This window comes from Helianthus annuus, chromosome 10 (genome assembly GCF_002127325.2).
Source record: "Helianthus annuus cultivar XRQ/B chromosome 10, HanXRQr2.0-SUNRISE, whole genome shotgun sequence".
Classification (NCBI taxonomy): Eukaryota; Viridiplantae; Streptophyta; class Magnoliopsida; order Asterales; family Asteraceae; genus Helianthus; species Helianthus annuus.
Window position 1 is genome coordinate 150,379,484 of NC_035442.2, and position 72,089 is coordinate 150,451,572.

Below are 72,089 nucleotides of genomic sequence, written 5' to 3' on the forward strand. Positions count from 1 at the left end.
TTTACTGTAAACTCGTTTAACCATCGGTTTTGAACTTTTGACTGACGAACTTGACCCTCTAGACTCGGATTTTGACTCAGACTCCTCATCAGTATCCAACACCTGATCGACCACCTTTTTGATTAACTCAGACTCATGATCAGTGTCAGACGATGTGAAAGTGACGTCAATGTTTTCTGGTAATTCATCAGTTGAATCAGTTTTTAACTTTATATTGACTGCTTTTTGGACTTGCTCCTCATTTGGCTTTCTGGGAGAATAACTGATGTGCGTGAATTATATATATTTTTAATTGAGTTTTTCTTCACACAAATTTAGTTTTAAAATGGTTTTTCACCTAGAAACTAACTACACACACAAAGGGCAAGTGTACCCGTCGGGTGGTAATATAGCTAATCGGTAAGAACCGGATATCAATCCGTGGATGCGGTGTCTCGATACTAAACTTTTGTTACTTCAAAGCCTTTTCAAATGATTGGATTGGTTTTTCTAACTTATCATGCAAAATAAATAAACTACTAAAATTTCTAACAAGTAACAATAACTAAGAAAGGTTGCCTAAACTAAGTATCCACTTATTCACATGTGACAACAAAGAGGAAGGGATTGTGATGATGCAAGCTCCAATTTTAACTAAGTCCCCAATCAAGGCTTCCTAGTTTATAATTCTTAGGAAAATTAAAAATGAATTAACATTCTAATCACCTAAAAATTATTCCTTTAAGCTCACTTGCTAAGTTGATGTTAATCTTTGATGATGAGTTATTCATTTGTCAAAACTCCTAACTCTACAAATTAGGGAAAACTAATATGAGAAACACACTAATCACCCTAACTTGGTTTTAAGTAGTTGGCACTATCACCATGTTCTTGATATGAACCACAAGCATGGTCATGCTAGCTAACAACCTTGGCCTAAATCATCAACCAAACATGAACACAAACTATAGAATTCATATAAACATACTTTTGATCTTTCCAAATCTAGATGCAAGAATTCACACACAACCTCAAATCATTGTTCATATCATATTAGCACTCACCATTCCTAGTTTCATGCTATGAATCATACTAACAAGTTAACAAGATTCAATAATCATAATCTCTACATGGGCTTTCCAACACAACATGTAAATACTTATGAGCAAACATTCAAGAACAAGAACTTTAAGCATGCATATGAGCTCCAAGAACAAAATCAAATGACAACATGAAGATTAACAAGAACAATCATCACATCTACTTCCATATTATCACATGTTCATAAGCTTCAACATAGTTTAGACAACACAAATGTTTAGCCTACAAGGCTCATAACTACCAAATCAAGCATAAATAAACATAAATTGTTCATAATGTAGTAAGCTAACCAAGTTAAAGACAAGAATTAAATGGTGTTTGAGTAGATCTTCAAGTGGTTTAATCTTCTTCAAGGCTCCTTCTTGGCTCCAACAAGCTTCCAAGACCAGATTCTTGAGAGGAAAAGTCACCAAAATGCTCCAACTCCCTTGCAAATGAGCTAGAAACTCGTATTTAAACTGCTGGGCGTTTGGCACTACCATGCCACCTTTTGGCACGGTCGTGCTTGGAAAGTGTCAGAGCCACTTTCTTGAGTGTTGACCAAGCCAGCTACCATTTTCGGAAAAATCGCGCTCAAATGTTCCCGAGGTCGCACGACCGTGCTCGGAGATCCTCTGGTCGTGCGAGCCGGTAGTGCTCGGTAACAGTCACCTCGTTCTCGGAAACAAGCTGATCAGAGGCAAAGATTGACTTGGCACGGTCGTGCCACTGGTTGGCACGGTCGTGCTTCCCTTGATTTTGAAGATTTGGCTGCTGGGTGCTAGTGCTGATCGAGAGTGCCGACGTCGGGAGGCTTGGCACGGTCGTGCCACTGTTTGGCACGGTAGTGCCATATCTGGCAGTTTGCTGGAATGCACCATTTTAGCTCTATTTTGCTCCAAAAGCTTCCGTTTCATCACCGGGCCGAAGCCCGGACCTGTATTTTCACAAACAACTCAAATAAGTATCAAAATCAATGAAAATACAAAGAGTTTTCGCATAAACGGGGCGTATTTGACGTTTAAAAGATGTATAAATTCTTATACATCAAACATCCCCACACTTGAACTTTGCTTGTCCTCAAGCAAACTAAAATCAACGAAACTCTCTAAATGGCAATCATCTCAACTAGCATTTCATAAGCACAAACAAATAACTTGGGTCAAAACAATCAAGGAGTGCTCAATATAAAGAAACAACCGAAAAGAGATATGTAAAATAAGTTTATGAGCAATGGTCCATCTTAGAAATCCCTACCAATTCACCAAGCATCCTCACAATGTTCACACACACTCGGCTTAATATAGGAACACATACAATTCATGGAGTATGTTTAGAACACTCGATGCCAAGACGATAACTATGCGATATCATAAGCTTGTGGAAGGATCAAATCTAATCACTAGACAAAAATATAGCATAAATCATGAGGTCTTGGTTGGGTTGTAACTTGGCTTGGGCTAGGGGTATGGAAGTGGATTTTGAAAAGTGGCTAAAACGGTTGTAACGTTAGACGGTTTGACTAACTTAAAGCATAAGAAAAATAAAACTATACAACTAAATAGTAACTAACCGAGAGCTCACCAACAAGTATTTCTTTTTGCTCCCAAAATCGCTCTAACAAAGCCATTTGATAAGGCTCTTTCAACTATATTTCTTTCGTTTTTTTTTTTTTTTTTTTTTTTTTACAAGAACTAACCCATGCTTTGGAGAGAACTAAGTACGTCTACCTAGCTAAAAACTCTTGAACATGAGGGATATAACAACTAAGAAGAACTATACAAAAGCTACAAGTTAATCAAAACCGAACCGGGCTTCCAACCAAAAATGGTCTAAAAATATAAAAGGCTAATTTGGCTAAGTGGCTAATGTTTTGGGGTTTTTTAAGAAACGAACGGGAAAGGCTCAAATTGGTTTAACTAGGGGAATAATTCGGGTAGGGAGGTGAATGAAAATGGCTAAAATGAAAAGGTTTCCTAATGCCTCAATCACTTCTATGCTTGTATTCTCGCTTTGTGGCCTTGAAATGCATGCCTAACACAAGTTCTAAATCGCAAAAGTTATCCGGCTCACTCAATCTTTGCCCGCAAAAACATGAGCAAAAATAATCTAAAGCTATAAGGCTCAAAAATAACTCACGGAAACGGGCGTATTGGGTAAATATGCAAGGCAAACAAGTAGGTCAATCGCTTGATTTCTCATGCTCAATTTTGTACAAAAAACAAGTTACTTAACGGTCTTTTTTTTTCCTTACACGAGTGAACCCCCTTTTTGTGTCAACCCAATTTTATTTATCAAAAATTTTGGTGCTTATTTAGATACTTATGTTGATTTGATTTATATGCCACAAAAATTGTTAAAAGAGAGCTTTATTTTATTTATTATTATTATTATTATTATTATTATTATTATTTTATATATATATATATATATATATTTTTTATATATATATGACAACGACAAAGCTCAAGCGATAGACCACCTCCCCACACTTGAATTGTACATCGCCCTCGATGTACAACAAAAAAAATTGAATAAGCAAAAGAATTGCGAATTCAATACAACTAAAGGAAGGCGGGAACACGAAAACTCCCCTGAAACATGAAGCTAGAAGCGGAACAAGATGAAGCAACTAGGAGCATCCACAACGAACTACCAACCCTTCCACCAAGCCGACACCTCATTTAACCCAACACTGCACATGTAGCAAACAAGATCAAACACATAGGAAATTTACCCAACCCATTTCTTCCCTTGCCTTTGTTTATTAATTTAACCCACTAATAAAGCGATAAAAACTAACACCTAAAACGGAGGGATGTACGTACGATGGAAAATGGCACATCCCTCAAACACGAAGTAGTAATACAAATACGAGATGAGGGCGGGACTAAAACCTCCCACCGGATCTCGAAGGACCGGTGTCGTCCCTGCTATCAAACCTGGATCTACGCGCAAAATGCGGAGGCGGCTGTGTGTATGGATGGTTGAGTGAGTTCGCGATATGCTGCTGCGAACCGAACAACCAATCCATGCTTCGTCGATGCTGCTCGTGCAACTCCTCCAAATAGTTGCCCTGCCGATGTTGCTCCGCGCGTATGAGACCCACATCTCGCCTCACTTCTTCTTGGTCCAATGCCAGTCCGTCCATCCGCCTCCAGAGGTCCAACGATGACGGCTCGGAAGGACCGTAGGCGCCATAGCCACCCTGTGCATAACCTCCACCACCAAAGCCACCATACACGTTATCCCAATTCGGGCTATCAAACCCGTGAATCACATGTCCAACCTGCATGTGGGGGTCCGCTCCCCCAGCGCCCCCATGCTGGCCCTGAACCGGGATATCGTGCATATGCACATCATGATCGCCGCCATCACCATCATCACCACCATCACTACCATCACCACCACCCTCCTCAAGTACAGGTAGCGGGTCCCAAATTCTTCCCTGTCGGTCAACGAGCTTCGGAATCCCGTTCACTTTCCTGGTAAGATGCATCGAGTTCAGCTGTTGCAAGTCGAGAAGGCCGTAGTCGCAGGCCTCGGTTAGGTGGTCTAACCGAACCCGATAGAATTTGGCAAGCTTAGTTGCAAAGGCTCCTCCACAAATCCGTGACGTGGGTGTCGAACCAACGCCTCGAAATATCGACTCTGCAACGCTGACCGCTAGGTTGCAGTTTGAACCCGAGATGATGCAGTATAGATGAAAGAGGTCGCGGGTGGTGATGTTCCCTGTGCTATCACCCCGACCACCAATCACATGAAAGATGGCGCGCTCGATGACTCTATGAAGCGGGTCAAGTATCCATGTAGCTTTGGCTCTGCGAGGGTCCCAAATCCAACCCGGCACCGTAATCTGCTCCCAAAAGGCTGCCTTGTTTGCATCAGGCTCCCAATCCTGCAGGCTCCCATGAAACAGTTCCGAGTCGATTTCATCATCTTCATACAACCCCAACACCGTCCCGAATCGACTTATTGACTGGTGGTGCCATTTCCTCCCCAACCGGAATTTAACACCAAGTTTTTTGTCGTAGACATCCGGACATGGAAAGGTGAATCGGAATGACGCGAAAAACTCGATAACAAGCTCCACATATTGCGGTTCCGCGATCTCAAAAAGACGAGACCACGGGGGAGTCATCAGATCATCGAACCTCTCGGACTGTCCGAGCAAATCCAAATCCACCAACTGCAGCTTCCTCATAGGCTCGATAAGGTGTCGTCGGGCCCACAATCGTTCCACCTTCGGGATACAATACCCTTCCCTGGCATTGTTTGAGAACTGCAAGTAGGGGTGATCCATCTGCAAGATTGAGACAAGATTAATCAGCAACCAAAACAAACAAACAAAAATTTCGGGACTGGACAGTATGGCACGGTCGTGCCACCATATGGCACTACCGTGCGAGACCTGCAAATCAGTGAAATTATGAAGATTTCTGGGAATTTTATGAAGTCTGGGTTTTTATTCCCCAGGAGCACGACCGTGCCATCCCACGGCACCATCGTGCTCGGCCGTAAACGGCTCGGATTTGAACCAGCAATTTGGTGAAGCACTGTCGTGCCACCATATGGCACCCTCGTGCCTGACCGATAACCGGGAACTGTTCTGAGCGATTTCTTCGAGGAGCACGATCGTGCCGTCGCATGGCACCCTCGTGCCACGTTGAAGATCTGGGCAAAATTATGAAGATCCGACGTTTTTATGAAGAGCACGATCGTGCGTTTGAATAGCACCCTCGTGCCACGTCAAATTTCTGGAAATTTTATGCAGATTTTATGAGTTTTTGAAGATCATGAGCGTGCCATAGCAGGTCACGACCGTGCTTGTCGGAACCCAGCTTCGAAAAAACGCCCAAATCGCCCCCGAAACCCCGTTTTTTCCAACTTTTTGTTTAGGGGTTTTGTAAATCGGTTCATTGTGGTTCAAATCAACACAAAAAACACGAAAAACGGGCTTGAGTCGGGTGATTTAGACCAAGCCCTAAAAACCTAAGGAAACTCACTATGAAGAACATGAAGAACACAATAACAAAACACATGAATCTAACTAGAAAAAGGATGAATCCGTACCTGGAATGATGTTGGGATGAAAGAATTCCTTGGAGGAAGCTAGGAGATGGAGAGGATCCGTGAGTGCTTTGAATGGGTTCAAGGAGGAAGATGAAGTTATGAAGAAAAAGATGGTGGTGGTTGGGTTTTATTCAAAATGGCCCTATTATCGATCTGCAAAGGGCTGACACATTTCTGGTAGTGCCAGATTTTGTTGGTAGTGCTTTAATTTTCGGATTTTTTTTAAGGGTGTAGAAAATGGATATCTTTATAAACAAACTCCTTGAACCCGGGGCACTCACGAAGCATCTCCTACCAAGAAAGAGAACCGAACTAACATACCTGAGAGCCGGCAACAAGCTCTAACATCCCTCGCGACCAGAACGAACCGCAACCTGAAAAATAAAAAGACAACCACACACAAAAATAATAACAAGATAATATACACAAACATGCTAAGTTTATTTACGAGTCTTTAGCTAGACTCACCACCCCGAATTCATTTGTTCCTGGGGTGGAGGGTAACAACCTCCTCACTCGGGTCAACGGGCCCTCCAACATAAGCCTTTAACCTATGCCCGTTGACTTTAAACAACCGGCCATCTTCATGGCCTATCTCCACGGTCCCGTAAGGAAACACTGACCGCACAGTGTAGGGACCCGACCATCGAGATTTAAGCTTGCCAGGAAACAACTTGAGACGCGAATTGTACAACAACACACGATCGCCCACTCGGAATTCTTTCTTGTCCTTCAAGCGGGCATCATGGAGCGTCTTCGTATGTTCCTTGTACAGCTTGGAGCTTTCATACGCATCGTGGCGAAGCTCCTCAACCTCGTGAATCTGCACAAACCTGTTTTCACCCGCAGCAGCCATGTCAAGATTAACTGTCTTCAAAGCCCAGTATGCTTTGTGCTCGAGTTCAACAGGAAAATGACAAGACTTCCCATAGACCAATTTAAACGGTGTGGTGCCTATAGGAGTCTTGTAGGCTGTCCGAAAAGCCCACAGTGCATCGTCCAATTTCTCGGACCAATCCTTACGGCTAGAATTAACCGTCTTCTCCAGAATCCACTTGATACCCCGATTAGTAACCTCGACCTGTCCGCTCGTCTGCGGATGATATGGTGTGGAGAATCAATGTTGCACACCATATCGGGACAATGCTTTCTCAAGCTGCGCATTACAGAAATGCGTCCCACGGTCACTAATCAATGCCTTCGGGGCACCAAAGCGAGCAAACAGCTTTTTTAAAAACCGCACCACTACCCTCGCATCGTTAGTGGGCAAAGCTTGTGCTTCAGCCCACTTTGAAACGTAATCAACAGCGACTAGGATGTAGCGGTTGCCAAAAGAGGTCGGAAAGGGGCCCATGAAGTCTAGCCCCCATACGTCAAAAACCTCACAAACTTGGATGCCGTTTTGTGGCATCTCATGGCGTGCAGAAATGTTGCTCGCCCTCTGGCAAGCATCACAGGACCTCACCCAATCGTGGGCATCACGGAAAATAGTCGGCCAAAAGAATCTGGCATCAAACACTTTCCTCGCCGTGTTGTTCGCTCCGTGGTGGCCTCCCGTGGGTCCCTCGTGACAGTGGCGTAAAATATCCCTCGCCTCGTCACCATGCACGCATCGCCGGATCATCCGATCCGCTCCTACCCTAAACAAATAAGGGTCATCCCAGAAGTAATGCTTGACATCCGCAAAAAACTTTCGCTTCTGCTGGTGGGTCATCCCCTTGATCAGGATGCCACTAGCTAAGTAGTTTGCAAAGTCAGCAAACCATGGGGAATCATCACTAGTCTCGATCCTCATGAGGAACTCGTGGGGGAAATTGTCATTGATGCTAGGCCCACGAGTTTCCTTTTCCTCGGAATGCTCAAGTCGAGACAGATGATCGGCTGCCAAATTCTCGGCCCCTTTTTTATCACGGATTTCGATGTCAAACTCTTGCAGCAGCAAAATCCAACGTATCAGTCTCGGTTTAGCATCCTGCTTGCTAAAAAGATACCGAAGAGCTGCATGATCCGTGTACACAATGGTCTTGGAAAGGACAAGATATGACCGAAACTTATCGAAAGCAAAGACCACAGCTAGGAGCTCTTTCTCTGTCGTGGTGTAGTGCTCCTGAGCGTCATTCAAGGTCTAGCTCGCATAGTAAATCGGGTGAAAGTGTTTATCTTTCCTTTGACCCAACACAGCCCCGACTGCGAAATCACTCGCATCACACATCAACTCAAATGGCAGCTCCCAGTCAGGGGCAACCATGATCGGGGCATTCACTAACTTCTCCTTCAACAACTCAAATGCCCGAAGGCATTCATCGGAGAAAACAAACTGGGCATCCTTCTCGAGGAGCTGAGTCATGGGACGGGCGATTTGGGAAAAGTCCTTTATGAATCGCCGGTAGAAATCTGCATGACCCAGAAAACTCCTAATAGATTTCACGGATGTGGGAGGCGGGAGCTTTGAAATAGTCTCGACTTTGGCTCGGTCAACCTCGAGCCCCGCCTGTGAAATCTTGTGCCCAAGCACAATGCCCTCCTTCACCATGAAGTGGCATTTCTCCCAGTTTAACACAAGGTTGGCTTCTTCACATCTAGCCAACATCCTTTTCAGATTCCCGAGACACTGATCAAAAGAACTTCCAAACACAGAAAAATCATCCATGAAAACCTCCATGGAGTCCTCGATCATGTCGTGAAAAATGGCCACCATACATCTCTGAAATGTGGCCGGGGCATTGCACAGTCCAAAGGGCATCCGCCGGTAGGCGAATGTGCCATAGGGACATGTGAATGTCGTCTTCTCCTGATCCTCAGGAGAGATGGGAATATGAAAATATCCTGAAAAACCATCGAGGAAGCAGTAGTACATCCTGCCCGACAACCTCTCCAACATCTGATCAATGAAAGGAAGTGGGAAATGATCCTTCCTTGTGGCATCATTGAGTTTGCGGTAGTCAATGCAAACTCTCCATCCGGTGACAGTACGAGTAGGAATCAACTCGTTTTTCTCATTGGTCACCACTGTCATGCCTCCTTTCTTCGGGACTACCTGTACAGGGCTAACCCACGGTGAATCAGAGATCGGGTGTATCAAACCTGCATCAAGTAGTTTGATGACCTCTTTCTTCACAACCTCCTGCATGTTGGGGTTCAAACGCCTCTGATGCTGTACTACAGGTCTAAAGTCCTCCTCCATCAAGATCTTATGGGTACAAAAGGATGGATTGATCCCTTTTATATCCAAAATCTTCCAAGCAATCGCCTTCTTGTGCTGCTTCAGGACTTCAAGCAATCGATCCTTTTCTTCCTTTGACAACCCAGCAGAAATGATAACGGGCAGATGAGTCTCACCCTCCAAGAAAGCATACTCCAAATGATCTGGGAGCTCCTTAAGCTCAACCGAAGGTGGATCCTCAATAGAAGGGCGTGCTTTAGGCTCAGTCACGCGATCCACAACCTCAAATACCTCGGGACACGGGGGAGATGCGTGACCTATCAGACAGGTCACCTCCTCAACCATTCGGTCCACACTAGGTGAACCAAAAGTCTCCCCTCCAAGCAGCTGTGTGTCCATAACATCCTCCTCGAATGTAGCATGAAGATGATCACTCACATAAGTATCGATAGTCTCAATGAAGTAGAGTGTATCATCTTGACTCTGTGAGTGTTGCATGGATTTCCCTATATCAAAGGTAACCTCCTCATCATCAACTCTGAGAGTAAGTCTACCAGTGCAGACATCAATCAAGGCTCTCGCAGTGGCTAGGAATGGGCGACCTAAGATAAGGGGAACGTTTTTATCCTCATCCATGTCCAGAATCACGAAATCGACAGGAAAGACAAACTTGTCGATTTTCACCAGCATATTCTCAACTATGCCTCGAGGGTACTTCACTGAACGGTCGGCTAGCTGAATGCTCATACGAGTCGGCTTGGGCTCTCCCAAGTCTAGCTTAGCAAAAACCGCATATGGCATGAGGTTTATGCTAGCTCCAAGATCAGCCAACGCATTGCTGACCGACAAACTACCGATCAAACACGGGATAGTGAAACTCCCAGGATCATTCATCTTCTTCGGTAGTTTGTTCTGAAGAACCGCTGAACACTCTTCATTCAAGGTCACTTGCGAAAGCTCCTCAAGTTTCTTTTTGTTGGATAGGATATCCTTCAGAAACTTGGCATACTTAGGCATTTGAGCAAGTGCCTCGACAAATGGTAAATTAATATGAAGTTGCTTAAAAAGCTCGAGGAATTTACCATAGTGTTCTTCCATTTTCTGCTTTTTCAACCTCCCCGGATATGGAACGGGAGGGACATACTCTCTCACTGGCTCCTTGGGTCGTACGGTACTTGCTGGGACTCGCCTCTGTTGCACCTCACCCGGAGACTCAGCCTCAATCTCCTCATCAACCTCCTCGTCATCGACTGGCTTTTCTGAAACAGCCGGAGGGATGGCTTGAGCGGTCTTGCCGCTCCTCAACGTGATGGCCTTTGCTGTAGCATTTGGATTTGGCTCTGTGTTGCTCGGAAGGCCCCCCTGTTGTCTCTCAGACAACATCTTGGCAATCTGGCCAACTTGGTTCTCAATGGCCTGCATGGAAGCCTTTTGGCTTCTCAACTCACCCTCGTGCCTCGTGAAACGACCGTCATACTCCCTAAAACGCTTCTCATTCTCCGCTTTTTGAGTGTTTTGACCAGCTAAGATTTGACTAAGCATATCATGTACACTAGGATCACTAGAAGGAGGCGGCTGCTGAGGACGAGGTGGACCATATGCTCCATGGGTCGGAGCTGTGGGACGTGGAGCGAATCCGGGTGGATGCTGGTTAGAAGCATCGGGCTTCCAACTAAAGTTTGGATGATTCTTCCACCCCGGATTATAAGTATTGCTGTAGGGATTGTTTTGAGGACGGTATTGGTTTCCCATGAAATCAACATGCTCGTGTGACATCTCTCCCGTCGGAAAATCACCTACCTGATATGCTCCCCCACTCGAAGAACCTCTCGAGTGCATTTCCATCACTCGATCAAATTTCGAAGACAAGGCATCCATACGTGCTGTCATGGCTGTGTAGTCGTCCACATGATGAACTCCCTGTCGAGAACTCTTTCCCCTCGGGGGCTGTTGCGTCCGGTTTTTCGCGGCACACTTCTCAAGAATCTCAAATGCCTCGGTGGCATTTTTCGTGCCGATATCACCACCCGAGTATGTATCAATCATCATCTGTCCCTGACTGTCCAAACCATGGTAGAAGATCTGACACTGTTGCCACTTGGGCAACCCGTGATGTGGGACCTTTCTCATAAGCTCTTTGAAACGCTCCCATGCCTCGTATAGGGACTCGTCCTCGTCCTGACGAAAGTTCAGAATCTTGGTTCTCAACCGAACAGTTTTCTCTGGAGGGAAATATTTCTGAAGGAACTTCTCAGCTAATTGATTCCATGTAGTGATAGATCCAGCTGGAAGTGAAAGAAGCCACTCCTTGGCTCCATCCCGTAAGGAAAACGGAAAGAGCCGAAGGCGGATAGCATCCGCTGATGCATCACGAATCCTAAATGTGGCACAAACCTCTAGAAACCCCGCGATGTGAACACTAGGATCCTCGTGATCCTTGCCATAAAACTGCACCGCATTCTGCAACATCGATATGGTGCCAGCCTTGATCTCGAAATTATTATTGTCGATTGTCGGTGCATTGATGCTCGCAGGCAAACCATCGAGTGACGGTTTTCCAATTTCATTCAAGATCCTATTCTCCTCCGCGTCCGCCATGTCTACCCGAACCTCGTAGAAGGTGTCGTCGTCCGCTGCGTCTGTATCAATCGCCTCGGCTACCACGCGAAACCGCTCCCGCAGTCTCCGGTGAAGATCACGCTCCGGCTCCGCTGAAGGCTCAACGATATCAGTAGCAGGGGTTGAGGACATGCACGACCTGTAGGGAATAAGGAGCACAATGCACAAAAAATATATACAAAAATAAAAACAACTAGCAAATAATCATTTTTTTTTCTTTTTCAATTAATCAAGCAAAGGCAAATAAAACAAGTAGACAAAAACTTTGTACACTTTTCACAATGGCTAAATAAGTAACTCGAATCGTTTTCAAGAAGACCGCATCCCCGGCAACGGCGCCAAAAACTTGATGTGCGTGAATTATATATATTTTTAATTGAGTTTTTCTTCACACAAATTTAGTTTTAAAATGGTTTTTCACCTAGAAACTAACTACACACACAAAGGGCAAGTGTACCCGTCGGGTGGTAATATAGCTAATCGGTAAGAACCGGATATCAATCCGTGGATGCGGTGTCTCGATACTAAACTTTTGTTACTTCAAAGCCTTTTCAAATGATTGGATTGGTTTTTCTAACTTATCATGCAAAATAAATAAACTACTAAAATTTCTAACAAGTAACAATAACTAAGAAAGGTTGCCTAAACTAAGTATCCACTTATTCACATGTGACAACAAAGAGGAAGGGATTGTGATGATGCAAGCTCCAATTTTAACTAAGTCCCCAATCAAGGCTTCCTAGTTTATAATTCTTAGGAAAATTAAAAATGAATTAACATTCTAATCACCTAAAAATTATTCCTTTAAGCTCACTTGCTAAGTTGATGTTAATCTTTGATGATGAGTTATTCATTTGTCAAAACTCCTAACTCTACAAATTAGGGAAAACTAATATGAGAAACACACTAATCACCCTAACTTGGTTTTAAGTAGTTGGCACTATCACCATGTTCTTGATATGAACCACAAGCATGGTCATGCTAGCTAACAACCTTGGCCTAAATCATCAACCAAACATGAACACAAACTATAGAATTCATATAAACATACTTTTGATCTTTCCAAATCTAGATGCAAGAATTCACACACAACCTCAAATCATTGTTCATATCATATTAGCACTCACCATTCCTAGTTTCATGCTATGAATCATACTAACAAGTTAACAAGATTCAATAATCATAATCTCTACATGGGCTTTCCAACACAACATGTAAATACTTATGAGCAAACATTCAAGAACAAGAACTTTAAGCATGCATATGAGCTCCAAGAACAAAATCAAATGACAACATGAAGATTAACAAGAACAATCATCACATCTACTTCCATATTATCACATGTTCATAAGCTTCAACATAGTTTAGACAACACAAATGTTTAGCCTACAAGGCTCATAACTACCAAATCAAGCATAAATAAACATAAATTGTTCATAATGTAGTAAGCTAACCAAGTTAAAGACAAGAATTAAATGGTGTTTGAGTAGATCTTCAAGTGGTTTAATCTTCTTCAAGGCTCCTTCTTGGCTCCAACAAGCTTCCAAGACCAGATTCTTGAGAGGAAAAGTCACCAAAATGCTCCAACTCCCTTGCAAATGAGCTAGAAACTCGTATTTAAACTGCTGGGCGTTTGGCACTACCATGCCACCTTTTGGCACAGTCGTGCTTGGCAAGGGTCAGAGCCACTTTCTTGAGTGTTGACCAAGCCAGCTACCATTTTCGGAAAAATCGCGCTCAAATGTTCCCGAGGTCGCACGACCGTGCTCGGAGATCCTCTGGTCGTGCGAGCCGGTAGTGCTCGGTAACAGTCACCTCGTTCTCAGAAACAAGCTGATCAGAGGCAAAGATTGACTTGGCACGGTCGTGCCACTGGTTGGCACGGTCGTGCTTCCCTTGATTTTGAAGATTTGGCTGCTGGGTGCTAGTGCTGATCGAGAGTGCCGACGTCGGGAGGCTTGGCACGGTCGTGCCACTGTTTGGCACGGTAGTGCCATATCTGGCAGTTTGCTGGAATGCACCATTTTAGCTCTATTTTGCTCCAAAAGCTTCCGTTTCATCACTGGGCCGAAGCCCGGACCGGTATTTTCACAAACAACTCAAATAAGTATCAAAATCAATGAAAATACAAAGAGTTTTCGCATAAACGGGGCGTATTTGACGTTTAAAAGATGTATAAATTCTTATACATCAATAACCTTCCCAGATCGGAGGCGGACACTTGTTATAGATAACAGTCGGTTTCTTACCAGTATCTTTCTTCTTTGGCTTGGTGTCTTTGAATGCTTCGAAACCTGCAACAGTTGGATAAATTCGATCAATAAGATAATCAGAACTAGAATAACTTTGTAATAACCGTCTGATTCTCTCATTTTCAATCTTCTCGGTTTCCAACTCTTGCTTCCACTTTGCACTTTCTTCAATGTAGAAGTTGATAGCTTTCTGCTTTATCATCATCGTTGCATTCATCATTGTCAAAGCATTTTCTCTTTCAGAGTTAGTCTTTTGAAGACCAGTTACTGTTCTGTTCAAAACATCATATGATTCTTTCACATAATTGAGATTGAACAGTAATTGTTCTTTCATCTTTTCAAGCTCAGCCAGCTTCTCATCTTTTGCTGCACAGTCTTTGCAAGATTCAAGACACTTTGAGCATGGCTTGATGACTTCCACAATCTTTTCAACTTCGATGATTTTCTCAACTTCAACCACCTTTTCTGCTTCATTTACCTGCTCAGTTTCAGCAATCTTCTCAGCAGCAACTTTAACTTCTTCATTTCGAACAATCTCATCAGCAACACTTTCAGTCTTCTCATGCTTTTGCTCTTTTGCTGCCCTTTTCTCCTTTAGCTTTTCCAAGCGATCTGTAAAATAAAAATGAAAACTTTCAGGAGAAAGATGAGTTTTTGCAACATTAATATGTTTTTCTTCTTCATCATCACTGCTATCATCTGTTGGAGATTGATCAAACTCTACTGATTTGTCAGAACTATCATCCGAAGAACCAGAATCAGATGGTGTTTGATCAAAGACAATCTCCTTTTCTGAACTATCATCTGAAATTTGTGAGCTTTCATCAGACGAAACAGACTTTTCCTCTTCATTCTTCACAGTTACACCAATTGATTTCATCCACTCAGTGAACATATCTGGTTCTTTTACAATCTTAGCAATAAAGGCTTTGAAATCTCCTTTCTCATCTGTAAACATATCCCAGCTAAAACCTTCTGGTAGCCTTTCATCATCCTGAAAGTTCCAGTTAAAGTTTTCTTGATTCCCTAGACATGCCCTCTTTGAATCCTCTATCACTTTTCTACCATGAGCCACTTGCGGTTCTTGTTGCTGTTTTTGACCAACTTGTTGATAGATGACTTTTCGGTAGTAATCGTCTTTTCCGAATGGATTCTTCACATCACTAGCTTCTCTATTCTTGCATTCCCTCTTGAAATGACCTTTCTCCCTGCATCGAAAACAAGTAACTTTAGATTTATCAAAACCTAAAGTAGAAACATGTGCATCAAGAAAATCATTTCTCCCAATAATCAGCTTAAACTTCTCAGCTCTTCTAAGGACACTAGCTAGACACCATTTGATGTCCATTAATTCCATCTCTTCAGCGTCTATCTGATCATAATCCTCCTTTGTTAGCATAGGATTCCCGATCCTTCCAGCAACCAATCCTTCATAAGATAATATCACGGAACCAAGTAATGCCATGTGATCTTTCGCAACTTCTTCAGAGAAACTTTGACCATCAGGAAGATTCAAAGCAATGTTGCACTGTATCACACAACCATTTCCAGTTTTTGTGCTTTGAGAATGAAAACTTTCAGATGAACTCTTGGGATTAACACTCGGATATGAAGAGAACCCACTACTTTTGTTTGTACTCTGATCAACTTTTTCCGATGAATCTCCAGCACTAAATGCAGTTTGGATTTTCGGGCTTCTTTCAATTTCTGGAACACTGCCTTTGTAGTACATTTTCACGTCTTGTTGACCACTCGGATTGTTTATCCTTGCAATCTTTTGCTGTTCCAAATCTTGACCCTCAATCTTTTCAATAAACTGAGAAATCGTCAACCCATCATATACCCCAGTGTTTTTTAGAATCATCAAGTAAGTTCCCCACTCTTTTTGCGGTAACGCATCAGCTAACTTGTCTACCCACTCTTCACGATCTTTTGTTATGCTCAGCATCGACATAGATCGCACTAAGTGGCAATATCGTTCAATTAACTTCTTTGTATCTTCCCCGGCAAACTCATGAATAAATCAAATTCTTTCTTAAGCAATGCCTTCTTGCTTTTAATCATGTGTTCACTACCCTCAAACATGTCTCTAAGAGCATCCCGGATTGATTTTGAAGTTTTGTCATGCTGAAGCAGTATGAAGATGTCTTCTTTGATAGCTTGCTGAAGTAAACTAATCATCATTTTTTCAGCTCTATACATTTCTCGTTCTTTGTCATTGAATTCTGAGATTTCTTTTTTCAGTTTGCAGTTCAGAACGGGGTAGCACATATCTCTTCAAAATACACTCCCATGATCTCAAATGATTAGCTTGTACCCAGTTTTCGAAACGATCTTTCCATCCGTAATACTCCTCAATGCTCATTAGCTTCGGGTGTTTTTTAGTAGTTCCCGTTTCGTTTTCCAGATTCATGTTCTGAGCAATGACAGCCGGAGTAGTTGGAGTAGCAAACGCGTTGTAGAAATCGTTATCCATGTTTCAGTAATCAAATTTCCAAACACAGTCAAGTTCAAGCGGAATAATCCAGATACAGTTCAAGCGAAATAGCAAACTTCCTTTCAAGCGAAATACCAAATAACACTTTGAAGCGGAATCCTAACTAAGTTTCAAGCGGAATACCAAATTGAACCCTCTGGAGCGGAATCACCAGGAACTCTCAAGCGGAATCTGACTTTGTCTGTTTCAAGCGAAATCACAGGTTTCGCTTGAAATTTTCAAGCGGAATAGCCAACTTGAAGCGAAATCAAGTACTTTTGGAGCGGAATCAGAAAATGTACTTTCGAGCGAAATCACTTCGGAGGTTCATTTTGGTCATTTTTAAGTCGAATTTTGGTCTGAAACTTTCTAGGCTTTGTTAATACGTATTTTTACACAATCTGTGAAAAATTGATCCAGTTTTGACCGTTAAATTTTGATTTGTTGAAGAAAGAAGGTGTAGAAGTAAGAAAATGCAATCAATTCCAGCTGTAATCTGCAGAACTCCTCCTCCTGAGCTCTGATACCACTTGTAGGATCGTGTATCTGACCCGAACGAGTCGTTCAGAGGAGTTTTGATCTATTCCAGGTGCAGAAAACAAGAAATATACGTAGAAGCAGCTTAATCTTCACTTTAAACACTGATTGGATTGAAATAACAGCAATTACAATCAGCCCTCACACCGGCAGCACCTCGGTATGGAATTCAAGAACTTACACCTCCCTACTCTGATTTCGCTCGGACATACTATATATAGGCACTCTGATTTCGCTTGAACATGCTCAAGCGGAATCAGTCCTTCAAGCGAAATCACTACAAACAATCTCAAGCGGAATCAGCTTGAATCACACTAAACTTTACTATTTTCTCGATCTACGAGCCCTGATCTATCCTATCTAGACTAAGACTCGATACAAGACAAAGTCGACAGATGCATGCACTAACAAATGTCCGCCATATAGCATTCATCGCCGACTAGAGGATCCGTCAATCCTGAAAAGACATTTAACCGCAACCGACGGTTACCAAAAGTCATGTCGACCGTGCCCAATTTGCAATTAATTTGGGCATTCGACATTGCCAAAAATGGTCGACCGAGGATCACCGTTGGTTGCTTGGTTCGGTCCAAAGAAACATAATCTAATACAAGAAAGTCCACCGGATTGTAAAAGTCATCGACCTTGACTATTACATCCGTGACTATCCCACGGGGTAGTTTAGGGGTCAAGTCGGCTAACACCACGGTGGTGTTAGACACTTGAAGTGGACCAAAGTCATATTGGTCATATAGACTACCCGGCAAGATACTCACACTTGCCCCAAGATCCAAAAGTGCCCTAGTCATTTTGAATTCCCCGACTCGTATTGAAATAATGGGCTCCCCCGGATCTTGAAGTTTCGGTGGAAGTGCACCCGAAAGAATTGAACTCACATTTTCAGTTAAATCAAATTTCTTAGGAAACTTGTGAGTCCTCTTTTGGGTGCATAAATCCTTCAAGTATTTGGCATATGAAGGTACTTGCTTAATTGCATCTAAGAGTGGTAAATTGATTTTAACTTGTTTAAAAATTTCCCACATCTCTTCTTGTTGTGGGCCTCGTTTATTTACCACCTTCTTAGATGGTCCCAACAAAGCTTCAGGATAAGGGGCGGTATTAACCTCCACACCCTTTTCCTTAGCCTTTGGGACAGGAATGGTCACAGCGGGTGTATTTGTATTAATTTTCAAATCATTTTTAGTTTGACCCGTTTGACCGTTTCTACCTTCATCATCACTCGCATCTTCCACCACCCCTTCAACAAATGTGGGGGATGGTGGCTCAACACCACTATTTATGACTTGAACACTACGTAAAGAAATTTCATTTATTTGTACCTCACGTGTGTTCTTCGAGTTCGACCCTTGATGCTTAGGGTTCACCGTGGTATCACTTGGGTGTCCTCCTCCACTTCCACGAATTTGAGCCATCTCTTGAGCAAGTTGCCCCACTTGCTTCTCTAATGCCTTTTGAGATTTATCCCTCACATCAAACTCTTTCCTCACTTCGGCTTTGAACTCTTGGTGTGAATTAGTAAGATTACTCACAGCATTCATGATAGCATCAAATTTCGAATTAATCGAATCATCACCTTGGGAGTTTGATGCACCACCCCCATTTCCACTTTGGTTGTAACCCCGTTGATAGTTGCTTCCGCGGCTTTGATACCCTTGGTAACCCCCTTGATTGTAATTCCATTGGTAACCCCCTTGGTTACCACCTTGGCGATTGTTATACGATGAGCCACCTTGATTACCCGATTGGAAATTCGGATTCATTTGATTTGAAGCGTTACCATACCGGAAGTTAGGGTGATTTCTCAAACCCGGATGGTAAGTGTTGGAGTTCATGTCATATTGCTTTCAATCCCCATACACTTGGTTTACCTCCTCGGTGTAATCACTCGGCCCCGTTGGACATTGTTCGGTTCTATGACCGATATCCCCACACTCTTCATACACCGCGAATTGTACCGCGTTCACCTCCTTCTTCTTCATACGAGCCATTTCCCGCTCTAAGGTAGAAATTCGATCCTTAGAATCAAGATCGGGAAGTGACCGGGAAACAGGATGTTTCTTGGCTCTATCGGCCGATTCCTTTTCCTTAGACCGCTTGCTCATCCGCTCAAGGAATTCCCAATCATTATCTTCATGATTGCTCAATAAGGTTCCATTGCTCGTTGACTCGAGGCGATTCCACGTTGCATCATCCAAACCACGTACAAAACACTTCACCAATTCCCACTTTTCTATTTGGTGATGTGGACATTTCCGAATTAACTCCTTGTATCGAGTGAATGCTTCATGCAACGGTTCACTCAATAATTGCTGAAACGACCTTATTTCATCCCTAGCGTCATCGGTCTTCGCCATCGAATAGTATTAATCCAAAAAGACTTGTTGCATCTCGCCCCATGTCCGGATAGTATTCGCCGGAAGTGTAAGAAACCATTGCTTCGCCTTGTCCTTTAGCGAAAACTGGAATAATCGAAGCTTGACTTCCTCCAATGCGAAGTTGTGCCCCCCATAGTATTACAAATGGAAGAAAACTCCGCCAAATGCGTGTACGACTCATCATTAGACCTCCCATTGAAGTGGGGAAGTATATTGATGTAATAGGGCTTGCAATCGAACTTTCTCCTTTCGCACACTATTGGAGAGTCATTATCGGTAACCACCGGTCGAAAACGGTCATTCACTCCCCATGGAGGTTGTTGACGACGTTGTGGACCGTTAACCTCTTGATCGACCGGCCTTCGATTATCCATTCTATCACCTCCCCTATCACCTCTTCTGTTGCCACCTTGGTTACCCCTTTGATTACCACCTCCCACGAAACGAGGAATCCGGTTAGGGTTAGCATTGTTGTTGTTGTTGTAAAACCCGTCATTCCGGTTCCTTTGGTAATTGTTTCGTGGTTGGCGGTTATTTTCGTAACCGTCATTTCTCCTATCCCCGTACCCGTAGTCATCATTCCCCACATAGTTGGCGTTTTGGTAGCCAAACTCATCGTCTTCAAACCCTCTTGCATTGTAGAGGTTACCTTGATTCACATACCCCCAATTTTCGTCATCATTAACCCGATCATCATAATATCCCCCATCGTCCGAATTTTCCGTATGAACACTCATATGTTCTGGCGATTGATAATCGGGAACACTAAACGGCTCATCATCGGGGATGGCGTTCCTCAAATCGTCTATGTTAAAGAATGGGTCTTCATTCGCGGGATTGCCACGATCTCGATTGCCTCGACGGTCGGAATTGACATTCCGGTCATTAAGGTTGATGGGTAAGGAGTTTTGTCTATGAAGGTTTTGTTGTTGGGGTGTTCTTTGGGTGTTGTTGGGATTTTGGTTTTGGAAAGGTGGTGTGGGTGGTCCGGTGTTGTTATTACCACCCGGTCGCTCTTGAGGTATAGCTTGAACATTTTGGGCGGGATTGAAGTTGCTTCGGTATTGGAATTGGTTCATGTTTTGGTTTTTGTTGAGGTTTTGATTTGAGTTTTGGTTTGCCATTGAATCGGTTTCAATGGTCGGTGTGAACTGTGGTGTTTGATTGGTTTGATTAGAAGCAAGTCTTGCTTCCAATCGGCTTGCTAAATTTCTTCTTGCAACTCTTTCGATTTCCGGTTCGTAGAATAACGGTGAAGTCCTCCCGGAGTTTCGCGTATGCATGCACTACCTGTAACCTGCACAAGTAACACACCCGCGTAACAAGGAAAAAGACAAAGTGCAAAAAGAAACTAAACAAATTAAACAGATAATCACGCAAATTCAAACAATAATCCAAACACAAAGCGCAAGCACTCCCCGGCAACGGCGCCAAAATTTGATCGGAATGTCGCGCTCCGGTCAAAGATAATATATATAGTCCCAAATTACCCTTAACAAACAGTTAGTGGTAGTAAGGGGTCGAACCACGAAGAGTCTGTCGTTTGCGATTGGATTTGAATGAATTGAAATATGTGTCACAATTATGAAGCTAGCTATTTTGTTTTTATGTATTTTTCTTTGATTGAGAAGATTGTGAATTAAAATTACTAAAATAATTGGATTGATTAACTACTAACGATTAATAAATTGCAAGGAATGAAATTGATTGATTAAACAATATAAAGAAAACAAGGCTCACACCCGGTTCGGTAATTGAAGTCCTAGGGTTTCTACACGTTTTAGATTCGATTCAATTGCAAATATGATTAACAAATTTAATATTACAAGGCTTAGGTGCCAAGAGCTATCAACGTCGTAAATGACGGCCACAATGCACTTCGTTACCAAGAACATGTAAACTCTAACCTAGATAAGGCATAATTGCACATAAACATTTCGCAAAGTCAAATTTAATCTTCACTCGACAATTCACGAATACAATACCAATGCAAGACAATTATCATAAGTTTAGAAATCAAATCACAACTTGTCACAAACGAATCTTAAATACATTGTTTAAACCCTAAGAACTTACAAAAACCTACACCGGGGTGAAGCCTCCAAGAATTTAGCTGCTCATGGAAGGACGAACGCTATCACCGGAAATTGAGAACTCGAACATCATCATCTTGAAGCCTTGAAGTGGTGAAGGTGGTGGTTAGGGTTTGGAATGATAGATGGTAATGGATGGATTGAAGGATGATTGAGGATTAGGGTTATGGAATGGATAATGGTGATGATTTGGATGTTGATTCGGGTGATAGAGATGATGGTAGGTGAAATTGGTGATGATAAGTGATGAGAATAGGCTCCAAAGTGAAGATTCAAAACTCTCCAAAGTGTAACTCCCGTAATCCTGGCTCTCCTCATGTTTTGATTCGTCCAAAACCCCCAAAGTCAAAGATTTCGCGTTTGCAAAATAGGGGAGCCGTCGTCGATGGCTTGATGCCCTGTCGGCGACGGTGCATGCTTCTTCAATTTCTGCCGACGGACTAAGTTGCTGTCTACGGGCTAATTGTGGCGACGGACATTTCCATGGGGCGTCGCCGACGGGCCCTTTGGCCGTCGGCGACGGTACCTCAAATCCTTCTTTCCTGTTTTTCACGTTTCTTGCTCCCGGTTGACCCATTTCGCGTCCCGGTGGTCCGGTTTTCACTCCGGTGACCCGTAAAGCTCCCGAAAAGCTCTTTAAACTTTGCTAGACCTGCAAAACAAGTATCTAATCAAAAGTAGGCTATTCGAAATTAAAACTTGCGTAAAAACATCAAATTAAACAGTTACAAGCATCAGTTTTCGACCACGTATCACTCACCTTAACATATATAGCGCTTGTGTAGCGCTATAGGAGTAACGCCCGCCGCATGGACTTGCGGTCATGTTAAGACATTCATACATACTTGCGGACACGATGGTTTGACTAGTGAGATCACATGCCAGTAATGCGTTAATCTAGTTAACTAAATATCTCATGTGGACTATTCATGGATTTAATCATACTCATACTTATAACTTCTCTCATACCTAAACACAATCATGCTAACATACAATCATACTTACATACTTAAACTTCTATACGTTATCATTCTCACTCGTAATACATTAATAAATCCTACCCATACACTACTAGTACAAACTACGCAGGTCATGCACAAACCAAAATAATCACGGATGCATACATGATTATATTGGTAGGTGCATGAAAACCATAGTAGGTTGTAGGATCGTGTATCTGACCCGAACGAGTCGTTCAGAGGAATTTTGATCAGTTTCAAGTGCGGAAAACAAGAAACTGACTTAGAAACAGCTTAATCTTCACTTTAAACACTGATTAGATTGAAATAACAGCAATTACAATCAGTCTTCACACCGGCAGCACCTCGGTATGGAATTCGACAAAGGTTCCAAATGATTTCGCTCCTAGCCTATATATACTAGTCTGATTCCGCTCGAAACATACATACAACCACTCAAGCGGAATAAGGAAGTTTGTGATTCCGCTTGAAACTGACCCATGTCATTTCAAGCGGAATTACCTGTTTAAGCGAAATCAACTTCTAAGCAATCTAAAACTTGATATTTTCTCGATCTACGTGCCCTGATCTATTCTATCTAGACTAAGACTCGATACAAGACGAAGTCGACAGATGCATGCACTAACAAACTCCCCCTCAGATGTTGACGAGTCTCACGTGTCGAGTCTTTGCAACTTCAGTCTTGATCTGTATCTGGGCTTTACTCTTTCTATCAGCATCAACAGACTCCCCCTAACAATGTGCTGGCATTCCTTAAGTTCATCAGCATCATCTGCTTCAGGATCGTAATCTGGCTTTCACAGGTTCAAGATCGTCGCCTGACTCAAACTTTGTCCACAGAATCGAAACCTGGCTCATGATCTATCCACAACATCCTCAGGTATCTGAATCTGACTCTTTAAGCAACCTCAGGATCGATCAACCTGGTTCTCTATCACTCTGCTTTGAAGTTGTTCCAAGATCATCACCTGGCTCACGTTCAGCTTAGGTTATTTGCACAATCTCTTCCTCAAAGTAAGTTTTACACTTTAATTACAAAAACACATGCATTAACTCAAACTCTCCCTCAAATCAATCTATATTCAATATGAACCACTTGTAAAAATTTGATTATACATTTGATTTCAAATATAGACTCCCCCTCACTTGTAACACCTCGGAAATTTACGTCCAATAATGCATTGACACGTGGCATAGGCTTTGGATATGTGAAAACATACTTTAGAGGGACTAAAGTTGACAAACAGTGAAATTATGGAAAAATAAGGTTCCAAAGTGTCAACAATGGAAAAATAGGCTCTACAATAACCCTACATGGTGTTTATAATCCTAAACGGATATATCATGGATCATACAAAGCGGAAAATGAAAGAAAGTGAGGAATTGCAAACTTCAGGGGCTAATTGTGTCAACATGTTGAATTTATACCTCTGAGTGATCTTTTGGAAAACTCGAAGCTTTGTAATGATAAAATATACTCACTAGAACATGTGGTAAAAATCTCATGAAGTTTCGTTATCGTATGAGAAAGTTATGATCAAAACCGTGCACGAAGGGTTAAATGCGTCAACGTTGAAATTCGTGACTTTTCGGGTAAGCACAAAGTTAACCAAGGACTTTACCATGTTTGTAAATGTCCCAAGGTCCTTAAAAATCATATTTGAGGGTCTAGTGAGCAAGAAAAATAGCTAAAACCACGTAACAAAGGACCAAGGACCAAAATATAAAGGTTTAAAAGGTTTTTGCAAGTCAGGAGGATCCAGGCGGCCCGCCTGGAGGCCCTTACGCGGGCCGCGTGACCTGCCCAGCGACAGAAAACGGGCAAATGCTAGTTTCAGGTCTGATCTCGGTTGTTTACAGCTGTTGCTCGATACAAGGGACTCACCAATGGTATTACATGCATTTAGGGGCACTTGGACTCATCTTACAACATCCCTAGACCCTTGTGGCAGCTCCTAATGAGATCAAACTTGCATAAAAAGGGTCTTGTAGTTACAAACATTCAACGCTTCCATATTCAAAAACTCACAAGATTAATACTGGAGCTCTCTGGTCACCAACAAGGTTCATAGGGCTTCCTACTTGTAATTAGGACTCTTGTAAGTGTTCATACCCTTCTCTAATTCGTTCTAGCTTAGTTTATTAACCGTAAGTCAATCCGTCGTAAATTTAGTTTGACTTTGTGATTAAACGAAAATGGCTCAGTCATTTCTCGAATTGCAAGTACCTACAAGTTGGTATTTATGTGGGTAACAAACCCTTAAAAGGGTATTTTCAGATTCCCACTCTAAGCATGATGATTGTCGAGTCAAAGCTTTTCTTAAAGTCAACAGAATGTGTTTTTGCAAAATTTAGCATAATTAACAATGTAGGTCACATGCAACCTGTTTGATCATCAAAATAACTTTGTAATTAATGAAAGAACATGATTCATCATGATCAACTCGACAATTTTCAGTTTAAACCCGGATCGGAACCGAAAGTCTCATAAATTGACTTTTTCTTTGACTCTCAATTCTGATCCGTGCATGGATGTTTGAGATCTTCCTTAGAGCTTATTTTGAACCAATTTCATATATGTACAACTCTCTGAGATTTTACAACTTGGTTCAATATTCATCCGATGCATATGCATGTTTCCGATTTATGTTTAAAAGTTGACTATTATGCCCTTTTTGCTATAAAACACGATTTTTGAAAAAGTGAAAGAGTAGAAACGTTTGTTACTGATTTATAAGCTTGCACTTAAAATTTGATATCAGTTGGAGGTCTAGATTAAGAGTTATGCTCAATATCGTAATTTGAAAGCTTTATGTTAAGTAAACGGCGTAATTAGCGTATAGCCTATTTAAACCCACTTTTTGATATAAAACTTTTTACCCACTGATGTAATATAATATTTTGGGATTTTTGATGATTTTTATTTAATTTTTGGCTGAGCATAACATAGGTCTCTAAGTTTAATTCGGTTAATACCGATTTTGCCCTTTTCGGCTATAAAATGAATTCTACAAATCCTTTTGACCCCAAACCTTTTTCTACTGATTTCATTTTTTAAATAAAATATTTTGAGCCTTCTGGAATTATAAAAATCTCAGCTTTCTTTTAAAAACCCGGAAATGGCTCCAAATCGGCTTTTTAAGCGTTTTTAACGCATAGTATGCACTATAATCACATTAGACACATAAGGTTAATACCTACTGATGTTTTTAGCATATTTTTATGTAATAACAGTAAGCACAAGTTTTTGAACTCAGGTTTCCAGTTTTGACCGTTTGAGCCCTTGTAAAATTACCAAAATACCCCTAAGGGGCGTAGTTTGGTTTTTAAATGATAAGTTTCACATACGGGTCATAACCTAGTGTTATAACATGTTGAATTAAGTATATTTGCTGTATAAATCAGACCAGTAACTCAGATTACAAATTTAACCCTTTTATAATCTTTTAAATGACCAAAATGCCCTTATGAGGCGTAAATTGAGTCTAATTCCGTATGGGGCATAATAGAAGTTATCTTACTGATATTACAACATATTTAAGGCATATTATCTCAGGAAACTTGCATATGACTTTTACGGTTACCCGTAACGCTCTTTTAGCGTTCGGTTCGGTTTATGTAACTAGTTTGCATAAATTGACCGAAACGGGTCAAACATTATCATTTTTGTCTCAAAATCCAGAATGTATTTAGCATACCCATATTATACAAGTATCCAAACTTGTCGGGTCTAAATCACGTTCTATTCGGTCTTCGCTTAATCGTGCGTTTGAACCGTATCGTCCTTAAAACTAACCGGTCTAAGCTTAGGCTTAAATAAAGATCCGTTAGGAATCTAATAGATTATTATAAACCTTTGTTCCAGAATAGAAGAATCAGTAAAAGCTACCTTCACTTGCTAGTTGTGATTTATACTTACCAAGGTAAATACCTTTAACTTATTTTCCCTATACGGGCTTGGGTTACGGTATATAGAATACCGCTTGATCGAGCATCAAATCTTACATCCTTGGGTGGTTAATTGAATAATTTGATCGGCTCGTTTAAACAGTCTTGTTTGCTTTAAGCCTTTGGGGGATTAATGACCATGTCCCGGATATCCTTGGCATCATCTTACGAGATGGCCACGACCAGAGCACGAGGTGTAGGCGTACACCTGTCAGTGTATAACTCATTATTGTGGTGTGTCTATTGATCTTTAACCCGGACAAGATCCGGGCTACTGAACGCACAAGTAACATGTAATTCGTTCACAAGATTATTATAAATAATTATCCCAAGTTATAAAAAAAATGTTTTGTGCCTTGAGCATTCAAATCAATTTTTAACCTTTTCAAAATGAGTCAGTTAAATTGTATTTACCAGTGTAAACTGACGTATTTTCCCAAAAGGTTAAGTGCAGGTACTACACGTAATAGGCTGGTTGTCTTCTAGAGCGTCCACAATAAGTCTCGCAAGCTTGGATGACAATAAATCTGTTGAACAATATCTTATTTTATTTTGATCCGCCTGTGGATCCGTTTCAACTATTAGTGATATTTAATATTACACTCTATTAAAGTTGAAATGAATCTATCTTTGCTTCCGCTGTGCATTTATGTATTGTGTTGTTTGTCTATGATGATGCCAACTACGTCACTATACTCCCCACCGGGCCCACCGGTGACACGTGGAAATTAGGGGTGTGACAGGTTGGTATCAGAGCCAACGCTGAGTGAATTAAACACTAGCCTTTTGTGTTTAATCTCAGTTACACAATTGCACATTCCTCGATTCTCGAGTCTAGACAAAGAACTTAGGAAATATCCAAAATTGTTTTATTTTCTAACTTTGTCTTATATATATTTTGTTGTGTCACTTGTTTGATTTTTGACAGGTTCACAAAATGCCGCCACGTATGAGAGGAAGAGGAAGGGGACAAGGAGCATATGCAGCCCCAAATGACCATGAAGCCGGACCTTCGCACAGGCGAACACCTTCAGGCTCCCATAACACAGATACTCAAAATCTGTGGAGGTCTTTTACTGAACCCGCAAGGCACTCGGTTTCACTGAGTACCTCACTTTCTATCCCACACTCTTTTGGGCCTCAATCAGAAAATGAGCCCCACAACTCTCACCAGTCCTATATCCCTCTCCAAGGACACCAATCACCCTTTGACCACCCATCACCTGTTTTCCAAGGCCTGTACAACCCTGCTGACTACCTTGATGTGCCTATGGGTTTTAACCCACTTGGACCAGAAGACCATTTTCCTAGGGGCAATACGATGGATGTCGATGAAGATACCGATCCCTCAATGCCACCATCTGGAACGCCGAACCACCCTAGCGAGATTTCTGATGGGTCACCATTTGTGGGATCACCATACAATGGTCCCGACAGCTTTGAGGAGAAATTCAGGCAGTATGACTGGGTATTTACCCCTAGTTACCATAACTCTCCCCTGCACCAGCCACAACACAGCTCTCCCTTGCACCCCCAGCAACAGCAGCCACAACAGCAGCAGAATCCTTCTGAGGATTCCCGACTTGTCGCGGTCACTCCACCGCCGCCACCACCTCCGGTTTTGCCTCCTCCGCCTTCGAGGCGAAGACGAACAAACGCACGGATTTCCGCATGAGGGGGAGTACGCATCGGCACACCTCCACATTCAGGTAGCAGCCGGTACTCGCCACTTCACGAAGAACCAGAGATGGGAGAATCTTCACATCCCGTCTCAGAAGTAACTTCTGCACCAATCGCGCCACCACCACCACAGGATTTCGGAAACCCAATCCCTGCTTATACTAGCGCGGCAGCATACAATCCCTTCGAGCAGACGATCCCCACAGGTTATAACTTTACAGAGGATCCCTACTGGGTAGCTGCGAACTACAACTCTCTCAATTCGGAAGGTACCTTTGGAGGTCCCTGGGCTACGGGACAATCGACCTATGGATACCCATCATATGGATACCAGCAGCCGCAGCCTCCTCAACCACCGCATTATCCGCTACCACCGCCGGCACCGATGATGTCGCCGCCACAAGTTCAAGAAATCCTTCAAGGGATAAATGAAGTGCGACGAGAGATGCGACATGAATTACGGGAAGACCGTCGGCATAATCGTGGGATGTTTAAGAAAATGGTGGATTTAATCAAGGGAAAAAGCAAGAAGGACTACTAAATCCTTTGTTTGCTAGTTTATTTAATCATGTCCTTACGAGGATTTTTATTTCTGTACTCTGCCCCTACGTGGGCATATTTTATTCCTTTCTGTTCTACCCCTGCGTGGGTTTGTTTGTTTCTGTTTGACCCCTGCGTGGGTTTGTTTGTTAGTTTAGCCCCTGCGTGGGTATGTTATTTGTGTAAAAGTCCCGTTTAGGGCAAACCCTTGTTAGTTAATTTTATTTGAAATGGTTAATTTAAGTTTTTCATTTTTTTTAATTATATGCATGAATATAATATACGAATAAATGAAGAATAGCAATTATTATTTTAATTTACCATTTTAATAATAAGAATCTTAAAAAGGTAAAACCTAGCTTGAATGTCATATTAAAGACCTGGCTAATATGGTAGAACCTGTTTAAAAAGATTCAATCTCTGTTAACATCTGTAAACATGTTAGCATTCTCGGCTAGTGTGATCCGTAAAATCACACATGTCACCCTTTTAATAAATTATCCAAATTTATATTCTATATATATATATATATATCTGATTGTGACATAATGCCTACGGGCTATAACTAATGTCATATAAAACAAAAAGGCAGCTGTGGTTTATAGACCCCCTGCCAAGAAAAGGATTGATTGTTTTAATTATTCAAATTTTTATCCTATAGAATCTAAATTCAAATTTAGAAATTTGTCCAAGTGACTATGCCTATTGTGCCAATATATATTTCATTCTAGGGTAAAGTAGCTAATAAAAAGTCCTGAATGAAACTAATTAACTAATATGGCTCTTATTTACCATGGTTAATAAATCGTCAAGAACGATAATACTGTTTAGGCTTCTAAATAGACCTTGTCCTTACTTTTATGTAGCACCTAAAGCTACATGGCTAAGTCTGAGGAAATAAACAGTCATCCAGAGGAAGGCCCAGATAACACTAAAATACATATAACTGGTGCGGAGCTGCAAGCATTAGTGGAGAATGTTGTTACCAAAGCCATTGAAAGGAAATATAGTGAATCAAATAGGACCCGAAGTAGGACCCGGTCCGCGCCACATCCCAAGACCAAGGTTCATTCGGAGGCTCATAGCAAACCGCCCTCTAAGAAAGATGCATCTAAGAAAGATGAGCTCAAGAAGGATGATGAGCGACAATCATCCAACCAAAACAGTGTTCCATCAAGGGAGGTTGAGCATAAGTCAGAACCGCGTGGTAAGTCATGTACATACAAATACTTCGTCTCATGTAAACCCCGGGACTTTACTGGGGAGAAGGGAGCGGTTGACTGCATGACCTGGTTGGACGAAATGGATACAGTGGTAGATATCAGCGGGTGTGCTGATCGGGATGTAGTCAAGTACGTATCCCAATCGTTCAAAGGGGACGCACTAGCGTGGTGGAAATCTCTCTTACAAGCTGCCGGAAAGGCCACACTTTACAGTATGTCATGGGATCAGTTCGTAACCCTTATTAAAGAGAATTTTTGCCCACAACATGAAGTCGAAAGGATCGAGTCAGACTTCGTATCTTTGGTGATGAAAAATCTAGACTGCCAGGCATACTCACCACTTTCAATACTCTATCTCGATTGGTTCCATACTTGGTAACCCCAGAGCCGAGAAGGATTGCCCGTTTCATTGGGGGTTTGGCCCCTGAGATTAAAGCAAGTGTTAAGGCATCGAGGCCTACAACTTTCAGATCAGTAGCTGATCTATCCCTCTCTCTCACCCAGGACGTAGTCAGGTTGAGAGCTCTTAGGAACTCAGAAGAAAGTAAAATAAAGCGTGAGGACGATACCTCACGAAGATCAGAGAAGAGACACCGAGGAAATGACGACCACAAGAAAGGGTCGGGATCTAAAAAGGATAGGCAACAATCAGGGGATAAGCCCAAATGTAAAACTTGCAAGAAGAACCATTTTGGGAAGTGTCGATTTGAGTCGAAATCCCAGTCTCACGCGAGACCCTATGGAATCTGCAGATCCACAGATCATAAGACCTTGGAATGTAAGAAGCTGAAGGATGCAACATGTTATGGTTGCAATGAGAAGGGGTACATTAAGTCTAATTGCCCAAAGAACACCAAGAAAACCGAAGAAGGGAAAAAGACCAACGCAAGGGTCTTCAAGATGGACGCTAAGGAAGCTGTTCAAGATGACAACGTGATTACAGGTACCTTTCTTGTAAACGATATTTTTGCTAGAGTATTGTTTGATTCTGGAGCAGATAAGTCTTTTGTAGATAATAAGTCACTATGAGTTGTTAAAATTACCTGTAAAAGCCTTAAGTGTGAAGTATGAGGTGGAATTAGCTGATGGGACCATAGAAACCGCCTCAACTGTTTTAGATGGATGTGTTATATCCATTAGGAATCACTCTTTTCCATTATCCTTACTTCCCTTTAAGCTAGCCGGTTTTGATATAGTGATAGGTATGGATTGGTTGTCACACAACCAAGCCCAGATTGTGTGCAACAGAAAGCAAGTGGTAGTTAAAACTCCGTCCGGTGAGTCACTCACCATCCAAGGAGATACCCAGCATGGATTGCCTGAGCAAGTGTCCATGCTCAAGGCATCCAGATGTCTGCAGAAAGGTTGTGTCATTTACATGGCACAAGTTACTGTTGATGAGCCAAAGCCAAAGATTGAAGATATCCCTGTCATTTCAGAATACCCTGAAGTGTTTCCGGAAGAACTACCTGGTTTACCACCAGATAGGCAAGTGGAGTTTCGAATTGACATCATTCCGGGTGCGGCGCCAGTAGCGAGAGCACCATATAGGTTGGCACCAATGGAGATGAAGGAATTAAGGACGCAGTTAGATGATCTGTTAGCTAAAGGTTTTATTAGACCTAGCTCGTCTCCTTGGGGAGCACCAATTTTGTTTGTCAAAAAGAAGGATGGATCGATGCGTCTGTGCATCGATTACCGCGAGCTTAATAAAGTCACCATAAAGAATAGGTATCCTTTGCCTAGGATCGACGACCTGTTCGATCAATTACAAGGGGCAAGCTACTTTTCAAAGATTGACTTGAGGTCAGGCTATCACCAGTTGAAGGTCAAGGATGAAGATGTACACAAGACAGCGTTTAGGACTCGTTATGGACATTACGAGTTCCTAGTGATGCCTTTTGGGCTCACTAACGCACCAGCCGCATTCATGGATCTCATGAATCGCGTCTGCAAGCCTTATCTGGATAAATTCGTCATCGTCTTTATTGACGACATCCTTATCTACTCAAAGAACCAGGCTGACCATGAGAAACACCTTCGTTGTATTCTCAAACTTCTACATCATGAGAAACTCTATGACAAATTTTCAAAGTGCGAATTTTGGCTTCGAGAAGTCCAATTCCTTGGACATGTGGTAAGTGAGCGTGGTATCCAAGTAGATCCCGCCAAGGTAGAAGCAGTTATGAATTGGCAAAAGCCAAAGACACCTACCGAGATTCGCAGTTTTCTAGGATTAGCAGGATACTATAGGCGATTCATCGAAAATTTTTCAAGAATTGCTGCGCCCCTAACTTCATTGACGCATAAGAAGATCAAGTTTGATTGGGGCCCTAAGCAGCAGGAATCCTTTGACATTCTGAAGAAGAAGTTGAGCAATGCACCAGTGTTAACATTACCCGATGGTATAGAAGAATTCGTGGTGTATTGCGATGTGTCACACACTGGCATGGGCTGTGTACTCATGCAGAGAGGCAAGGTCATTGCCTACGCTTCACGACAACTAAAGGTACACGAGAAAAACTACACCACCCACGACTTAGAATTGGGTGCCGTTGTATTTGCATTAAAACTGTGGAGACACTACTTGTATGGAACCAAGTGTGTGATCTATTCGGATCACAAGAGCCTTCAACATTTGTTCAATCAGAAGGAATTGAACATGCGACAAAGACGATGGATGGAAACTTTAAATGATTACGACTGTGAGATAAGATACCATCCAGGCAAGGCAAATGTAGTTGCTGACGCCTTAAGCAGAAAAGAAAGAGTGAAGCCAATAAGAATCAATGCCGAGCGCATAGAAATAAGGAATAATTTGAACGAAAGGGTGTTAGCTGCACAGAAGGAAGCTGTGTTGGAAGCTAACTATCCTGAAGAAAAACTAGGAGTAACTGAGGAGCAGTTATCCTATGACAAGGATGGAATGCTAAGACTGAATGGGCGAATATGGGTTCCAGTTTATGGAGGACTTCAAGATGTTATCCTCCAGGAAGCCCACAGCTCCAAATATTCCGTTCATCCTGGAGCTGATAAGATGTACCAGGATCTAAAGGCAAGCTACTGGTGGATTGGTTTGAAAAAGTCTGTAGCTACGTATGTAGCTAAATGTCTGACTTGTGCACAAGTCAAAGCTGAGCACCAGAAGCCGTCAGGTTTGCTTCAACAACCTGAAATCCCCACGTGGAAGTGGGAGATGGTGACAATGAATTTCATCACCAAATTGCCCAAGAAAAGGAAGGGAAACGATACTATATGGGTTATAGTAGATAGGCTAACCAAGTCAGCACATTTTCTTCCCATTAAGGAAACTTACAGCTCTGACATGTTAGCTCAATTGTATGTGGATAAGATCGTAGCTCTACATGGTGTACCAGTGTCGATTATCTCTGACCGAGATACGAGATACACCTCTCATTTTTGGAAGGGTTTCCAGCAGTCTTTGGGTACGTGCTTAAACTTTAGTACGGCTTACCATCCGCAGACAGACGGACAGAGTGAGCGTACCATCCAAACATTGGAAGACATGCTTCGAGCATGTATGATTGATTTAGGTGGCAGTTGGGATAACCACCTACCATAGATAGAGTTCTCCTATAACAATAGCTACCATACTAGTATTAAGGCTGCGCCTTTCGAGGCATTATATGGTAGAAAATGCAGAACGCCCATCTGTTGGGCAGAAGTAGGAGAAGTTCAGTTATCAGGACCAGATTTGGTTTTTGAAACAACGGACAAGATTTTCCAGATTCGCGATCGCTTGAAAGCTGCCGAAGATAGGCAGAAAAGCTACGCTGATCCAAAGCGTAAGCCTTTTCACTTCGAAGTAGGTGACAAAGTATTGCTTAAGGTATCACCCTGGAAGGGAGTGATGCGATTTGGTAAGAAAGGTAAGCTGAGCCTGAGATAAATAGGACCTTTTGAGGTTATCGAACGCGTCAGATCAGTTGCCTATAGGCTAAACTTACCTGAAGAACTTAGTAGTATACATAATGTGTTCCACATCTGTAATCTGAAGAAGTGTTTCGCTGACGAATCACTGGTCATACCGCACACAGATATACACATAGATGAAAGCTTGAAGTTTGTGGAAAAACCATTGTCGATTGAGGATCGACAGGTGAAGAAGCTCCGAAGGAAGTATGTACCTATAGTTAAGGTCAAGTGGGATGCTCGTAGAGGTCCCGAATACACATGGGAGGTAGAATCCACGATGAAAGAAAAATACCATCATTTGTTCCAGTAAATCTCGAGGTCGAGATTTCTTTTAAGGGGGTGAGGATGTAACACCTCGGAAATTTACGTCCAATAATGCATTGACACGTGGCATAGGCTTTGGATATGTGAAAACATACTTTAGAGGGACTAAAGTTGACAAACAGTGAAATTATGGAAAAATAAGGGTCCAAAGTGTCAACAATGGAAAAATAGGCTCTACAATAACCCTACATGGTGTTTATAATCCTAAACGGATATATCATGGATCATACAAAGCGGAAAATGAAAGAAAGTGAGGAATTGCAAACTTCAGGGGCTAATTGTGTCAACATGTAGAATTTATACCTCTGAGTGATCTTTTGGCAAACCCGAAGCTTTGTAATGATAAAATATACTCACTAGAACATGTGGTAAAAATCTCATGAAGTTTCGTTATCGTATGAGAAAGTTATGATCAAAACCGTGCACGAAGGGTTAAATGCGTCAACGTTGAAATTCGTGACTTTTCGGGTAAGCACAAAGTTAACCAAGGACTTTACCATGTTTGTAAATGTCCCAAGGTCCTTAAAAATCATATTTGAGGGTCTAGTGAGCAAGAAAAATAGCTAAAACCACGTAACAAAGGACCAAGGACCAAAATATAAAGGTTTAAAAGGTTTTTGCAAGTCAGGAGGATCCAGGCGGCCCGCCTGGAGGCCCTTACGCGGGCCGCGTGACCTGCCCAGCGACAGAAAACGGGCAAATTCCAGTTTCAGGTCTGATCTCGGTTGTTTACAGCTGTTGCTCGATACAAGGGACTCACCAATGGTATTACATGCATTTAGGGGCACTTGGACTCATCTTACAACATCCCTAGACCCTTGTGGCAGCTCCTAATGAGATCAAACTTGCATAAAAAGGGTCTTGTAGTTACAAACATTCAACACTTGCATATTCAAAAACTCACAAGATTAACTTCTGGAGCTCTCTGGTCACCAACAAGGGTTCATAGGGCTTCCTACTTGTAATTAGGACTCTTGTAAGTGTTCATACCCTTCTCTAATTCGTTCTAGCTTAGTTTATTAACCGTAAGTCAATCCGTCGTAAATTTAGTTTGACTTTGTGATTAAACGAAAATGGCTCAGTCATTTCTCGAATTGCAAGTACCTACAAGTTGGTATTTATGTGGGTAACAAACCATTAAAAGGGTATTTTCAGATTCCCACTCTAAGCATGATGATTGTCGAGTCAAAGCTTTTCTTAAAAAGTCCACAGAATGTGTTTTTGCAAAATTTAGCATAATTAACAATGTAGGTCACATGCAACTTGTTTGATCATCAAAATAACTTTGTAATTAATGAAAGAACATGCTTCATCATGATCAACTCGACAATTTTCAGTTTAAACTCGGATCGGAACCGAAAGTCTCATAAATTGACTTTTTCTTTGACTCTCAATTCTGATCCGTGCATGCATGTTTGAGATCTGCCTTAGAGCTTATTTTGAACCAATTTCATATATGTACAACTCTCTGACATTTTACAACTTGGTTCAATATTCATCTGATGCATATGCATGTTTCCGATTTATGTTTAAAAGTTGACTATTATGCCCTTTTTGCTATAAAACGCGATTTTTGAAAAAGTGAAAGAGTAGAAACGTTTGTTACTGATTTATAAGCTTGCACTTAAAATTTGATATCAGTTGGAGGTCTAGATTAAGAGTTATGCTCAATATCGTAATTTGAAAGCTTTATGTTAAGTAAACGGCGTAATTAGCGTATAGCCTATTTAAACCCACTTTTTGATATAAAACTTTTTACCCACTGATGTAATATAATATTTTGGTATTTTTGATGATTTTTATTTAATTTTTGGCTGAGCATAACATAGGTCTCTAAGTTTAATTCGGTTAATACCGATTTTGCCCTTTTCGGCCATAAAATGAATTCTACAAATCCTTTTGACCCCAAACCTTTTTCTACTGATTTCATTTGTTAAATAAAATATTTTGAGCCTTCTGGAATTATAAAAATCTCAGCTTTCTTTTAGAAACCCGGAAATGGCTCCAAATCGGCTTTTTAAGCGTTTTTAACGCATAGTATGCACTATAATCACATTAGACACATAAGGTTAATACCTACTGATGTTTTTAGCATATTTTTATGTAATAACAGTAAGCACAAGTTTTTGAACTCAGGTTTCCAGTTTTGACCGTTTGAGCCCTTGTAAAATTACCAAAATACCCCTAAGGGGCGTAGTTTGGTTTTTAAATGATAAGTTTCACATACGGGTCATAACCTACTGTTATAACATGTTGAATTAAGTATATTTGCTGTATAAATTAGACTAGTAACTCAGATTACAAATTTAACCCTTTTATAATCTTTTAAATGACCAAAATGCCCTTATGAGGCGTAAATTGAGTCTAATTCCGTATGGGGCATAATAGAAGTTATCTTACTGATATTACAACATATTTAAGGCATATTATCTTAGGAAACTTGCATATGACTTTTACGGTTACCCGTAACGCTCTTTTAGCGTTCGGTTCGGTTTATGTAACTAGTTTGCATAAATTGACCGAAACGGGTCAAACATTATCATTTTTGTCTCAAAATCCAGAATGTATTTAGCATACCCATATTATACAAGTATCCAAACTTGTCAGGTCTAAATCACGTTCTATTCGGTCTTCGCTTAATCGTGCGTTTGAACCGTATCGTCCTTAAAACTAACCGGTCTAAGCTTAGGCTTAAATAAAGATCCGTTAGGAATCTAATAGGTTATTATAAACCTTTGTTCCAGAATAGAAGAACCAGTAAAAGCTACCTTCACTTGCTAGTTGTGATTTATACTTACCAAGGTAAATACTTTTAACTTATTTTCCCTATACGGGCTTGGGTTACGGTATATAGAATACCGCTTGATCGAGCATCAAATCTTACATCCTTGGGTGGTTAATTAAATAATTTGATCGGCTCGTTTAAACAGTCTTGTTTGCTTTAAGCCTTTGGGGGATTAATGACCATGTCCCGGATATCCTTGGCATCATCTTACGAGATGGCCACGACCAGAGCACGAGGTGTAGGCGTACACCTGTTAGTGTATAACTCATTATTGTGGTGTGTCTATTGATCTTTAACCCGGACAAGATCCGGGCTACTGAACGCACAAGTAACATGTAATTCGTTCACAAGATTATTATAAATAATTATCCCAAGTTATAAAAAAAAATGTTTTGTGCCTTGAGCATTCAAATCAATTTTTAACCTTTTCAAAATGAGTCAGTTAAATTGTATTTACCAGTGTAAACTGACGTATTTTCCCAAAAGGTTAAGTGCAGGTACTACACGTAATAGGCTGGCTGTCTTCTAGAGCGTCCACAATAAGTCTCGCAAGCTTGGATGACAATAAATCTGTTGAACAATATCTTATTTTATTTTGATCCGCCTGTGGATCCGTTTCAACTATTAGTGATATTTAATATTACACTCTATTAAAGTTGAAATGAATCTATCTTTGCTTCCGCTGTGCATTTATGTATTGTGTTGTTTGTCTATGATGATGCCAACTACGTCACTATACTCCCCATCGGGCCCACCGGTGACACGTGGAAATTAGGGGTGTGACATCACTACATGCTCATCATGTTTAGCACTTGGAACTTTGAAAATCAGCTTTTCAATATCAGTTGTCGAAAATCCTTTTGGATTTTTCAAAAATTTATGCTAAAACACACTAAAAATCTTTTTGGATTTTTAATAGGAAAGAAATGCAGTAAAGCAATATTTACATACAATATTTTTGTGAGTTTGTGTAAGAGGATCATATCAGTTTTTGAGACAAATCACCAACACCGTTAAGCTTGATTACATTTTAAGTTCTAAACAATTCACCTAGATTGTCAGTATATTGGTCCACTTAAATTTTCACACAAAGTTCAACTGTTTCGAGGTACGATATTAATGTCTTAAGCACTTAAACTTATTCGCGTGTCCCACTACTTAAATATACTCCCGTATCTAGATCCCAATATTCAGTCTTACAGGTGAGTATACTACAGATGATATCTGTAAAGGGGTTAGATGCGAAACCGTGAGAGCTCAGGTCAGAACTTCCGTTCAGCAGAGAGATGACGGCTCGACTTTTGGTGTGTCCCCTTTAGAGGATCTTTTGTTTCAACAGCAATGACTATCAATTTTATTGTTTCATCAATTTGCTGAGGGCGATGCTTTATTACAAGCATTTGCAGAAAGTATTATACGGGGACTAGGTCAGAATTTCCATTCAGCAGAAGTCCTGAGATAATACCCCAGATATCACTGAGTATAAAGACCTAGTATCTCAGAAAGAGGGACCTTTCAAACAAGATTTCGGGGGTTACCCATATATCCAAGAAGTTGTTACCCACAAAATAAGCCAGTTTGAAATTTAGGTTTATATCTCATCACAATTTACTAAATGTGCAAAAACCTACTGGCATATCATCAGAGAGATTGTTTATCACCATTTTAACTTTCCATTTCTTTAGCATGTTGTGACAGTCTACTGATGTATTATCATTTCCTCTTTTTTGACAACAAAACTCGTTTTTGAATTTTATCATATTTTTTGCTTTTTCAAATTTTCTAATGTTTTTGGATTTTCTGAAATTTTATACTCCCCCTAAAATGCAAACACATTAAGAAATTTGAAAACAAATTGAGCTCTTGACCCTCTTTGTAAAAACAAAAGTTAAAAACAAACTATAAAAATAAAGTGACAACTGATATCGAATTGCTTCAATTCACCATACACTTGGCATAAACAATCAGAACTCCCCCTTTCAACAAACTATTTTCTCATTAAGATTTCAAAACACTTAAGTTTGTTTTAATCACAATGATTTTTCCAGAAAATAAGTTTGTTTTTACCACTTGTAGGAATCTGTTCATCATCTTGTGCAATTTTAAACATATGTAGTATATCAAGTACAACTTAAGGTCCCTGATTTACCACTTGCAAATATGCACAAGCAAACATCTGTACCAGCTGTAAGATAAAACAAGTACAACTCAATGTCCTTGAATTACCACTTGTAGGAATATCACATCTACACAAACCATTTTACCAATCAAGATGCCGATTCCTGCTTCGCACTTACCAACCTGGAAGCTCCGGCGTAATCCTTCACCTGTAAAGATTTCAACAATTTAAAATTTTCTCAAAAACAATCTTTAAGAATGATGCCGATTCCTGATCCGCGATTACAAACTTGGGATCTTCGGCATAGTCCAGAGTTTTCAAGGGAAAATAATTTTCACCCAAGTTTTACCAACCTTGGGTGTTTTCAACTCTTGTTCAGTAGGGTTATAAGTTGCTTTCTTTGTCGCATAAAAATCTTTAACCCCTTTGGCCTTTCCTTCGACCATTTTCCCAAAAATTTTCTTAACATTCCCATTGAATGCTTTCTCAACATCAAATTCCTTCTGATCAGAAAAAAATTGATTTGAGATCTCAACTTTACCAACTTTTTGCTTAATACTTTCAAACTTCAAAGATGGAATTTCAACATCATCTTTTGAAGACACAGATTTTCCTTCTTTCATCACAACCTGTGGCTCCTTGATTTTGTGGAATCAGATTCATCGCTGACTTTCTCATCACCCTTCTTAACAACCCACACTTGGTTGTCCTTGGCTTTCTTTTTGTAAAAATTTTTCTTTAAACTCTCACCAACTTCATAAGTCGAATTTTCAAAAGTTTTGAAATTTTCATTCGGTTGTTTAATATCAACAATTTTTTCTTTCAGTTTTCCAGAAACTCCCTGTTTTGTCTTTGTAATTTTTGGACAATTTGGTGCAATGTGACCAGCTTCATTGCATTTAAAACAGGTTCGAGTATCTTTTCTGTGAAAAACTCCAGTTCCTTTTCTTTTCATCTCAGTAAGAAACTCCTGGTTTGATTGTCTCCAGAACGGTTTCTTCTGTTCTTCTTCTACACTTCCACCTGAAACAAATTCTGTTTTTGTTTTAGAAATTTTCTCATTTTTATAATTTTCTGATGGAATAAAACCCAAACCTTTCTTTTTGTAGCTACCATTATGGTTTGGTTTCTTTTGAAAACCCGGACCAGAATTGTAACCCTTTTTCTTGTTTAAACGTTGTTGAACTCTTGAAGTGTATTTTTTAGGTTTTCCAGTAAGATTTAAATCTTTTATTTCAAAAATATTAATTTCTGTCATTTTGAAAACCTTTTTGATCATTTCAAATCTAACACTTCTTATTGGAAACTCTTTGTCAGAATATAATTTGTCAGAATCATTCAAAGTATAAGCTACTTCGAATGTTTCATCATTCAAATTTGATTTTGGTAATAAAAACTCTTTACTGTAAGTCCTTTTATCCATCGGTTTTGAATTGTTGACTGACGAACTTGACCCTCCAGACTCAGACTTTGACTCAGACTCCTCATCAATATCCAATACTTGATCGACCACCTTTTTGATTAACTCAGACTCATGATCAGTGTCAGACGAGGTGAACGTGACATCAATGTTTTCTGGTAATTCATCAGTTGTTTCGGATTTTAGTTTTATATTGACCGCCTTTTGAACTTGCTCCTCATTTGGTTTTCTGGGAGAATAACCTTCCCAGATCGGAGGCGGACACTTGTTATAGCTAACAGTCGGTTTCTTACCAGTATCCTTCTTCTTTGGCTTGTCATCTTTGAATGCTTCGAAACCTGCAACAGTCGGATAAATTCAATCAATAAGATAATCAGAACTAGAATAACTTTGTAATAAACGTCTGATCCTCTCATTCTCAATTTTCTCCTTTTCCAACTCCTGCTTCAGTGTAGCACATTCTTCAATATAGTGATTGATTGCTTTTTGTTTTGTCATCATTGTAGCATTCATCATCGTCAAAGCGTTTTCTCTTTCAGAGTTAGTCTTTTGAAAACCAGTTACTGTTCTGTTCAAAACATCATAAGATTCTTTCACATAATTGAGATTGAACAGTAATTGTTCCTTCATCTTTTCAAGCTCAGCCAGCTTCTCATCTTTTGCTGCACAGTCTTTGCAAGATTCAAGACACTTTGAGCATGGCTTGATGACTTCCACAATCTTTTCAACTTTGATAATTTTCTCAACTTCAACCACCTTTTCTGCTTCAGTTACCTGCTCAGTTTCAGCAATCTTCTCAGCAGCAACTTTAACTTCTTCATTTCGAACAATCTCATCTTCATCAGTAACACTTTCAGTCTTCTCATGCTTTTGCTCTTTTGCTGCTCTTTTCTCCTTCAGCTTCTCCAAGCGATCTGCAAAATAAAAATGAAAACTTTCAGGAGAAAGATGAGATTTTGCAACATTAATATGTTTTTCTTCTTCATCATCACTGCTATCATCTGTTGGAGATTGATCAAACTCTACTGATTTGTCAGAACTATCATTCGAAGAACCAGAATCAGATGGTGTTTGATCAAAGACAATCTCCTTTTCTGAACTATCATCTGAAATTTGTGAGCTTTCATCAGACGAAACAGACTTTTCCTCTTCATTCTTCACAGTTACACCAATTGATGTCATCCACTCAGTGAACATATCTGGTTCTTTCACAATCTTGGCAATGAAGGCTTTGAAATCTCCTTTCTCATCTGTAAACATATCCCAGCTAAAACCTTCTGGTAGTCTTTCATCATCCTGAAAGTTCCAGTTAAAGTTTTCTTGATTCCCTAGACATGCCCTCTTTGAATCCTCTATCACTTTTCTACCATGAGCCACTTGTGGTTCTTGCTGTTGCTGTTGGCCAACTTGTTGATATATGGCTTTCCGGTAGTAATCATCTTTTCCGAACGGATTCTTTACATCACTTGCTTCTCTGTTCTTGCATTCCCTCTTGAAATGACCTTTCTCCTTGCATCGAAAACAAGTAACTTTAGATTTATCAAAACCCAAAGTAGAAACATGTGCATCAAGAAAGTCATTTCTCCCAGTAATCAGCTTGAACTTTTCAGCTCTTCTTAGGACACTAGCTAGACACCATTTGATGTCCATTAGTTCCATCTCTTCGGCGTCAATCTGATCGTAATCCTCTTTAGTAAGCATAGGATTCCCGATTCGCCCTGCAACCAATCCTTCATAAGATAGAAGAACTGAACCAAGAAAAGCCATGTGATCTTTTGCAGTTTCCTCAGAAAAACTTTGACCATCTGGAAGATTCAAGGCAATGTTGCACTGTATCACATAACCATTTCCAGTTTTTGTGCTTTGAGAATGAAAACCTTCAGATGAACTCTTTGGATTAACACTTGGATATGTAGAAAATCCACTACTTTTGTTTGAACTTTGATCAACTTTTTCCGTTGAATCTCCAGCACTAAATGCGGTTTGGATTTTCGGGCTTCTTTCAATTTCTAGAACACTGCCTTTGTAGTACATTTTCACGTCTTGTTGACCACTCGGATTGTTCATCCTTGCAATCTTTTGCTGTTCCAAATCTTGACCCTTAATCTTTTCAATAAACTGAGAAATCGTCAGTCCATCATAAACCCCAGTGTTCTTCAGAATCATCAAGTAAGTTCCCAACTCCTTTTGCGGTAAAGCGTCAGCTAACTTATCTACCAATCTTCACGATCTTTTGTTATGCTCAGCATCGACATGGATCGCACTAAGTGGCAATATCGTTCAATTAACTTCTTTGTATCTTCCCCGGGCAAACTCGTGAATAAATCAAATTCTTTCTTAAGCAATGCCTTCTTGCTTTTAATCATGTGTTCACTACCCTCAAACTTGACTCTAAGAGCATCCCAGATTGATTTTGAAGTTTTGTCATGCTGAAGCAGTATGAAGATGTCTTCTTTGATAGCTTGCTGAAGTAAACTGATCATCATTTTTTCAGCTCTATACATTTCTCGTTCTTTGTCATTGAATTCTAAGATTTCTTTTTCACTTTGCAGTTCAGTACGGGGTAGCACATATCTCTTCAAAATACACTCCCATGATCGCAAATGATTAGCTTGTACCCAGTTTTCGAACCTATCTTTCCATCCGTAGTACTCATCAATGCTCATTAGCTTCGGGGGTTTTTGGGTAGTTCCCGTTTCGTTTTCCAGATTCATGTTTTGAGCAATGACAGCCGGAGTAGATGGAGTAGCAAACGCGTTGTAAAAATCGTTATCCATGGTTCTTGTTCAAGCGAAATAACAACTTCAATAACAAGTTCTGTTCAAGCGAAATACCTGAAACAACAAACTTCAAGCGAAATCAAAAAATTACAGTTTCAAGCGAAATAGCAAGATAACAACAATAATCCTTGGAGCGGAATCAGCTTTCGAGCAAAATCACCGATTTCGCTTGAAATATTTTCAAGCGGAATAGAAAACTTGAAGCAAAATCAAGTACTTTTGGAGCGGAATCAGAAAATGTACTTTCGAGTGAAATCACTTCGGAGGTTCATTTTGGTCATTTTTAAGTCGAATTTTGGTCTGTAACTTTCTAGGCTTTGTTAATACGTATTTTTACACAATCTGTGAAAAGTTGATCCAGTTTTGACCGTTAAATTTTGATTTGTTGAAGAAAGAAGGTGTAGAAGTAAGAAAATGCAATCAATTCCAGCTGAAATCTGCAGAACTCCTCCTCCTAAGCTCTGATACCAGTTGTAGGATCGTGTATCTGACCCGAACGAGTCGTTCAGAGGAGTTTTGATCAGTTTCAGGTGCGGAAAACAAGAAACTGACTTAGAAACAGCTTAATCTTCACTTTAAACACTGATTAGATTGAAGTAACAGCAATTACAATCAGCCTTCACACCGGCAGCACCTCGGTATGGAATTCGACAAAGGTTCCAAATGATTTCGCTCCTAGCCTATATATACTAGTCTGATTCCGCTCGAAACATACATACAACCACTCAAGCGGAATAAGGAAGTTTGTGATTCCGCTTAAAACTGACCCATGTCATTTCAAGCGGAATTACCTGTTCAAGCGAAATCAACTTCTAAACAATCTAAAACTTGATATTTTCTCGATCTACGTGCCCTGATCTATTCTATCTAGACTAAGACTCGATACAAGACGAAGTCGACAGATGCATACACTAACATAGGTTCTACTGTGTATTGTAACACTGAAAGTAACATGACACCGAATAGCGAAACAGATATAACATGGTATGAACATGGTGGATACGCCACTGGTACTTCCTATATATAATTGTTCCTATCATGTTACCAAACTTTCGTAAAAACATGCCATGAGAAATTCATTGTTTCCCCATACCATATTGAATACAAACTTTGATCGCTCATAATCTATATCTCGTTTATACCCAAACATACTTCAAAAATGCCATCTTTTCCCAAAAGTCTTCCTCTTAAATAAATTTCGGGATAAAATTTCCTAAAGTAGGGGAGACTGTAACGCCTCGTATTTTCGTATTTCCATTTTTTTAGAAAATAAGTGTTCGTTTTCCTATTTTTGGAATCACAGTCGAAACCAGATCGAAAAACGGATTAGAAACAACAAACGACGCATTTTTACGCGATTTTTACCGTAATAGACAATCAGACGCGCAAACGTCTACTAACACTATTTTATGCCTTTTTAAATCTAAAATTTTAGTTTACGAAGCTACGTGGAGTTCGAGATTTGAAAACGGGTTCGCGAGTATGTTTGGGCCATTCAAAACAGGGGAATTGGGCTTGTGAGCCTGGGGCCCAAGCCCATTAACCCAACCTTATGTACTTAAGTGTAGACAAAAAGCCCTAAATCCATTTCTTTTTGCATATCATCGGCCGCATAACTTTCCCTCACATTCTTTCTTTTTCTCTGAGAAACCTTATCTTCTTACTCACCCTTTCATTTCAATGTCTGCATATCAATTCCAAACACCAAATTAGAGAAATCAAACTTAATCACTAAATGCACACATATGAAGCCCCTTTTCACCTCTGCAACATCTCGATCTCTCTTCCTCTTCCAATTTTCCAGCCGTCGGAGCCGGTTAACGGGCCGACCAAACCCACTGACACCATCTCTACCCCCCCCCCATCTCGGTCTCCCTGTTCACCTGAATGGCCGGCCGACCACCACCTGTGGTGGCGGCGTTCAACGGCTGCAACAACAATGGCGTACGGCGGCGACAAGTCTAGAGAGGCGGAGAGAAACGGTGAGAGAGAGAGAGGGAACAGAGAAGCTCACCGAAGAAACCCGACGTGACCGGAGACGTATGGGGTTCGCAACGGGATTCACGCATCACGACTTTCGGTATATCATTCATGTTGTTTAATTTTTTTTCGTTCAGTCACAAGTATTACAGATTTCATGAGAATGTTCAAAGAACTAAATTTACGAGATCATAACAAACAGTGACGTATAGTTCCGTTGATCCGTCGGGGATAGACGAGCCTTGTCGGAGGTGCTTAAAGGCTGCCAAAGGAGCCTACGCGTGTGGGAGTTTCAGCGGGTTCACCGGAGACCTACCGGAGCACTCGAAGACGTCACCGGAGCTCGACGACGAAGTCACGACATGAATTGATACTCCACAGTTGCGGTATACCTTTCTCTTGTCTGATCATACTTTTGCCGTTTAAATAAACATGAATAGAACATTAAAACCAATACATATATATATATATATATATATATATATATATATATATATATATATATATATAAATCCAGTTTGATGTTTTGTTTATGAGAAGGAAAAGTTAACTTAACCATTTTCAGTTTTGTTTTGTTGATACTGTTCTTTTAAATGGAGAAGGTGATTTTTTGTTTTTTTTTGTTTTTACCAATGAACGAGGTCAACTTAATTCAAAGTTCATAAAAGTAATTATGATGACATTCCTTTTTTGTTTAAATTCTTTTATTTTAATAATATAACTATAAAATTTAAAACTAGATAATTAATGTTTTATATTAATACTTTTATAACATCAAATTTACAAACTAGGAACTTTTTAGCTTATAAATCTAATTCGCAAACCTCAAATATTTGGAATTTATTTAACGAGTTCGTACACGTATTTCATATCTAGGATAACCACTCTCGTTCGTGCCCGTGGATTCTCAATCTTTACTCGTGCGCTTATTCACAAGGATTCTTATACGCAATCAATGTGAGCATACTCGACCCTTTTTATGCTTTAACGCATTTTTGGGTGCAACATGTTCGACCACTCAATCCATCGAGCACGTTATTTGTTATGCTTAGGTTGTTTATGCATGCTAATTGTTATGCTTAGGTTGTTTATGCATGTTAGTTTCAACTTGTATATCCATACTACTTGTTATGCTTAGGTTGTTCATGTATGCTAGATTCAACTTGAATATAAATTGGCACGTTGGATTGAGATAAACTTTTATACTAATACTTAAATTCAAACTTGTATGCTTGCCAGTACTTTTTGTACTGATCCATGCTTTTATTACGTGTTGCAGGATTTGATAATGCAAGGAATATAGTAGGATTGCCTAGAAACGCATTTAAATTTTAATAATTGTGGCATTGTAACTTACTTTCAAACCGGTTGTATTTTGTTTCCAATGTTGTAATAAACCATTATCATGAAATGAAATTTATTTACTTGAAGAATTGTTGTATATTATTTATTTCAAACTTGTGGTATTTCTAGTTCAAGCAATGTAAAATGTAATCATTAAATACTTGACACAAATAGCGTTATGAAGACTCTTGCAATCTAGTTTTCGTATCACTCTGATGTTTCCGCCATCGGTTGGGGTGTGACACCCGTGTCCATCCATCTTCTCTTTCTTCATTAAATGCAATTTGTCTGCATTAGTTGACCACGCCCCCGTGTCTGCTGGGCACGGCCCCGTGTGCAGAAGCGTATCTGTACTATCAAGATTTGCTTGGATTCTGCGAATCTTAGAATTGACCACACCCCCGTGCTGGGAAATAGAAGCTTCTACAACTTTGTCTTTTCTGCAGACACTTGGGCACGCCCCCGTGTTCAATGAGCACGGGGCGTGTTCAGCCTTCTGTTTTCTTGTTTTTGCTTGGGAAGATGCTGTCGAGGGGTCGGGCATGCCACGTTTATTCCCTTTCTTGTATTATTGTTAGATTTAGCTGCATTTTTGCTTCTTTTGTTCATTTAAGCTAATTTTACCCTTAAAATACAAAAGGAAGACAAAAGGACACTTTTTCCAACATTGGTACTAAAAAAAGGTTAGTTTTATCTCTGAAAAACTCGACACTGTGCCGAAAGTGTGTCATTTTGGCCTCCAGAAGTCAGTTTTTCATCAATGCGGATTTTTCGTTATGGCCCATTAATAGTCAGATAACATAGGTGATAATCATTCTGCACCAGTATCATGACTACCCCACTATTTTCCACAGTATGTGATCGCATCAACATATCTGTTCTTTGAAGCTCCGAAAGGTGTCCTAGAACAACCCATCTTGGTTGTTAAAAACTCGAAAAAAATTTCAATCACTAAATTTTTTCTGGAGACTCATCTCATAATTGCTATAAAAAATGCCCTATTTTTAGGCATTTGACCCATTCATGCGAATGGGCTGATTTTTGAACAAATGACTTTTTGGAACGAATGGGGGATCTCCTCTCGTCCTAGAGGCCTTCTCGTGAGAATGTGTCGTTTCGTACGAAAGGTGCTTTCGTCCGAAAGAGGCTGATCAAGAACATTCCCAATAACATTTTTCGATCCGAAATCTTTATTTCTACGAATTTCATTATGAAACTTCACAGATATGTGCGAAAATAAATTACGAATCTAATGATGTCTTCAATTTCAAATTCCATCCGTGAATTGACCTTCAATTTGTTGTTTATTTGATGTCTTACGTCTAAACCCCCTAAAATCCAAAATTCATGAGCGTAGGTGATTCAATCAACTGTTAGATCGATTGAATCGGTACCGTAGCTCTGATACCAATTGAGATTCTTGGATCCGGCGGGATTAGACGGAGTTTTGGCCCCGGTAGAACTGATTTGGTAGAATATTATTGATAAGAATGGAGTAGAAGCAGAATAATCAGTGGTTGAATGCTTGCTTCATTCATACCGAAAGAGTTTACATCTTTTATAAGCTGGCAAAACTCTGGAGAAATTTCGCTAGCGTTTCCCTTCTGGGAACCAAAACTTATGAAATAAGGAGCCCTCATCCCCTATTTATAGGCAAAGCCTATTCGCACGAAACTGCCTGGGACGAGAGGGCTCTCTCGTACGAAAGGGTTATTGGCTCCTTTCGCACGAACACGCCTTTCGTGAGAAAGGGCTTCAATACATACAAAACCGACCCTTTTTCACACTAATCTATATAATATTCAACACACGCTCTATCTAGCCTATTCGCACAGTGGCGGATATACAAAATAAGCACCAACGGTCTCTTTGGTTCCGTAAGGATCTGAAAGTAATTGTGATTAGGTTATGTGAGTTTTATGATTTTTTTTCCTGTTGTTTGATTTTGATTGGGTGTTTAGTGTACATAATTGGATTAGTTGGCATCTTAAAAAGGGTGTTAAGATGTATGGCTTAGTTAAAAGTCTCCTATTTTGTCAGTTTGAAGTTAGTTTGAAGTTAAGATGATATAATTATCATTAATATTTGTTAGGAAGTAGAATTAGAATCTCATTGGTCTGTATTTTTGTTGCTTATGAGTCGAGTCGAGTCATCTCCCAAGCGGACTTAGGTGAAGATGGATATACAAGTTGATGATTGTTCAAATTTATTCGGTTATTTGTCGTGTGGAGTGTAGCAATTATGGTCACAATGTTGGTTCATTGGTGGATCTAGCAATTATGGTCACAATCTAGGAATATAGGTCATGAATGCAATTGTCATTTTGATGCCTAATTAACGGAAATTGTTGATGATCTTGAGATCGGGGCATTAAAAGTATTATAATTTGGTTAAGCTACTTTGAAATTTACATGTAGTAGAGTTTTGTTGGTCTCATTTTAGTCCAAAACTGATTACTTCTTAACTTCAGACTTCAGATTGAAAAATTGGCCCTAAAGCACTCGACAACAGTGTAACACATGATGTCAAAGTTTATATAGGATGTTGTTTGACCTTAAAGAAGTCAAAATAACAGAATGCAAAAGCTTAATCTTTGCAATTAGTTATAAGTTTATAACAAAATGTAAAAGGAGGGCAACGATATTATCACTTGACCTGCTTTCATTGTTTTATTTGTAATGGAACATTTACAACATTTAACTAATCACAGTAACTTTTTGTTCTTTCACTTACATTCTTATGAAGCTATGCTTGTATTTACTGTAGGCCATAGATCCAGCTATCTTTGTTAATGGAGTAGGATTCAAGAAATTTTTTTTGAATTATAAAGGTGTTCCTTCAGGTAAGGGATTCCCAAAATTACTAAGTTGCATCTTGAATATTGTGCTTGAAGTGAATTTCTATGATGGGTTTTTTTTTGCCCTAAAATTGAAGAATCGTTTACCCGACTTAGAAAAAAACAACAAATAAAGTATTAAACATCAAATTTAAATAATTGAACTCCATCATACATTCGTTATAAACTTTCAATTCTTTCCATAGGTTTTTCGCATGATGCGGAGGAAGCTTTATTCATGTCATATTTTGAGGGTTCTTATTAGTTGAAGCAAAAGGGTAGTCTCTTTCGTATTAGCTACTTTTAGAGATATAATATGCATTTTGGAGCTAACAAACAATATAGTAAAAGGATAGTCTTTTTGTATTAGCTACTTTTAGAGATATAATATGCATTTTGGAGCTAACAATATAGTTAATGATTATTTCCATGATTTGAAATTTTGAACAAAGCCTAGATGTGGATATGTACACATATTTAACCAGTCAACTTTTGTTCATCCACTCATGAAAGACTACAAAATCCATGTTTCATTCAGCAGCTTCAACTTTTTCTTAAAAATCATTGATTTTATCAACTTTTTTTTTTTTTTTTTTTTTTTTTTGTTTTAGGTGAGGGGCTCTATGATGAGAACAAGATGTGTTTTTATCAGGGGCTTTCTGATGAGACAAGATAAACACAATGTCCAAAGAAAGAGAAACACTATCCACCAATTGTGGTGGATGAATGATTAAATGCCATGTCACCTAATACCATGCCAATAATGAAAAAAGAAAAAGATGTTTTGAGAGCATCTTATGTTAAAATCCATGGGAAGAAGCAGCATAGATGTTTTAACATTTAATGGTAACTATCAGTGTTTTCTTTTACGCTCACATAATATTCATCTTACTTAACAGTACATAGAAAGCCTACATCAAAATATATAGTTATGTTATTTTCTATGTGCATGATGTATAGAGTATGTAAAAAACTAATACACTATATAAAATATAAGAACTAACTACTTTTTTTGGTCATGGATTCAGGTTCATAGTTTACTGCCTGCTGAGACCAAAGTCACTGCTACCTTTTTCCGCTTTTATATTGGAATAACTTTTTATACATCAAAGTGAGTCGCTATAATACAAAGAAATGAAACTTGGCTGCTATAACACACACACACATATATAAAAGGATATATATATATAGAGGCCGGTTAACGTACAATACCTCTTATCATACATTATGTACGCGATGCCCTCAGCCGTACGATCTTCAATCGATCAAACGCGAGCGAAACTAATTTAAATGATTAAATTAATCATTTTAATATATCTAAATCATACCAGGAAGGTTAAACGTCATTGTGATGTCATAAATCTCTGTAATTGACCGATGATAGTTCAAAATCAAACCCTAAATCAAATTCAAAAACCTGAAAATCTTCTTCCCCAACCTCCCTTTGTTCCTTTTAGTGCGATATCGATAATAAGAACTACTAATTTGGGAGTTGTAAGGGTCAAACGGAAGAAGACTGACAATGATCGACCAACAATCGAAGAAGATGAACAGTAACACACACACAGATTTTTCACATGCGATATTCAATTTTCCACATGCGATTCTACACACCCCATGTCATTTTTCACATTACCACATGCTAGCCATTTTTTCACATGCGATATTCAATTTTCCACATGCGATTCTACACACCCGATGCCGTTTTTCACATTACCCCATGCTAGCCATTTTTTCACATGCGATATTCAATTTTCCACATGCGATTCTACACACCCCATGCCATTTTTCACATTACCACATGCCATTTTTTCACATGCGATATTCAATTTTCCACATGCGATTCTACACACCCCATGCCATTTTTTACATTACCCCATGCCATTTTTTCACATGCGATATTCAATTTTTCACATGCGATTCTACACACCCCATGCTATTTTTCACATTACCCCATGCTAGCCATTTTTCACATGCGATATTCAATCTTTCATATGCGATTCTACACACCCCATACCATTTTTCACATTACCCTATGCCATTTTTTCACATGCGATATTCAAATCTTCCACATGCGATTTTGTCCATCTACACACCTCATGCCATTTTTCACACTACCCCATGCTAACCATTTTTTCATATGCGATATGTATTGAATTCGCACCAGATCTGCACCTGATCGAACGGCTGGGATGATCGCGTACGTATCGTACGATAAGCGCATTTGTATTTTACTCTTTACCTATATATATATATATATATATATATATATATATATATATATATAAGGTTGGATGTCATAACTGGGTATTTTTATATGTACGGTGCGTAACAATATGTAAAAGTTATACACTACTAATCTGCTATGCTTTTTTATGGACGTCTGAGGCCAAATTTGTTTGGTTTTTGTTTAGGGTATCTAGGGGAGTGAATAACATACCAGGGTATTTGCAGCCTGCCATCAGTCATATTCCTTTTGGAAAATCGCTCACGTATTTTGGGCTTCTTCTTGCATCTTGGGTGTTCTTTGTGTTTATAGCGTTTACGATTTTCCTACCTGTTATTGTACCTCAGAAGTTTGCTCTGTGTTTTACTGTTGGATGTCGCTTTAGAATAAGGTAATTCCTCATGCTCAAACGGCCGAAAAATCAGCATCTACAAATGACATTAAGTAAGGTACTTGCGTAAGACTGGAAGGTATGGAGGAGGCAAGTCCTCCAAGGATGGGCCGCCACGTCACTGCCACGTAGGAGTGGCTTGGAGGGGATGGACCTAGGGGGTGGGGGATGAACCCCTTTGTGTATATATATGTATGTATGTATAGGTATATGTGAGAGAAGGAAGGAGAAGGAGGGCCGGCGAGAACGGCCGGGGGTTGCTGGTCAAGCCGGGACGAGCCGGGAGGGGCGGTGTGGGGGACCGGCGCCGGGCCTCGCCGGGCCTAAGCCGGCCCCCATACCTTCTAGTCTAAAAGTTTTGAAATTAAATTAGAGGTGAGAGTTTGGGTTGGTCAGGTGGTAAGAGCAGATTCTTTGTTTTCCTTTTGTCTTTTGTTCCATTTTCGTTTTGGGACCGGAGTCCTTACCAAAACTTTCCAAACTCTCACCAAACACTGCAACTTCACAAAATAGTCAACTAAGTACCAATTTATGAATATTTATAACAAAAAATCTAACAAAAATGGAAGAATAATTGAGGTAAATATATATGATTTTTTAAGTATATCAAATATTCCCACACTTATTCGTTTGCTTGTCCCTAAGCAATTCTCAAACAACACATCATACCTACGTTAGACCATAAACGACTAAAATCCAGCAAGATCTAAGCAAGCCACAAATCATAAGGACACAAAGAAATCGCAAGAATGACAACGGTCAAGAAGTATATTATCTAACTAGTCAAATGTGTTACTTTTTAAAAAACATGGGATTACTTAATCAAGCTTCACTCCCCATCATGACCAAACTAAGCTAATACCTTCACAATTGTCTCTTATCACACGGTATAGATCAAACATATGAAAGAAAGCCCTGAACACCTAAACATGAAGCGTGAAACACATAAGGTTGGACAAGGATCAAATTCCCACCTAATTGTTTGGGTCGGTACTAATCAAGAGGTCTTATCAGGTAGTTAAAGGCTAAGGGTAGGCTGATACGTACAAGGGAAAAGTGGCTAAAAACAAAAAAACAAATCCGAAAAAAAGACTAAAGAACACAAACAAAACCAAGTGGGTAATTTTGACCCATTCCTAACTTATTCTATTTTTTTTCTTTTTCTCACTCAAACCTTTATTTATTTAGATGTGACAACCTGTATATTTTTATCGAATCGTAAAGCAACAAGTGTCCGGAAACTCTCTAGGTTTTCCAGATTTGTTAGAGGAGAGGGACAAAATATATAAAATGGGGTTTGGAATCAAGTTGAGGGATTAATGTTGTAAAAATGCCAAAACTTCCATTTACGAAGGTCCTTTACGGACCGCAAGGGGGTACAAAAGGGTTTACGCGCCGTAAGGCATTCGTTGGCAGAATAGTTGCAGCTACAATGTTTGCCACCTATCTTTGTTTTGTGCCACCTTAAACCTCCTTCAAGTAAGTGTCCTGCCACTAATCAACACCAGAGAAGTCGGGGACATGTGGCAACACCTCTTCTCTCCAAGATCACTATAAATAGGCTCATTGTTGAACCATTTTTTCTTCACACCTTCACATTCTCTTCTCATCTCTTCTTTATTTGGAGCTTGCTTCTAGACTTGAAGCCTCCTTTTCTGAGTTCTAAGCTTTCCTCCTAACACTAGTAAGTATTCCTTCTGGTTCTATTTCATTTTATTAGCTAGTTATTAGCCAAAAGTCAAACAAATTGACTTTTGCTTTGACTTTTAGCTCTGACCGTTTCGGTCAAGTCAAAGTTTAAATTGAACTTTGCAACGTGATCGTAATAATGAAGGTGTTAATACCTTGCGATTTCACCATATGAGCATCACGTATAGTAGGTGAAATAAAGTCAAACATATGTAAAATAAAAGTAAAAAAATGCAGATTTTGCAATTTACGACAAATGATCTTCTAAGTATCAACACTATAAATTTTCACATTATAGCAGTTTATATAACATTATAAGACTTGTTTATCATGCCTAACTCATCATTTTCTGTTTAGCATTCAATTCCTAGTCGAAAGTCAAGCAGTTTGACTTCTGCTTTGACTTTCGATTTTGACCAGTTTGGTCAACCTTAAAACCCGATCAAGCCCGACTATGTGACCATAATAATATAGGGAATAACCCTATGAGGTTATACCTTCTGGTCAAAACATTGGGGTCAATTGACGAGTCAAATAAATATATTTAAAAGGTTAAAAATACCTTTTTTTGCGTAAAAATGGATAAAATGGTTTTAAACCTATATGATCTATAATCTGACCTTAAGACTGATCATATAACATCATAAAATGTGTTTTGACATATCAGATTTGTCATAGGCCTATTCAACCACCCGATCTCGTATATAGGCGTACAACTATTAAAATAATATAAAGTTTGTAAACTAGTCGAATCGGGTCAAACTCTTCCCAAATCAGAATGTTTGGTTAATAAACCTATATGACACAAAACTCTGCATTAGTATGGGTATAAACCACATTCTATCCGGTCAACACTTAATCTAGCGAAACCAAGCATATTCTAAAGTTAACTGGTGAAAGTCAAAGACTTACAAATAACCCGTTAACATTCTAACGGATAACATTTATGTTCATTCCAGTCTAGAAAGCCTCTGTTAAATTGCGCCTAGATTAATATACTTTGAATACGACTATGTTATACATTATTTTATAAAGACTAGCACATGTAAATACTTTTAACTTATTTTGCTTATGAAGACTTGGAATATGGCACTAGCCACTTGGTTCGGGTATTGCAAAAGGGCATCATAGAAATGAAATAATATGTTTTAATCTGTAATGCTTGATAACAATAAACACTTGGGGGTTAATACAATCGTGTCCGGGCATCCTGACTCATTTAATTGCATATGACCATGAAATAAGCGCGGGGTGTAGGCATACACCTGACGGACGCAATATATATATGGTGTGTCGCTTATTCATGTACCAGCTTTTGATTTCTGGTACCCGACTGTATTGACAATCATGTAAAACTGGTAACAAGCGATATACTTTATTCTAAGTTAAAAAGAAAATGGATACCAAATGGTATCAAAGATTTACGAAAAGATTTTCAAAAGAGTCGGTTACTAGTATTTACCAGTGAAAACAAACGTGTTTTTAAAGATTAACCGCGTGTTAAGCAAATGCGAAATAGGCTGGAGTGAGCTTGGTCAAAAACCTTGGAACTTGCGACTCCTTGGCTAAAGACTCATTATAGTCTTAAGTTCATTTTATTAGATCATGCCTTGTTTGATATTTTGGACCGAATAGCTTGTAATAAATTTTACTTAATACATTCAAGCTTTTACATTTATTATTTTATTTATCCTATGTTCCACTTCCAAATGTGATACTGTTATCAATTGTCATGTATAAACCCCAAGTCTGGGCCCACCGGGAATTCAGGGTATGACATTACAACTTGAGACCAACTATTTTTTTTTCTTTTTTCTTTGTTTTTTTCTTCTTTTATTATACATCAATACTTGACTTTTTATTTCAACATAAAAACTAATCATACTAAACCGGATAACAAAATATGCAATTAATGAAGGGAGGGAAATGAAGGCCATGGGGCCGTGCTAGGTGGGTACAGGGCCGTGTAGCACTCTGATTCCAGCTATAAATAGGGGTGCTTGGTTTCATTTCAACTCATCCCTTGGCAAACCACTTCTCTCACACTTGCCACCAGTCCACCACCACTACAACACCAACACCCACCACCATCATCCATAGTCCATCTTTTAGAGTGTGTATTAGTTTTGGGGTCAAAGATCGATCGTAGGAGTTCTTGTCAAACAAAGGCCATGCTTAGCTAAACTCTTACATCACTTGGTGAAGATAAATCTTTTATGAATTACTTTTGATTTCCAATTTTTGGCTACGTTTTATTTGGGTATGTGTTAATGACTTTAATAACTAGTTTTTTATATTAATGATGAATTTTACTTAATCATTTCTTCATGTTTTGTTAATTCACTCTTTTGTGTCTATACGACCTATATAAAGCGCGTTAACTATGTTGAAAATTTGGTGAATGGATATTTAATATAATTATAATTTAATGAAATTATAAATATTAATTAGAATCTTCTTGTGGTAAATAAAAGAGAAACTCTTGAGTAGAGCTTCTTAATGTCATTTAATTAGTTTTATTAGAGTTTTTAAGTCTCTAATTAAGTGACTAATTAAGCGACTAATTAAGTGAAACCTTTCACTAATCCTTAAGTCTTGTACAAATAGTAGGCTATGTGCTTCTTTTGTTAGAACAAGAATATGGTATTGCTTGATACATGAAGAATACTAGAAGGAGGATGAACACTTGAAGACCAACTAGAGAGATGAGTACTCTCTACTTGTTTTCCACCACATGAGTTCAAACACTACAATTACCGGATGTAACCTTGGGCCCGTGAGCCATCTCCGGCAGTACAGACTTCTTCGGCTGTTGTACTCTAGGAGACAGACACGTTGTCTTTAGTAGAGGCGCGGAATCTGTTTTAAGGGAAGCATGTTGAAAACGTGCCTCAACCAAAATCGTCAACGTTTTAGTATGCTCTTTGTTGCAGTCAAGGAGTATTTTCAAGACTCAAGATGATGAATACTCGAGTCTAGGATGCTATCAAGTGCGTGTGAAGGACACACCAAAGATGCGACTTGAATCAAGATTGGTATATATAATTATAAATATATTCATTTTTATTTAGTTATTGCAACCGGTATTGTACTATGATATTTCCTACACATAACGAGAGTCTCGTTATTATTTATTTTGTAATTATAATTTACAAAAGGTGATAATTCCTACAAACTTAAAACAGATTTCGTGAGATTGTTGCTACAATCTTAAAACCTTATTTATAATAATTTTGGGTTCACAAAAGGATTTATAATAAAAAATAATATTTATTTAAAGATTATGATCTTATAAATATATTTTTTTGGGAAATATGTATGTAGTACAACTTGTTGTGTTTGGATTTTTTGAGATTGAGATACAATCTTAAATCCTATACCATGGTACAGAACAAATAGTTTTGGTTCCAACGTTTGGTTTTGAAACGATTTTAGGAATCGTTAATTTTTCTATCTTTTGTGTTAGATCGGGTTTATTAGTGTAAACCATACGTTTTTTTTGTAAACGTTAAATTCTCTAACATGTGTGTTAGACCAGAATTATTGGTGTAAACCATACGGTTTTTTTTTTTTGTAAACGTTAAATTCTCTTAAGTAGAGTTTTTATGTATTTAAATAAGAGTTTTATGTTACTTGATTAGAGTTTTATGTCTCTAATTAAGTCTCTATTTAAAGTAGACTTTTCATCCACCCGTGGATTGATATGAGCAAATAAGTCTTATAATGATTTTTGTAATCATTTGTCTTCTAACATGTGTGTTAGAAACGTTCATGAAACGCGTTAGGTTTGAAGCAATTTTAATTGTTTAGTTTCTAACGTGTGTATTAGAAATGACTTATTTATTTGAACAATATATGTGCTTTTAGCAAGTCGAATTAATATTTTGTGAAAATGTTAATATTTCTAACGTGCGCGTTAGAATTTCTTTCATTTTAACATTATTGTTAAAAAATGGTTAAAATACAAATGCTTTGAAATGTTTTATGTAAACATTTTATACAAGTAATTTGTTGTAGCATTGATTTTAATGCTTTGTATGATTTAGAAATAAAAGGTCATACATTGAAGTTGATGTTTGATTGGCTTCAACAATTAAATCACCAAAAAGTGATGGTGTAATTGTGTGGGATTTATCACCAACTTTAAATTGTGATTTTTAAATCCATTTGAGTGAAATTTTAATTACTAATTAAACTTTTCAATGGTGAAACTTTTGAGTAGAATTTTAATGATGACATTTGATGAGTTTTATTAGAGTTTAAATCTATAATTATTGATACTTTTAACTCTTCATATGGTGAAACTCTTGAGTAGAGTTTAGTGATGACATTTGATGAGTTTTATTAGAGTTTAAGTCTATAATCATTGAGACTCTTAACTCTTCATATGGTGAAACTCTTGAGTAGAGTTTTAATGATGACATTTGATGAGTTTTAATGATGACATTTAATGCTCTAATTTGGTCATGTTTTGTATATATAAAATGACTTAAATTTTGTAACACGTGTGTTAGAAAATGTGTATCACGAATACGAGGTTAGAGATTGTTCATAATGAACAGAAATGTTTTATGTAAACATTTAATTGCCTATGTGAGCATCAAAGATGATGAGAAATGGTTTATTTTATAAACTATATCTTTGGAAAACGTTTTATGTAAACGTTCGATTCTATAATGTGCTTGTTATAACATTTTTTTTTCTAACATGCGTGTTAGAAAATGTTACTTGGTGAAAAACAACTTGGTGTTGTTGTGAACAAATTTAATTGTTCAAGTTTACTACTTAAATGTAGTATTTGTAACAACTTGGTGTTGTTTTTAGTATAATTGTCCAAGTTTAAAGTTTAAAGATGAAATGGGGAACTTGTACTTACAAGTGCATGGAGTCTTATTGAGGGAGTACCTCAAGACATGCCGTGAGACGATATTGTTGAGAAGATCTCGGTCAGATTATAAAGTGTTGAAGATAAAAGCACTTTGTTATTTGATGTCTACATATTGTCTATGCGTCCGTTTAAATTTCAAAAGTGATTGGCACATATGATTTAGTTTCCAATGTATTTTATTGTTTTGTGTTCAATAACTTCGGATAACACATGCAACTTTTTACAAAGAAATAAATCACTAATGGTTGTGACGTATAAATTATTTTTGTGGAAAATAATTATAATGTCGGTTATACATTGTTTAAAAAATATGGTTTTAAACAGATAGCACATGAAAATACTTGGACATAAATAACTTGAGAGTTGTTACATTGACTTAAAGTCAAAAACAAAACATCAAGTGTATAACCACATCATGAGTGAGTAATGAAAGAAAGTAGTGAGTGTATTGAGATGAAATACACTAACGACATTCATGTCGACATACTTCATTAGAAGTCATTGGAAAATTCACAAGTGTGAATTCTAACATATGAAAGTAAAAGTACTATATGTTATTGTATACCTTTAATAAATCTTGCGAGATTTATAAATAGATGCGTCTACCACTTGATTATTGTTATATCTATATGGAGATTTTACCTTCATTTAGGAGAGCATCCTAAATATACATATCTCCTTAAGAATAACAATAGATGTGTGCAAATCACTTATGGCAAATTATGAATGCCATGTTGTTGAGTGTCGATCTAGTTGACTCTATCTCACACATAATAGTGATTGTAGACGAGAAACATTCATCTTGTTGGTGATGAATGTGTTCACCAAGTAACTTGGATTAAGACTTATGTTTAAGTACTTATGAGTCAATGGTAGAATGTTGGAGATCAAAGGTAAACAAGTTATGTTCCTTAAATGAATGATGAAATTTAGCTATGTGCTATATACAATAATTTGTGAGACCTTCCTAAATACTGATGTTTTAGGATTATGAATATGTCTCATTATTTTGTCTTAACAAGGGATGAATGTTGCAAAGTGATATTATGATATCCTTAGGGCTGTGAAGAATTAGAATGATACATCTTCTGTTCACATGCTAAAGTATTGTAGTCTAAAGCATGCTAGACTAGTACTTGGTTAATTATGGGTCTTGACGGAGACTAATTAACTCTAAACATTCAAATGTGTATGAACACAAAAAGAATTTGTGTATAGACAAAGTTGAGGGAGAATTTTCATTCATTATAAGGAAAAGACATGTAACTTTTTAAGAGTTTGTTCGAAAAGCTAATGAGGAGAACTCATTGTCTAGGCTTATTCTAGATGTTAAATTAGAATTATTCTAAGTTGGTGACAAACTTGTGACAATGGCATGTGTTGCTTTGGTCAGCTCGGAAGCTTATGTAAGCTAATGCAATATGAGTTGAATTCACTGATATAATGAGGTTGATCTTGTTCAATCATATGTGTATAAATGTCGTCATAAGTGAAGTTACGGAAATGTTGATCAAATGGCAAGAAATGTGGGGGAGGATCCATTTAGAACAACCCTATAAGGGTATGTAGAAATGGTTTTCATTACCCCATCTAGATGATATCCTATAACACTTAAATGTATGGGTGTCTTGCATTTGTATCATAAAAGTTTGGCAATAAGGATTTTGTAATCCATCTAACATTGCAAACAGACGACTATGTGGAGGACACAAAGGTCGCAGTGCATAATGGAGATGTGTTTGCCTTAAATGATAAGTGTATCTTACAAAGACATATATTATAACCAGATTCAGATGGCCACTAAGGTTATAGTCTTAGAAGTTGACAATAGGCAAAAGTACGAGTTAAGAACACATCATGACAACTGATCTCAAATATACAAAGTTATTTGTTAATGTTATGGATCCAACAACCTGAGGGTTTATTAGAGATCAAGTTGTGGAATGAGACTGAAGCCCATGGAAAAAGGGTATGTGAAGGACACCTAACTTAGTTGACTGGAGATTCCAAGATCTAAGTTCAATAGGACAACTAACTCATATGCCTAAAGGTGGTCACTATGGGGGCATAAATGATATGCATAAGCTAGTATATATGGTTATACATACCCCCCAAAGTATAAAAGGGTGTTTAAATACGTCTTAGTCTATTCCTATGATATTCAGTGACAAAGAGTGAGGCTAAGCATAATATGTGGTAAATGATTTGGATAAATCACGATAACCACAATGCTTTTAATGATCTAAGGAGAATCACCTATGTTAGAGAGAAGTGGGGTCGCTTCGAATGGAATTGGGGGTACAATTCCCAGAGCTCTCGCAGAACCAGGAAAGTGTTCCATGACCATTATTGGACACGACTATGAGGAGATGACCCGGCTAGGGAGAGTCTTGTGTGAACTGTATTGTCGTCTACACAAACGGCAGCCGAGTTCAAAGACATCGAGATCTACTCAGAGCTAGTGGGCTAAGTGCATTTCATGAGCGAAGGTTCGAAGGGTAACACCTACCTATCGTATGCAAAACTCAACTGTCGAGGTTACATTGGAAATTTTGAGTGTTTTGAACGATCTCCATTCATGTGGGGGATTGTTGAAAATTTGATGAATGGATATTTAATATATTTATAATTTAATGAAATTATAAATATTAATTAGAATCTTCATATGGTAAATAAAAGAGAAACTCTTGAGTAGAGCTTCTTAATGTCATTTAGTTAGTTTTATTAGAGTTTTTAAATCTCTAATTAAGTGACTAATTAAGTGAAACCTTTCACTAATCCTTAAGTCTTGTACAAATAGTAGGCTATGTGCTTCTTTTGTTAGAACAAGAATATGGTATTGCTTGATACATGAAGAATACTAGAAGGAGGATGAACACTTGAAGACCAACTAGAGAGATGAGTACTCTCTACTTGTTTTCCACCACATGAGTTCAAACACTACAATTACCGGATGTAACCTTGGGCCCGTGAGCCATCTCCGGAAGTACAGACTGCTTCGGCTGTTGTACCCTGGGAGACAGACGCGTTGTCTTTAGTAGAGGCGCGAAATCTGTTTTAAGGGAAGCGTGTTGAACACGTGCCTCAACCAAAATCGTCAACGTTTTAGTGTGCTCTTTGTTGCAGTCAAGGAATATTTTCAAGACTCAAGATGATGAATACTCGAGTCTAGGATGCTATCAAGTGCGTGTGAAGGACACACCAGAGATGAGATGCGACTTGAATCAAGATTGGTATATATAATTATAAATATATTCATTTTTATTTAGTTATTGCAACCGGTATTGTACTATGATATTTCCTACGAATAACGAGAGTCTCGTTATTATATATTTTGTAATTATATTTTACAAAAGGTGAACTTAATTCCTACAAACTGCCTGGAAGGGGGTTAAAAGAGTGTTTGGGTAAAGTTCTTGCCTCGTTCAGTGTATAGATCCTGCGAGGACCTGATTCAAGCTTAGTATGACTTCCCTTGTGGCAGATAGCATCAAATCGGGGGAAGTAAGAACCACTTGTAATCCCTTATCTATAAACTACTATTAAAACATTAAACCGACCTTGCGGGAATGTATCATTGCTGACTCAGACCAATAGGTTGAGGGTAACGCTATCTAGAAGGGGGCCTACCACTTTCCGCATTAATAACTTACTTAATTGTCTTTCAATAATCCGACCTTGCAGGACTGTATCCTTACTGACCCAGACCGATAGGTTGAGGGTGATGCTGCATGGAAGGGGAGCTACTACCATAACTTAAAGATAATCTCTTTAAAAGCCCAAAGTGCAGAAATCATCAAATGATACATAAAAGAGGAGTTGGAACCAAGTGATTCCTTCTTGTATATTTGTTTTTCCTTATATTTATATTTTTATTTTCTAGTTTATCTTTTAAAACTTTAAAAACTTTTATCAAAATTTGGTTAGCTTAGACGTTGACGATAAGCCGATACTAAAAGCTCTTGTGTCCTTGGACGACCTCGGTATCTTACCATCACTATACTACGTCCATGATGGGTGCACTTGCCCTAACATGTGTAGAGTGATAGTATTGTATCGTGTTTTATAAATTTAAATCTTGATTTGCGAGTAAAAAGTGCTCAAAATAAATCCAAAATTTATACCTACACCCGCACACGTCAATATACACACTCTTGAGTTTTATGGTTTTTCTTCCCACGGATTGTGCAATGAGGTACATGCATAATCAAACTTGTTTTGTTAATGTCATATGCTTTTAGAAGAAAACAGGTTTAGTAACATGATTCTTCTTTTCACATAAATCACAAAAGAGATTTTTGAGTTTCTCTTTCTTCTTCCCCTTTTCAGCCTCCTTTTCAACAGATGTTATAACATCTACTGGAAGGTCTTTCAAGGGAGTGATTTTAACTTTGGGTGCTTTGACATCCTCAATTGTTGAGAAGTCCATTGGCTTGAAATTTTCAAGAATGTAACACTCATCAAACCAAGTGAGTTTGAATTGGTACTTTTCAATTTCCTCAAAAGTTGAGGATCCCTCAGATTTTCCAAAACAATTTTCTTACCATTAGGATCTGTGACTTTTATTTCTTGACCAACCAAATTTATGGGAATGATTTCAACTAAGCCAGATTCATTTACAACAGCGTTTTCAGAAACTTGGTCATTTTTTTCTAAACCCTATGCCAAATTTCACATTGTTTTTTATTTGCTTTTCAAGCATCAACTCATAACCTTTACAGGATTCTACCCATTTTTCACAAGTGATTTGGGTAGATTCACGCTCCTTTTTGCAACTCTGGTATTTTTCTACCATTGTTTAGAGTTGATCTTTGGTTATGTTTGATTCATGTTTGAGACTGCTGATTTCATTTTCTTTTTCAATCAATTTTAATTTTAACTCTTTAAAAGTTTTCTCAAATTGTACTTCATCATTTAAGATCTTGTTTCTAAGGTTTTCATTCACCTCTTTGATGTTAGCAAAAGCAATAATGCATTTACCTAAACTCCAGTCTTTGAGGACTTGAGGTGATACACTAGCAGCAACCAACATGGCACAATCACATTCTCCATCATACACACTAGAATCCCATGGGTCTGACAGAGGTTCCAACAGCTCTTCACCAACTTTTTCTTCTGAAACAGATGTTTCAGCATCATTACATACCACCTCAGATTTGGACTCCACTTCCTCATATTCAATCCCTTCTTATATTGTCTCTCGTGCCATAAAACAAAATTCATCAGGTTTCTTATCAGAATTAGCAACTAAAGAAAATTTTTCATCAGTTATATCCTCAGGTAAGCTGCTCCAATCAACAAAGCCTTGTGTAAAGAAGCTCTATTGACCGGTCTCTTCCTGAGTGTAACACCCGTCTCAAATTAATTATATTTATATGCAAAAATACGCATTTTAATAAATAAAATACGACCATTCAAAAACTTTGAAGAGTTAACGTTGAAACAAACTAAGCTGTCTAAGTTACATCAACATGGTAGTTTTAAACATCTAAGAGTTTACATGTTTTTAGAACAAACAACTAAACAGACATCATTCGCAGAAGCTTCAAAAGTATCGTGTTCGGTTCATAACTTATGCTTGATCACCATCCGGAATGCCACCTACATCACCTAATATCAAAACCAACAATAAGGTTAGTTTTGATGAACAAGTAATCAGTTTAAACAAGTCCGAATTGCAAAAACGAACAAAATAAACAAAAAATTCCAACCCTGCAGTCTGTCGCGGGGCGCGACAGACTTAGTCTAAGCCCTCGCGGGCCGCCAGAAGCCGTGGCGGGGCACGACAGGTCTAATGATCTCCGTCGCGGGGCGCGGCAGCCTCTTTTTCACAGCAGGTTTCCAGCTTTTGAGCTGCAGTTTCCCAACACCAATTTTAATAAAAAATCTAACTTAAAACTGCCATAACTTTTGTTTCGCAAGTCCGTTTTACGTGATTCTTTTTCCTACGCGTTCGTAAGTTAAATACAAACACGTTTATCATCTTTTATGCTAAATAAGTTCGATTTAAGGACTGGAAGCCTATAAGTTCCCTTTTTATTTATTTGACCCATTTGGCTATATATCAAACCTTACATTATTCAGTCTTAATGATTTCTAAACACAATTACCCATTTCCCCGGGCTTGACAACATTAGCATTTCACCACTATACTCAATATTATGCACACGATATGTCATGTTTGTTAAAAACGATTTCACTTAGGAACATTGTTACTAAATCAACCACTATGTTTCATGTCTTTTGACCCATATCATGGGTTCTTACTAAAAGAAACTAAGCTTTTGGCGCGTCCGTTCAACGGACTTCATTTCAGTAATTCACTATCGTGACTATCAAATTTACTTCAAGCACTACCAATTTATCAATTATTTGACCCGTTTGGGTGTCTAATGGAAATCACCACTTCGCAACACACCAAACCTATCTTAACCAATATTTGACCCATTTGTTTATTTAGTGACTTCGTCACTTCAACTAAATACCCAATTTCATATACATCATGCTAACTTCAAAGACTACTAACAAAATACATAACAATTATAACGTAACAAAACCATAGTTACGTACTTGCCTAATTCATCAATATTGGTTTCCAACCATAATTACCCATTTCCGGGCTTGTCAACCTTAGAGTATCACTTCCATTCCATGGTTTACGCTTTTATAACCCAGTTTAACGAGTGAAGTTTAAGTCACTTCGAACACTACTATTTCGACCATTATTTGACCCGTTTGGTTTGTCGAGTGAGTTACATCACTTCATTGACATTCCAACACAGCTATTTAAACAATATCATCAACAAACATATTTATTTAACTATTTTGACCCGTTTGGTTGTTGAGTGAGTTACATCACTTCATTGACATACCAAACGCAACCATTTTCGCTATATCAATATTAAACATATCTACGACTAGGTTTATCTACATAAGTGTAACGAGACGACAAGTCGCGTACCTTTCAAAGCATATTCTTCAAACGCGCGTCCGCTCTGACTTGACTGCTTGAAGATTCAACCTCCGTGCTTGTAGAGTTCAACTAACACCGTGTTTAGAACTCTTATTATTTCCTATAACGCATAATTCACCATGACATTCACGTATGCTTTTTTGCTCGAAATTTCCAATATTTAGCTTTCATTTAGGCATTTTAACAAACACCTTAAGGGCATACTTTTACACATTCATAATCAAGTTCATAACTAGTTACTTTTACCATGTTTGAACATCATTTTTTTATAAATTCAAATGTCTAGTTTACACATCAATATCTAGACTTACTTCATAAAGCTCAATTAACACTAATTTGACAATCATAATTCTAGTGTTCATCATATTTCTACAAAACCCATTTTGACACATAAATGCATGATTATTAATCTCATATCTATGAACATTAATGAACCAAATTATTGATTAGGGTTTGTTCCTAACCATTAATCTATCACAATTTCATTCAAACATCAACTAATCAAGTTCAGATTTCAGCTTCACAAGTCATCAAGAATTTGAGATGAAACTAAATTGTAAATTTTGACATAACTTATGATCACTTCACTGAGACGATCACTAATTTATGCTTGGATTTCAATTTGGATTCGGTTTGATCTCTCAATTTGATCAATTTTGTAGATTAGGGTTTGAGCTTTGGGGAGTTCTCCTGATTCCTGTGTTATGTGCGACCACAACACACACAAAGTGTGTGTTTTGGTGTTAAATTTTGTTTTAATAATACTACTTTGCAATTGTCCAACTCTGGTCCCTTAACTTTATCTAAGTTTTTATAAAGGGTTGTTTAACCAAGCTTTTCCTTATATATATATATATATATATATATATATATATATATGAATCCAATTAGGTTATTTATTCCTAGTTACTTTATCTTGTTTATATCCGATATCTAATTAATAACATAAAGATTTATATTTTCAGGGTGTTACAAGTCCACCCCCCTTAAAAGGGTTTCGTCCTCGAAACCGGAGTACGTACTAAATAATGTAGGGTAGAGTCGTTGCATCTCCTATTCGGATTCCCATGTAGTATCCGAACCCTTTCTATGCACCCACTTGACCTTCACTTGGTTAATTTTCTTGGTCCGTAAACTTTTAACTTTTCGATCCAGAATCCCAATCGGCTTCACCGCATAATTTAGGCTGTTATTCACTTCTGGATCAAACTCTCTTAGTTTCATTTTTCAAGGCATTCTTTCTTTTCCAGTATAAAGTTTTCATTCGTATTGACATGTGCGTCTTTTAGGCATATGTCCTCATGGACCGTAGCCTTTTATCATTTATTTCCTAACTTTGTCGCCTATTTGACCGAGTTGTCTTTAGACCACCCGGTCACTGAGTTCGTCAGCATATTTACTTCACGCTAATCCTACATTGACAAATGCTTTACATAGGTCACATCATTACTTTAACTATAAATTGCTTTACCGGCTAGACTGATTAGTCACCGTTTTACCTCATACCTCATACCTCGTCATTCGGGTATACTATTTTGCCGTGGGGATAATTTCATATCTAGTAACTCACATTACAACGTGGTTGTATTCTATATCACTTTTTGTGTCCGTGATCACATCACGTCATGTTTAGTTTCACGTCGGTTTTTCATTATTAAGAATCTTTCTTTCGAACGCATCGTCTTACACCTATCGGCGTTAAGACCTATATCCTTTAGTATTAACCATTTTCAAATTTCTCATAATATTCACATTTGTTTGTACGTTGTTTCTTACTAAAACTGAATTTTAGTTTAACGTTTTTCACTTTATCACGTATCAATTAATCATATCGAGATATTGATGACAAGAATTATTCTTTTCCATTATTGTTTTATACGAGGAATTAATAACTAGTTCCCACACTTTACCCAAGTGACCCATAGGTTCTTTCCTTTAGCCTTGTAGGCTATTTCTTTTAGGCCTTTCCCCTTTTTGGTGAGGCCCCATATTGTAACACCCCGTGTTTCGAAAGTCAAAGTCAAAGTCAAGATTGAACTCAAAGGAAGAAAAGATTGCTAATTGCGATCTGTCACTCCTTGCTCAACTACTGTTTTGACTTCTTTGACTTGTAATCGAATCTTTTATTTTATTTACTTTAGTTGTATTATGTGGAGTATCTATGAATAATTGAGGTTTAATCGATATTTATCGCATGTTTTATCGCTTTATCGCTTATCGCATCGCAATCACATTCGCAACTCGAATTATACGTTCTGGGTATTGTTTTACGTATGTGTGTGCTACTTATGTGTTACTTGTGCATGATTACTTTATGTGTTGTGATGATTAATCGAAACGCAATCGCAACTCTATCGCAATCGAAAAACGCAAGTTACTTAGGATGATTGTATGTTAGATATAGTATTTGTGTGTATATTATTAATCTATCGCATCGCTCGCTCGAAACGCATCGCAACGCTCAACACGCGAATCGAAACGACGAAACTCAACACGCCGGACACCAGTATCGAGTGGCCAAGCGATCGAGTGGCCATCCGATCGGTGACCAATCCGATCCAAGTGCACTTTCCTGTATTGGAAACCCTATAAATACCCTCCTGTCACATCATTTGTGATGTGACAGCTCCTCCACTCGACCAGCTCGCTCAAGCACTCATTTCTTCCGATTTCTCGCGATTCTTGTAATTTTCAACCTAAATCTTGTACTTCTATGAACTACACGCATTCCTTCATCTTTTTCACCTTTGAATCTCAACTTTTAACCGTGAAATCAACGGATTTGGGGTGTTCTAGGGTGATGTCATCATGGAGTTCTTAGGAACTTCAAGCCTTGGCCTCATTCCACTAAGAACAACTCAGATCTGAAGGATTTCTACATGATTAATCAATGTTTTCGCACAGATCTGCACATATTCATGGTTAAAAGGATTGAAAGATGGTTTTCGAACTTTCTTTCAACCCTTTTACACTCAATGCACTCAAAATCGATAGAACCGGAGCTCATTCTGATCTTCTAGTCCTTCTTAGTGATGTGTTAGTTCAAGATCCGAATCTATCCAAGAGACAACTGACTTCATGTTGAATGTGAACCCCCGTCTCGAATAGTTAACCAATCGGACTAGGGTGATCCCTGTTCGATCGGATCACTTGGGTCTTGATGGGGTTTGTGTTGTTTAGCACGTTGTCGTATCGTCTCGAACAGACCACAAAACTTAACAACTTTCAAGTTAGCAACACGATCAGGTTGCAGGACGGATTGCCGTCCAATCGGATTGCTCTTGAAGGTTGAGCACTTAAATTCTTCAACTTGCAAGATCTGAACATCGAACGGATTGCTGTCCGATCGGATTTGTAGGATCGTATTCTGACCCAAACGAGTCGTTAAGAGGCTTTCTCCTTGGTTTCAGGTGCGGAATAACAAGAAACAAAGGTAGAAATAGCACACAGATCACTTTAACTACTTGTTTTATTGATTTGACGCTGATTACACTTCAAATCTCGTACCGGCAGAACTTCGGCACGTTTTCTTCAACTGTTACAACTGAAATCGCCTTTAGGGTATATATATAGAGATCTGGGACCGCTTATTGGACAGGCCCAATAAGCGGCCCATATATGTCACTGGAGCGGTTCATGTAACCTGACAAATGAGCGGTCCAGCTGGTTTGCCATACGAGCGATCCAGCTAGTTTATCACAAGAGCGGCCCAGATTGATTGCCGTTCGAACGGTTCAGCTTCTAACCGTTCGAGCGGTTCAGCCCAATAATACCCTAATGAGCAATCCAAAATCTAAACCTATACAATCACTATTTCTCATATTTACAATCATTCCTATTCTAAGACTCTAAGACTCGAACGAAGATGTAGTCGACAGACAACTGCACCAACAGACTCCCCCTTGAATGTTGATGGAATCTTCAGTGAGAGTCTTCAACAAGACATTCTCGGATATAGTTCGGTCTTCTTCAAGAATTCTGCCTGGATCTATCTTTCTTTGGCTATAAACTTCATCAGACTCCCCCTATCACCCTGCTAGGATAGTCGTCTGGAATTTTGTTACCACCATCGAAATTATCTCCTGGCTTCTCTCTGTTCAGCTCATCATCTCTGGTTCTGATATGTCTCCTGGCTATCTGGGAACTCCGGCAATTCCTGCAAAATCTTCAAACACAAATTTAAAAAGATGCCGATTCATGCTCCACTCTTACAAACCTGGGAGCTCCGGCAATTCCTGCAAAATCTTCAAACACAGATTTAAAAAGATGCCGATTCATGCTCCACTCTTACAAACCTGGGAGCTCCGGCAAGTCAGGTTTTTTCTATTTGAATAGTTTCACCCAAGCCTGACCAGCCTTGGGTGATTTTGAATTCTTGTTCAACAATGGTGGAAAGTTTTTCTCATCCATTGTTAAACTAGAATTCTCGACCTTTACCTCAACACATGGCTCTTCTGGTTTTACCATACCAGAATCATTGCCTGAATGTGACTTGTCTGACTTTAATGAGTCAGATTCATCGCCGACATGTGGCTCCTTTGTTTTCGAAGAAACAAATTCATCGCCAGGAAGTGAAAACTTCACTTTCTTCTTTTTCTTCTCCTCTTTTGTCCTCAAATTTGCATCTGATGAATTCGACTTGCTTGACTTTACAGTTGAGGAAGTTGATTCATCAGCACTCTTCTTCGATCTGTCGGGTGAACCCGAGGACAAAATCTTTTCGAGATATTCTCTCGCTTTCTTTCTCTTTTTCCTCAGTCGATCTTTCTGCCCATGAGAAAGCTTCACTTTTGTTTCTTGAACTTTAGGTTCTTTGACCTTCTGTTCTCTGACGTTTTGGCCCGAAACTTTCAATTCTTTGGGCTTGACAACGACTGGTATCTTCTTTGCCATTTTCTGAGAATTAGCCCTCAATCTGTCATTCGATCTTCTTGAGCAATCTCTGGCAATGTGTCCTTTGATTTGACAATTATAGCATCTTTTTGTCTCAAATCTCCAATTTCGGCAGTTAACAGCAATGTGTCCTTGATAACCGCATCGGTAACACACTCTGTTATCGTACCGTATACCACCTTCACACCAAACGCTCAGATCATAGCATTGTCTGGCTTGGTGATATTCTTTCCTCAAGTTTGATGGATTTGGCTTTTGAGCACTGTGGTCAAACCTGCACCACTTATTACCAACATTTTTTGAGTTTTCATTTTTCAATTTTTGTGATTTTTGATTTCGATTGGATGATCGATCTGATGAGCTTTTATTTTCTTTTTGAGCATTTTTCAAATTTTTAACTTTTTGTTTCTGTTCTACAATCTTCTTAACAGGTTTTTGCTTAGAGCATTCTCCCTTTTCAGTCGATTGCAAAACAGTTTTCTGAAATTTTTCTTTTAATTTCAAAAACAATTTTTGTTTTTCTATTTTTTCTTTTTCATCATCAAATTTCTCATCACAATCTTCAACTTTGACATTGTCAAAGTTTGTGACATTGTCACTTATTGGAACTGAATTGATTGGTTTTGGACAGGGAAAATTCAAACTGTCAGATTTAGTCACAAAACCTATCAATTTCTTTTCAAGTTCTTCAATTTTGTTCCTTGAATTCTCAGCTTCACTTTCAAGCTGAGATATTCTCCCAAAATGAGACTTGATTGTTTTCTCATTATCATTCTTCAAATTTTCAAGAACAGACTTTTCATTTATCAAAACTTTTATCTGTTCCTGAAATTTTGATTCATTCGCTTTCAGATTCTTGTTTTCAAGCTTAATCCAGAAATCTAAATCTTCTGAAGATTTCTGTTTGTTTTCAAGCTCTTTTACCAACTCTTTGATTCTCTTTTGAGCGCTTTCACCTTCTTTTTCAAGTTCGACAATCTTCTGAAGATGGGAATTTATCATTTTCTGTTTTTCAATGTTGTTTTTACTGAACACATTTCTCCCATCTTCAAGAATTTTCATTTGCCCTTCAAATTCTTGATGTTTCAATGTCAAACTGTTAAAATCAACCAACAGTTTGTCATTTTCAGCTTTCAACTTCTCACAATTTTCTTTCAAAATAAGAATCTGATTTTCAGCAACGTGCTTCTCGTCTTTCAACTTTTTGACTTCAGATGCCAAACTTGTCATGTCTTTCACAAGTTTATCATTATCAGTCTTGACGTTATCACATGTTGAGCACATTGTTTCATTCTTCACCGATTCTTCAGCTTTTGAAGTTTCTTCTTCCTTTGCTATCAATGTACCTGCACAGAACATTTTAACGAAATCAAGAGGATTTCCATTATTATCAATATAACAACCTCTCTTAAAATCATATTTCAGCACATGTTTTGCCCTGATACATTTACCAATCCTTTTGATC

The 72,089-nt window shown here is 38.8% G+C and overlaps 1 long non-coding RNA gene across 1 annotated transcript; it reads left to right on the top strand.

The window, feature by feature from the left end:
• The first annotated feature begins 45,013 nt into the window (after positions 1–45,013).
• LOC110886079 lies at positions 45,014–50,117 on the top strand. The gene is made up of 5 exons (XR_004869689.1): positions 45,014–45,483; positions 45,586–45,769; positions 46,260–46,340; positions 49,494–49,569; positions 49,770–50,117. It is a non-coding gene; the product is annotated as an uncharacterized LOC110886079 (long non-coding RNA).
• The last annotated feature ends 21,972 nt before the right edge of the window (positions 50,118–72,089 follow it).